Source organism: Mastomys coucha, unplaced genomic scaffold, assembly GCF_008632895.1.
Source record: "Mastomys coucha isolate ucsf_1 unplaced genomic scaffold, UCSF_Mcou_1 pScaffold12, whole genome shotgun sequence".
NCBI classification, from domain to species: domain Eukaryota; kingdom Metazoa; phylum Chordata; class Mammalia; order Rodentia; family Muridae; genus Mastomys; species Mastomys coucha.
This window is the reverse complement of record NW_022196894.1, coordinates 14,580,795-14,647,648: the sequence shown is the minus strand read 5'-3', so window position 1 is coordinate 14,647,648 and position 66,854 is coordinate 14,580,795. Positions and strand designations below refer to the sequence as shown.

At 47.9% G+C, this 66,854-nt stretch overlaps 3 protein-coding genes across 7 annotated transcripts in view; 1 reads left to right on the top strand and 2 right to left on the bottom strand.

Moving 5' to 3' along the window:
- LOC116086313 (zinc finger protein 74-like) overlaps window positions 1–2,860 on the top strand; it is a 5,173-nt gene extending 2,313 nt beyond the window's left edge. Inside the window, exon 3 of the mRNA XM_031364632.1 lies at window positions 1,991–2,860. Coding sequence (XP_031220492.1) covers window positions 1,991–2,124 — 134 coding nt within the window. The 3' untranslated portion in view covers window positions 2,125–2,860. The remainder of the gene's footprint in view (window positions 1–1,990) is intronic.
- A 5,821-nt stretch (window positions 2,861–8,681) lies between these two features.
- On the bottom strand, window positions 8,682–19,766 carry Scarf2 (scavenger receptor class F member 2). 2 transcript variants are annotated; one of them, XM_031363308.1, is made up of 11 exons: window positions 19,511–19,766; window positions 14,900–14,958; window positions 14,707–14,808; window positions 14,024–14,543; window positions 13,723–13,941; window positions 13,455–13,583; window positions 12,900–13,003; window positions 12,710–12,827; window positions 12,381–12,511; window positions 10,870–11,022; window positions 8,682–10,228 (listed from the first exon to the last, which is right to left on the bottom strand). In XM_031363308.1, exons 1-11 carry the CDS (start codon window positions 19,657–19,659, stop codon window positions 9,405–9,407), a joined length of 2,508 nt encoding a protein of 835 aa, XP_031219168.1. In that variant the 5' UTR covers window positions 19,660–19,766; the 3' UTR covers window positions 8,682–9,404. The 2 variants fall into 2 exon arrangements, with proteins under 2 accessions (XP_031219168.1, XP_031219169.1); XM_031363309.1 differs by having other exon boundaries at window positions 12,381–12,496; window positions 19,511–19,763.
- Window positions 19,767–23,689: 3,923 nt separating this feature from the next.
- Window positions 23,690–58,006, bottom strand: Klhl22 (kelch like family member 22). Of its 4 annotated transcripts, none has more exons than XM_031363305.1 (7): window positions 57,902–58,006; window positions 53,313–53,575; window positions 43,211–43,376; window positions 39,054–39,772; window positions 31,811–32,003; window positions 26,525–26,758; window positions 23,690–24,650 (listed from the first exon to the last, which is right to left on the bottom strand). In XM_031363305.1, the coding sequence occupies exons 2-7, from the start codon at window positions 53,537–53,539 to the stop codon at window positions 24,285–24,287; spliced, it is 1,905 nt and encodes a 634-aa protein (XP_031219165.1). In that variant the 5' UTR covers window positions 53,540–53,575; window positions 57,902–58,006; the 3' UTR covers window positions 23,690–24,284. The 4 variants fall into 4 exon arrangements, with proteins under 4 accessions (XP_031219165.1, XP_031219166.1, XP_031219167.1 ...); XM_031363306.1 differs by having other exon boundaries at window positions 57,890–57,969; XM_031363307.1 differs by lacking the exon at window positions 57,902–58,006 and adding an exon at window positions 57,341–57,836.
- Between the last annotated feature and the right edge of the window lie 8,848 nt (window positions 58,007–66,854).

The window sequence follows — 66,854 nt, the reverse complement described above, 5'->3', positions numbered from 1 at the left end:
CTGGGTGTGTGGATACAGGGAGTGCCTGGGTGTGTGGGCACAGAGAGTGCCTGGGTGTGTGGGCACAGAGAGTGCCTGACCTGGATGTGTGGGCACAGAGAGTGCCTAGAGTGTACACAGAGAGTGCCTGGGTGTGTGGGCACAGAGAGTGCCTGGGTGTGTGGGCACAGAGAGTGCCTGGGTGTGTGGGCACAGAGAGTGCCTAGGTGTGTGGATACAGAGAGTGCCTGGGTGTGTGGGCACAGAGGCCAAGTGGGCCTCTTCCATTCTCAAACCCACCTCTGTCTTCACATCCCTAGTCCCCAACCTGCCACAGGCACTGTGGTAACCACAGTCCCAAAGTCTGGACTCTGTTTCTGGCCCCAACTTCTTTTGCCTTCTCTGCCCTCCTTACCAAAATTACATTTTTTTTTGAACCCACATTTGCAGTGGATTCAGATGGATTTGTTTGTTTGTTTGTTTGTTTTTGAGACAGGGTTTCTCTGTGTAGCCCTGGCTGTCCTGGAATTCACTCTGTAGACCAGGCTGGCCTTGAACTCAGAAATCCGCCTGCCTCTGCCTTCCACATGCTGGGATTAAAGGCATGTGCCACCAGTGCCAGCTCCAAAATTACATTTAAGTAACACTTTTATATGTCTTATCCATGAGTTTCCAGAAAATTAGGATAATAGAGAGAAATATTGAAATCCCACCTAGGTTTTCTTCCCTCCAGGACACAGCTCTCACTTCATTGTTTCTTCCGTTGTCCGTCAGGCAGACTCTACACATGTGGGCGCTGCATCTACATGCTCATCCATCCTCAGAGTGCAGGTGCCAGTGGAAATTAGGTCTGTCCCGCACACTAGTGCCGACTTGTGTTCTCATCTTTATCCCTTCCACAGCATAGCACAGCACAACACCCATTTCCACAGTGTTACCATTGCCTAGGACAGTGGGTCTCAACCTTCCCCATGCTGTGACCCTTTAATACAGTTCCTCATGCTGTGGTGACCCTCCAACCATAAGGTTATTTTTGTTGCTGCTCCATAACTGTAATTTTGTGACTGTCATGAATCACAATATAAACATCTGTGTTTCCGATGGTCTTAGGTGACCCTGTGTGAGTCATTCAACCCCTCAACGGGGTTGTGACCTAAAGGTTGAGAGCCACTGGTCTGGGGTCTCAGACATCATCTAAGGATAAGTTGAATTCGTGAATGGGAGTGTGTGTAGAGCAATCCCAGCATTTGTGTAAGAGATCTGGGCATCCCTAAGTGTCCTGGAAGCAGGCCCTGAGGCCCTGAGAGCAGTGTGCATGGCACCTACATACTGTATCATACATGCACGGTTTGCTTGGTCCTTTCCATGCACTTGGCAGCCTTACTTTCCTCACCCTGAGTACATAATGCTCCCCATACGCAGGGCACTGCCGTTCCCTGAAAGGCGCCCCTCTTTCCCTTCTGACTTGGACCTTTGCTTTCTCAACCTTACCGACTGCACGCAGTGTAGTGATGAGAACTGTGTGGTCTTCCAAGGTGTGCCTCTGCCTCATGTTCCATTTATTGGCCCCTCTCCAAACTTCCTCTTCCCACCCATTTACAAATCTTCACTGGCCACCTAGGTTTGGGCATAGCCAGGTTCTGCCTTCTGTATCCCTCCTTCCTGCCACCTTCTTGAGTCTGAGGTTTCCTGTTCATGTTCATAACTGCAATGCCAGTCCAGAGGCTGTTTTTGCGAAGTTATTCTTGTTTGTTTGTTTGTTTTGTTTTTCGACACAGGGTTTCTCTGTATAGCCCTGGCTGTCCTGGAACTTACTCTGTAGACCAGGCTGGCCTTGAACTCAGAAATCCGCCTGCTTCTGCTTCCCAAGTGCTGGGATTAAAGGTGTGCTCCACCACTGCTCGGTGCCAAGTTATTCTTACCTGGCCTCCTGGATCATGCACAGAGCCATCTTTAATGTTCCCTTTTAGAGTTATACTATTCACTGTGTGGTGGCTTCAATCTCTTACAGAGTGGAAGGCGGAGCCTGAGATAATGGAGGACATTTACAATACAGGGCTGTCTCAGGCTTTGATTCTGAGGCAGCTGAAGAAGTCAAATCAGATGGCAGCCAGCCCAGGTAGTGTCCTGCCCCTTCTCCTCTGATCAAGGCACTCCCACAGAACGCTCACCTGCCAGATGCAGCAAGGGCATCCAGTCCACAAAGGGACTGCCTTGGAACCACCAAAGAGCACATCAACCCTCAGGAGAACCCTGGCAATCTGCACAAGAGCATAGACAGCATGAGGTGGGCCCTGACACTGTGGAGAGCACGTCGGCATGCAGCCAGTGCAGGAAGGTATTCCTGCAGAGTTCGGCCCTGTCGCTGCACTTATGCTGGCAAGGCAAAAGACCTTACAAAGGCCACGAGTACAGCAAAGCCTTCCCCTGGAGCGCCAACCTCGTGGAACAGCAGCGCAGCTACACCGGCGAGGAGCCCTTTTTCCGGCAGCAAGTGCGGCAACGCCTTTGGCGGCTACACGTGCCTCCGCGTGCACCAGCGGTCCACACGGGTGAGCAGCTCTACAAGCGTGGCACCTGCGAGAAAGCCCTCTGCTGCAGCTCGTGCACTCTGGGGTGCGACCCTACGCATGCGCCGAGTGTGCCAAGGCCTTCAATTAGAGCACTCACCTCACCCGCCACTCCTTGCTCACCGTGCACGAGAAGATCCACCGTGGCGACAAGCCACCCCAAGTGTGGGAACTGCGCCAAGGCCTTCTACAGCCACGTGCGCCTTGCCCTCCACCAGAGGGCGCACACGGGCGACAAGCCCTTCAAATACTGCAAGAGCACTGCCCCCTGGAGAACAAATCTGTCAATCAGGGTAACACCCACCGGTTACTTCCCCACTGCCCCAAGTAATGTGTCATTAGCTCTAGACTTTCAGAGCCAGACTGCTGTCCCTCCGGGTGAAAAAGCCTGGCTTGATCTTAAAGTCGTCTCTCACAAGCCATTCCCTCTTACTAGATACGGTCATGGCCAAGGAAGGGACAAGCCTCGGGAGAGATTTGAAGCCGTCCCAACAACATTTCTTTAGTGGGACCAGAGCCCACTAACAAAGGGTTATGGTGAGACAGTTTCTTGTTGCCTAGGCTGGTCCGCATAGCTGAGAATGCCCTTGAAGTTCCTATTCAGCCCTCTAGTCTCATCTCTGACACACTGAGATTATGTGCCACACCTGGTTTATGTGTTGCCAGGATTGAATTGGGGCTTCAGTATGCCAAGCAAGCGCTAGACCAACGGAGTCACTTTTCAAGCCTACAACAGGCAGCACTGTCTGTCCTGGAATTCACCTTGTAGACAGACCAGCCTGCCTCTGCTTCCTGAGTTAAAGGCATGTGCTATCACACTCAGATAATAAATGTGGTTTTGTTTTTGATTGTGTGTGAAAAGATGGGTGGAGAGGCAGTATCCTGGAGGTGTAGCTCAATGGTAGAGCAAGCCCGGGAAAGAAAGCCCTGGACTCTCAGTAGAAGTTTCTCTCAACTTTCTAGAAGCTGAAACCTTGAAGACCCAGGAGTTGTGTGCATACAGGTGGATCTCTAAATTTGAGGCAAGCCTGGTCTACATAGCTAGTTCCAGGACAGCCAGGGCTACAGAGTAAGAAAACCTTGAGGGATGGTTGGCTTGGGACATGCTCCAGCAGTGACAAGACCCTTTGGCTCACCAGGCAGATACAATTACTTCATAAGCCTGACTGGTTCTCTCCACACTGAAAGGAGAGCACTGCCTCTCCAAAGCTGCCTCTGACTGCCACAGCACACATTGTTGTGCCTGCACTGAGATGTCCATACACATCACATAACACTATAAATTATTTTTAAGTTTAAAACCATAGGCCTAGTGGAAGGTCTGTGAGCCTGGGAGGTGCCCTCAAGGCGGACAGTGTGACTCTCACTCCAGCTCACCTCTCTTGCCTCATTTCCCAGTGTCTCCCCGTCCTTGCCACTCTCATATCCCACCAGACCACCAGCATCCTGTTACAGCATTCTTTGAGCTTCTCCTCTAGCTGGCTATTGCCAACTTTGGTGAAAAACCCAAGCCTGGGCCTCCCCACCCTAACACACACACACACCTCAGTGTCCTCTCTTGGTAATACAAACTGCTGGGTTATTTTTCTTCTAGGACTGTTGCACACTCATTTCTGCTCCAGATGTTGCTGGGGTCCAACACTAGATGGCACCATCAGAATATTGCTACCTTGCTAACAATGGCCTTCAACATGTTCAAAAAGGTCTCATCTCTAGCCCTAAAATAGCAAGAGTGTCCTGCCACACAAGGGACAGCAGTATGATTGAAATGCCAAATGTCATGCCTCTAGAATGAATGCTTTAAACACTTGTGTTTTAAAGTGTACAGAAAAGCAGTAATAAGCTACTATAAACTGGATGTTGTGATACATACCTTTAATCCCAGGAAGCAGGGGCAGGTGTAGCTCTGTGAGTTCAAGACCAGCATAGACTACACAGAGTTTCAGAACAGCCATGGCTACACAGTAAGACCCTGTCTTTAAAAATACTGAGGGGGGGTGTGGTGGGGGGTGAAGAGATGAGTGAGCAATTAAGAGCTCCAGCTGCTCTTACAGAAGACTGAGTTTGAGTACCACCATCCACATGGTAGCTCACAGCCATCTATTTTAACTCCAGTTCCAAGGGGTCTGACACACTCTTCTAAGTTCCACAGGCGCCAGGCAAAGATTCATACGCATAAAATGAGAATTATAAAGCCACTGAACACAGCTTAGGAACATATGTTCCTTACTTAGGAACATGGCTTAGAAGGAGCTGAAGGGTTTACAGCCCCTTAGGATGAACAACAATATGAACTAACTAGTACCCTCAGAGCTACCAGGGACTAAACCACCAACCAAAGAACACATGTGGTGAGACTCATGGCTCCAGCAGCATATGTTTAGCAGAGGGTGGCCTGGTCGGTCATCAATGGGAGGAGAGGCCCTTGGCCCTGTGAAGGTTTATGCCCCAGTGTAGGGGAATGCCAGGGCCAGGAAGCAGGAGAGGGTGGGTTGGTGAGCAGAGGAAGGGGGGAGGGAACAGGGTTTTTCGGGGGGTTTGGTTTTTTTATATATTTTTTTTTTCAGAGGGGAAACTGGGAGGGGAGATATCATTTGATATGTGAATAAAGAAAATGTCTATTTAAAAAAAAAAAAAGGAACATGGCTTAGTTGGTATAGTGCTTGCCTGGTTTGAACAAAGTCCTGAGTTCAATCCTTAGCACTATCTAAGGATATCTAAGGATGGTGAATGCTGTGAATCTCAGCAGCTGGGGGTTAGGGCATCAGAGGCTCAGGTCATCCTCAGTTACAAAACTAGTTCAAGGCTGGCTTGGGCTACATGAAACACCATCTGGGGGAAGAAAAAAAGCCACTGGGGTCCCATGTTGCTGTGCACAATGAACACTCCAGAGCACTGTGTTTACTGATCCTTCCGTACCCACCCACCCCCAGTGACCACACTAGACAGAGGTTGCTGGGGCTTCGATGACTAAGAAGGTTCATTATTCAGCCCAAGTCTTTGCAAAGATAAGAAGACCTGTGACCTTATCCTGATCAACTTTGTCTTCTCTCTGTCCCCCTTGTTTTCTCATTGTTACTCTCTTTGTTGGTTTTGGGTGGTGCTGGGGATTGAACCAGGACACTGTGCGTGCTAAACCCCCTGCTTTTCTGGATCACAGAACTCAGATAACTTCAACACATCTGGCTGTCATTCAGGGGTGTGCACACCTCCAGGCTTAGTTGGATACTGTGTGGCCATGCTGCACATGTTTGGGGTTTTTGTTGTTGTTGTTATTGTTGGTGGTGGTGGTAGTGGTTTTATCGAGACAGGGTTTCTCTGTGTAGCCCTGGTTGTCCTGGAACTCACTCTGTAAACCAGGCTGGCCTCGAACTCAGAAATCTGCCTGCCTCTGCCTCCCAAGTGCTGGGATTAAAGGCGTGCGCCACCACTGCCCAGCACATGTGTGTTTATTATGGACTGAATACGCTTTTCTGAGTCTTTTCTGTGTGTATGCATATCAGGCCATGGGTGTGTGTGCACATGGTAGTCGGTGTCTTCTTATCCAACCGGCTGTGGTACAAGGTGTGCTTCTTACAGGTCTGTATCTGTTGTGAGTGTGTTTCACTAACGGAGCTATAATGGTGGCAGAGGGGGTGTCTCTCAGTGTTTTTGCTGGGTGACAGTGGTGTGGATGTTGCAGGTTTAGACACAGTCTCCTGAGTATGGTGAAGTGCTGGGTATGTGTTGACATTTTGTCTAGTACCATGGTATATTACATGTTTGGGGAGTGTGTGGCATGTTTGTCTTGTGTTTCTGTGTGTAATGGCTGTGTGTGAGATCAGAACTCACCTCATTTTTCATCGCACCATGAATTGTGTGTACGCATGCTTCAAGGAATTTGGTTTGCATGTGCCAGGTACTCCATACGATGCGTGTGAGTCTTCCACCATGCCTGAAGTGCATGTGTTGTAGGGTGTCTTGTGTTCCCATGTCTGTTGGATTTGCTGTGTATCCCTTGCCCTTCGTTTGTGTGTTTCTGGGGGCTGGCAGTCCTCTCTGCATTACTGTGACTGTCTAGACAAATGTGTGGCAGGGTATGTGTCCCTTGGTCTGCATGTGCAGTGCTGTAGTACATCTGTGTTGGACATGAAGGTCCATTCCTGTCTAGCAGATGGTGTGTCTAGGTGCCTCTGTGTATCCCAGGGAATTCTGGAGCCATAGGAGTATTTGTCTCTTAATTTGGATGCAGTTATATGTAGAGTACATGCTGCTATGTGTTTGTTCCGTGTTTCTGGGCCACTCTGATTTGCCACATATGTGTGTGTTTGTGTTGCATCGTGTTGTTATTTCTGTGCATTTAGTGGCAAAGGTATGTGTGCCACAGACAGCAACTGCTGGTGTGTGCATATGTATAAGCTGTCTGGCACAGCCTGGCCTCTCTGAGTGATGTGTGCTACATCCTGCTGGAAACCAGACGGAGCCCAGGCCCCTCTCCAGTCCCCACATTCCTTTGTGCTCTGTGCTACAAAAAATATTTGCGTTTTCCACGACTCATAATTTTTCCTCCTCAATCACTACCAGATGTGAGCTCTGTGGTCCCCGTCCCCATGGTAACAGAGGTTCCAGCAGTCATGGTTCCCTTTTGTGGCGCCTGCCCTGGGAGCTGGCAGTAGTGCAAGTCCAGAGGGGGTGGGGAATACTGGGTGGTGAAAGACATTTAAGGGGAACTTTTCTAGGGGACAGGCAGCAGGGCTGGCTAATGATGGGGAGCACTGGTCTCTGTCCAGGAGGGGCCCACAGAGAGGCTCCTGCAGGTCAGGCATCCTGGACAGTGGGAGGAGAGGCCCCAGGCCAGCACTGAGACATTCCTGAACGGCTCAGATCACACCAGTCCAGACTAGGGAAATGGAGGACTAGCATCAGGAATTGATGAGAAGCCATTGTGGCAGGATGGCTTGGTAGGGGCACAGAATGGGCAAGAGTGAGGCCTAACAATACTCCACTCTATACTGATTGTCCTGCCTTGGACTCTGTCACTTTCTGCCTGACACTGAGCCTGACTTCCACCCCGGCAGCTAGTATGACTTGGTGCCTCAATGGATCAGAGGCCAATCAAACCACAAGACCACAGCAGGAAGATGCCTTGCTGGCCAAGGGAAAGCATCTGGCACAGAGACAACAGGGCTGCCAAGCATGTGTTGCCCAGCCAGGCCAGCTTGAGGCACTGTGTCCATCAGCTGCTCTGGGCACCGTCTCCACTCTGGTGGTTGAATGGGACTAAAGCTGACCTCGAAGTAGTACCTGGCCAGAGAACAAGGGCCCTGCCAAAGAGAGGCCCTGAGCTGCCAACATTGGAGACACTTAAGCTAGGAAGATGCTAGCAGAGTGAAATTTTAAGCTGGACATAAGCAGATAGGAGAAAGTGCTGGAGAGTTGGCTCTGCAGCTAAGGACTTTTTTTTTTTTTTTTTTTTTAATTGAATGCCCAGCATCCTCATAGCTTCACACTTGGAAAGCTAGGGCAGAAGTTCAAGATCATACCAGGCTGCAATATGAGGCTCTGGCTCAACAACAAAAAAGATACTAGAGACAAGAATCTAGAGGTAGGGGCTAGAAGGAACCAAAACAGATGGCTTTCAGAAACTAAGAAAGTCAGTAGGAACCCTGAGGAGCATAGGTTCAAGGCTCAGAAGGGGCTCTGCTGGGGAGAGGTGAAGGTGCTAGGGTAGGGTGGGACAGACACAAACGGGTCCAGAGAAGGCCGGGCAGATAATTTCCCTCTGTTCCCCAACTGTAGCATGTGGAGATAAGGGAGGAAGGTTTTCACTCAGGACATGGTACCTAAGGGAGCAAGCAGGCTCTGTGCCGTAACAGGCTGCTTTGTGAGGCCTGGCTGGAATCTAGGCACACTGTCTGATGTCCCTTGCCCTCACGTCTGTCTCACCAGAAACGGTTCTGACCTCCAGCACAGATCCCTGCTTCTTCCAAGTGATAGTTCAGGACTGGTGGATTTGACGTACTTTTTACTTCATTCCTGAAAACCCACATGGGGATTTCAGCTGGAGGAGTCCAGAAGATGTTGCATCTAGGTTCCATAGGAGGTCATCTTTGCTTCACAACCTCCAGGTGGAAGTAATTAGGGCACTGGAAGTGGGGAGAAGCATTTTATTAAACAAAGCTTTGGCCTGCTAGGAGGAGCCCATCCGGAAGGCCCCAGATGGGATGGGAGAAGCCCTGCCCAGGGCCTATAAATACATCTAAGGCCACCAGAGTAGCCCCTGGAGTTCCCTCGTGGGGTGATAGGAAGCCATCAAAACCAGCTTGATGGCTGAGGGACCAGGGCTGGTGTGGATGGGAAGGGGACAAGCCAACATGGGCTGAGCCCTCTGAGGAGAAGAGACCAGCTCTTCTCCCCAGGTTCGGGTCAACCAGATACTCGGGAGCCCAGTTAATGGAAGCAACCTCTGACTATCTTCAGAGAAAAAAGACCTACAGCCATAGGCACCAGGCCTTGGCAAATGAGAGGCAGCCAAGAGGCAGAAGCGCTGCTGGCGTCGGCCAATGACAAGGTGGCCCAGCCAAGAACACTCTTCTTGGCCAGTAAGAAGTCTGTAGGCTCTCCAAGCCATGGCCAACGAGACGCAGGTTACTGGAAAAGCTCCACAACATTGCTTAGTGGGAGCGGGTAGACAGCTAAGTGTCTGCGAGGCCCGAGAGCAGATCCAACCAGGTCGCAGCTGCTGGAGCCTGGGCCAATCAGACACAGGCTCGGGCGGGCGCTGGGCTTTCGGACCAATGAAATGCCTTCGCTGCGGCCGCGCGGGAAACGACGGTGAGCAATGCGGTGCCTCCCGGGGCTGCGAACCTAGGAAGCTCAGGGGGCCGCGCCCACCCTGCTCGGCTCCCCCGCTGCCTCCCTGCTCTTCTTCCGAGGCGGTTTCTGGATGGGGGTCTTCTTCCGAGGGGTCTCGGGCGCAGGCACGCTAGCCACCGCCTTCTCAGACGCCGAGGCCTCGGATGTCCAGGCCGTGCGGGCAGTCGAGGCCGGGAGCACCGAGCGCTTGGCCTTCTGCGGCGGCGGCGGCTTCTCAGCGCGGCCCAGGCTGCGAGTCTTGTCGCGCAGCTCGGCTGCCAGCATAGAGGCGGCCTCGGGCGCGCTGCGCGGGGGACCTCCCGCGTCCGTGGGCTCCGAGAGACCAGGGCCGCGGCCGCGCGCTCGGGCGCGGGGCGGCGTCGGTGAAGCCGGGCCTGGGGCCTCCTCGGTCAGGCCCGGGGGCTGCACCGACGAGTTGCTGGGGGTCCGTTTCCTCCCGCTAGGGCTTGGCGCAGTCTTGCGGCTTGCGGGCGGCGGCGACGGGGCAGCGGCCGCGGTGCCGTGCTTGCCGTGGATCCAGGACACCTTAGGCTTGGTGGCAGGGTCGGGTGGCGGCGGCTTCCTGCGCTCGGGCGACGGTGACAGTGACAAGCCCCCAGCCTCACTTCGGGTCCGGGCCGGCCGGGCCTCGCGCCGGGCCACACGCGCATACAACGCCCCGCTCGGTCCCTCCACGCTTGACGCCGAGCGCTCGCTGTCTGAGGATGCAGGGAGGACCGCTGCCTCCTCCCGGGGCGTCGAGGTGCCCGTGGATGCTAGGGACACAGCGGGCACCTCAGTGAGAGCGGCAGGAGTTTCCGGGTCTCGACTCTCGGCAGTCTCCTCTAACAAGGGAACGACAAGCTAATCACAACATCCAATAGCGCTGGTGGAGCCAACCCCCACGAGCGACCCCCCTCTCCTCTGCCTGAGGCCCAGCTGTCTCTGTGTGGTCATCCAGGCACGCCTGCCTGGTACATTCACAGCATTACCACAAATTTAGTGGGAATCCCCAGGGTGTGGGCTGACTGCTGGGGAATGAGCGCTAATTTTTCAGGGCTCAGGCTCCAGACTTTAGGCCCAACCACACCCCATTCTCAGGGGTCACAGTCATCAACTTTAAGCGGATTCATGCCTTTAAGACTTAAGTTTTCTGATGTTGAGGCATTAGTCACTTGCCCAAAGTCATCTAGTGGCACCAAAGTAGGACAGGACAGTTCTTTCTCAATACCTTATGTTCTGCCTGTCTCCTCTGCTGTTCCATATTTAGAGCTTGTCCCAAAAGTTAGTATGACTGAGTAGTTACAAGCCAGCCCACCTATCCCTCCATGACTCACCCCACAGAACCTCAGCTTTGTAGCTGCAGGTCTGTGGCAAATCAATCCTAGTTCTTAGTTCCTTGGTGCCCCCATCCCCATGACCTCCAACATAGATAGCAAGGCCACTTTATGGTGCTAGAGGGCTGTCGATGCAGGGCCACACTCACCCTCATGGGGCACACAGTACACAGGGCCTTCATCTGTGGTGTCGAATGACGAGAAGGAAGCCCTGGAGGACCACGATGGAGAGGGCTGCTCCAGCCCGGAGGGTGGGTCCAGAAAACTGCAGTTGAGTGTGTTGTCTAGGTCATGATGGGCCACTGGAGAGTGGGGGTGTGGGGATAAGTGAGGTAGAGTGCCAGGGACCCCCCTCCTTTTCCCAGTCTGTACCCTTAATTAGCTAACCATGAACAAAGTGATCATGACCAGCCAGCCCCTACAAAAACCTGCAGGTGGGATGTGACATTCAACAGAGTCTCATTAGATCAGTGGGTAGCAAGCAAACCCAGAAGGGAGAAACTTGAAGGAAGTTGGATATGGAAGTGCATGCCTGTAACCAATGCACTTGAAACCAGAGGAAGGAACATCACTGTGAGCTTGAGGCTAGCCTAGGCTACTCAGCTGAGTTCATGACAGCCTGGCTTACAGTGTGAGACCCTATCTCAAAACAAAGGGCACTGGCTGTTCTTCCAGAAATTCTAGATTCGATTCCCAGAACCCCCATGGTAGCTCACACCTGTCTGTAACTCTAATTCCAGAGGATCTCATGGCTTCCTCTGATCTCCACAGACACCAGGCACACAAGTGGTACACACACACACACACACACACACACACACACACACACACACGAAGGCCAAACACCCATACACTCAAAACAAGCAAGAGTTTTTAAAGATATTTTTTAAATAAGGAGAAAGTGCAAGTCAAATGCAGTCAGGGAGTGGAAATAGTAGACTACGTGTTAAGAAAAGACAGAGTCTAGCACATGTGGCCTGGGAAAGCCACCATGTTCTCCAACCAACTCTGTCCTATGCCTGGTGGGACTTGGGGAACCCTGGAGCACTACTGAATTCAAATGTTCAGGGGCAGGACTGCTGCTGGGCTCAGACTCTCCCAGCAGTCTTTGCATCAAGGTCCAGCCCTGACACTTGTGCTCCTAGGAGTCATGTAGCTTATATGAACCAGAGCATTTTCAGCTGTCTCCTTTATCTCTTGAGAGTGAATGGATCCGACCAATGTTCAGAAAGAAGTTACCTAAAGGGAGGACCACCCCCTTGCCTGTCATCATATTGAACATCTAGGAGAGACTCTGTAGTGGGATGGGGGTCATCCTGCCCTTTTCTAGTAAGGGCTCTAGTAACTGCTGGGAACCAACCACACTGTTGATTTGCTTCACTTTGGGGTTCAACACACACACACACACACACACACACACACACACACACACACCACTAGTTCCCCTCCAGATCTGCATCGCCATGTAGAGAGACCTACAGATCAGGTGGCCTGCCAGGCAATGACTCATGTATCCCCATGCCTTCTGCATACCCCCTAATATCTGCCCCCATACCTAGGACTCCTTCCCCTACAGCTTCACCCCTAGCAACATCCTCCCTTCCTTCTTCCAGGCTCACCTCTCTGGGACTCCCCTGAGTCCCAGAGGCTACATTCTTACCTACGACTTTGGGCAGCTTCTGCCTGCGAAGCGGGATTCGGGGCAGTTTCATGCTGATGCGACTGAAGCTTCCACAGAAGCGATGAGGCACCTTCTTCCTTCCAAGGGTGAGCTCCCTGCGGGGGCGGGGCCTGAGCGAAGGGGCGGGGCGGGACTGGGAGGGACGGTTCAAATTCGGTGGGAACAGAAAGGGGAGGCCCCATGGAAAGAGAGGACTGGGCCCGGACTCAGGAGTGGGGTCTGGATTCAAGAAGCACACCCAGTCTCACAGAGCGGGCTAGCGGGCTACCTAAACCAAGCGGTGGGTGGGGGCTGGCTTGGGGCCTCACCGGCGTGCCGAGTCCTTGCCCCGGCAGGCGCAGCAACAACCGAGCAGCGAGAGCAGCAGGCCGAGGAGCAGCGTGAGCAGCGCGCCCGCGCCCATCACACCTTTGCGCTGATTGGTCTCTGTGGGGAGCAGCGGCTCAGCGCAGGATCACCCCACTTCATTCCCTGGCCCGACGTTCTTCACCCACTCACCCAGGTGGCAGGCACCGGTGACCGGGTCGCATGATTCCTCGTGACAGCTGCAGGCCTGGGCGCAGTCCACGCCGTGGAGCCCGGCCGGGCAAGTCACATTACAGCTGCAAAGTTTGGGAGTCCAGAATGCCTCCTTTCCTTGCACGGGCCACCATTGCCGGCTGGTCCCGGGCGCCACAACCAAGGCTCTGACTCTATCCTGTAGAGACTGAAGCCCACCCCCACCTGCGGGCGGGCATTCACTTGATAATCACAGTTTAGAAGTGAATGTGTGTGATTTCTACAGAGGGGGTCTGAAGGAATGAAGCGTGATTACTAGGGGCTTATTGAATGAGTGGAAAATGGAGATCCCAGTCCAGACTACTGACTCCCTCTATACCATTATCTGTGTCACATAAAGGATGCCACTGGATTAGATTAGTCGGAGGGCAGGCTCCATATCAGATACAGCTTCAAAGTGCTTGCTGACATTCCCTACTGCAGGGTCCCCGAGGTCTATATGAAGGCCCCAGTGTCGGGTACATAGCCCCTTTCCCTCTCCAGGTCCCCACTCACTGAGGTCCGTGAACACCAGGGCTGCAAAGGCAGCGCCCGGACTGGAAGTCACAGTGGCCGCTGCCGCAGTCAGAGCACACGAAGGCACAGTCCTCCCCGTAAGTGCCATTACTGCACTTAGTCTCGCACCTTGGTATCAAGAGAGGAGTCATGAGCTGAAATGTAAACCAAAGGCCACGAGGCCTACAGAGCCCACCGTGCAGAGACTGCGTAGGAGCCAGGCCTAAAGAGGCCGTGGCCTGGGCCGAAGCAGGCGCGGACTGCTCACCGGTCGCCGATCCAGCCCGCGTTGCAGTGCGTACACTTGCCGGTGACATGGTTGCAGGCATGCCCGTCGCGGCAGGGTGGACAGCGGTGGCCACAACCCTCGCCGTAGAAACCGGTGGCGCAGGGTTGGTCACATTTGGTTCCGTTCCAGCCGGGTTCGCACGTCAGACAGCGGCCTTCGACTACCGTGCATGGCTGCTGGCCTTTGCATTGGCCACACCTACAGAAGGGTCAGGAAGCTGGGCCGGATGGAGCTCCTCTTCACCCTTCCGCCTTCCCACCACCAGGCCCGCAACGCTTACCGACGGCGACAGCCCAGGCCGTAGAAGCCAGCAGGGCATGGCTCGCGACAATACTTGCCCCGGTAGCCGGGATCGCAGGCACACGTGCCGTCCACCGGGTGGCAGCGACCGCGGAAGCACTGGCAATAGCGATCACAGCGGGCGCCGAATGTGCGCTCGCGACACTGGCAGCGGCCGCTCTGCTGCTCGCAGGGCGACGAGTTGCAGGCGCACTGGTTGTTGCAGCTGCGGCCCCACCAGCCTACGTGGCACAGGCAGGCGCCTGTCTGTGGATCGCATCTCGAAGTAGCGCTGCAGTAGCACGCGCTAGCGCATTGAGCACCCCACCAGCCCGGCTCGCACCGGCACGCGCCGCTCCGCGGGTGGCACGTGCCATGCTGGCACTGGCAAGCATGCTCGCAGCGCGCACCCCAGCGGCGCGCGTGACACGTACACTGTCCGGTCACGTCCTCGCACTGTCCGTGCGGGTGGCAACTGCACCTCTCCTTGCAGTCGGGGCCCCAGAACTGGCGCGGGCACTCTGCAAGAACCAGGTGAGAGGTTGAGTCGTAACCCTGGTACATCCCACCCTTAGCTCCACCATACCCAGGCCAACCCAGTCCAATCTACCCCCCTGCCTAATTTCTTTATTTCTTCCCGCCAAACTGTCCAACCCCCAACCCCCCACCTCGCCCCATGCTCACTAGTGTCGCAGTTGGCACCGAAGTAGCCATGTCGGCAGCGGCACTCTCCTGGCCGAACGCACACCTCGTTTTCTGAGCACGTGGAATTGCCTTCACACACCGCTGTAAAGGAGACGGGCTGGAGCTGCAGCACATGATCTTCCCACCTCTGCACTGCATCTGCCCGCCCAGGACCCCAAAATGCCCCACTCACCGATCCCACACTCATCCCCCAGCTGCTTCCAGCCAGCGCAACACGTGAGAACCTGGGAACTTCAAGCAGAGGAGGGACATCTGAGCCTGACGCCCTTCCCCCAACACTCCTTCCCCAGCCTTTAGGGTGTCCAGCCTGAGGGAGGTGGCAGCTTGAAGCCTGCCAGACAGTGGTAGATGAGGGGTCTCTGCCACCAGAAGGGCATACCTCCTGGTCTGCATACCTGACAAAGAGCCAGCCTCCAAGAATTGTCATCTACAGGGACTCCAGCTCCTCCATCCCATCAGCCACAGGTTAAGAAATAGGAAGGGGCAACAGTGAACCTGGAGTATGGAGCCACCTGACTCTCATGACCTCTGAGGCAGGTCTAACACATCTTTTAGGACTAGCAGCCTAGCCAGGGTGTCAGGGATCCAAATGTGACATGGCTGTGACAGCACCACTGCCAGGTGGTCCCAATGGAGCACCTGGATACCCATGGTGGGGGCTAAAACCCAGGGTGGAAAAGCATCTGAGAGGGATAGGATGGAGCCAAGTGTATGCCCTGCATGGTTCCTCTGGAGGCAGGCACTTGGGGACCCTTGGGAGCTTTCCTGGGCATAAGGAAAGTAAACTGAGGCCCAGTGCCTTCCAGGGGCAGGGAGGGTGAAGTAGCTACTTGTATTTAATGTTTTACTTATGTTTCTTTGACCTTACAGTGTACATGAAACATCAGTTTTTCAGAGGACTCTGCTGGGGAGGAAACCTGGAGCTAGACTTCAGGGGCAGTTTCTCACTGCAGCATTTCAGGGAGGTACAGCCTGGGAAGTCCTCAGGTGTGGCGACCCTTTCAAAACAAAGCCAGGAGGGTGCCTGGGGATTGAGGGAGGGTGGGAAGTGGGCAGTGCGGTGTCCATGGTTAAGACAGATGAGGCTGAAAGGGGACAGTCATAAGGCCCAGATTTTTGCCTCAGGCCTACAGGAATGTAGCATCTGTTTGCATTGTAGAGAAAATGAGTGTGCTTTTTCTGAGGCTTCTGAACTTAGAACCCAAAGAGGGGTAGGAGGCAGGCTGAAAAGAAAGCCCCACTCTGCCCAGACCAGTTTGGGGTAATGGTCATACTGTGGATAGGATTCAGCTGCCTCAAAAAGTTCCCTTCCCAGCCAAAGAGTTTGGTTCTCCCTCAGATCAAAGTTGGGACCTGGGGGACAGAACTCATAAAACTTTAAACTAAGGGAACAGGCTTTGCATATTTTCCACAATTAAAACTAGGAACCACAGAAAAAAAGAAACAGGCCTGTTTTTGCTGCCCCTACCGGCCCACCCACCTTGCCCCAGAGATGCCAAGGATCCCTTCTCAGAGAGACCCAAGTTCATCTGCCACCCATCTCCTCTCATTTCCACTTGGTCTGGACTCTTCAGAGTTGCTTCCCTTGCCAGGTGGCCTGCTGAGAGCCCCAGAACATCGGTTCCTGTGCTCCCTGGTGGCCTAGTACAAGGTTCTGAGGTTGGGTGTCTGGCTCTAGGACCACACTCAACCACACTCAACGGTGTGTGATAGGTGGATCAGCAGAGGTTGGGAAGCCAACCATGCAGGAAACTGTGTGCACCTTAGTTCTTTCCTGCTAAATCCATGGGTCCCATTCTTTAAACAAGTGAACACTTATTTATTCCCCCCCCCGTGTGTGTGTGAGAGAGAGAGAGACAGAGACAGAGACAGAGACAGAGACAGAGAGGGAGGGAGGAAGGGAGGGGGCAAGAGGGGGGAAAGGGAGACAGAGACAGAGAGAATAAACCACTTTATGCATGTGGAGTTTGAGAACAGCTTGTGGAAGTCAGCTCTCCCCTTCTGCCACAAGGCCTCTGGCAGTTGAACGCAGATCATCAGGTCCTGTGGCAAGTTCCTTGACCCACTGAGACGGCTCAGCAGCCTCAGGTCCTACTCTTGAGCTAAGGAACCTGCTACTTAGAGAAGTTAAGATCCTTGCCTGTACAGGGCAATTTATAGCAACGGGAGCAGGATGCCTTTGAGAACAGCTGACACTACAAGCAGACCCAAGCTCATTTGAGTTCACTGAGAACAAGTCTTGCAGTCTTTCAAGGACTGATCACTCAGGATCATGGCAAACCAAGAAGGCCTGGTGAACTCGTTTAAGATATTACAAAACAAACAAAACAAATACTCAAAAACTTACAAAGGCAGGTCCTGGCTCTCTGAGTGAGCGCTACCTTGGGGAGTCAGAGTCCAACCATCAGTATGTGCTGCTACAGGCTGATGCTCTGGGGGCCACAGTCACTGCTGTGTGGCAAGCAGCTCATTTTTTCCATCTCAGAGCCTACTCACAGATCCAACCAAGGAGACTCTGTGCCTACTCCCTTATGTGGGTCCCCATCCATCTCTCCCCTTGCCCCCAGACATGGTTCTTCTCTGCCCTAACCATGCCAGCTTCTTCACCATGCCCCACCAGGTAATGCCATGTGGCCCGTTCCCTCACTATTACACTTGCAACTGCCCCCTGGATGACATCACAACTCTGAATGCTCCGGAGTGTCAACAAACAAACAAACAAACAAACAAAAACCCCAACCTTTGTACTCCTCCTCCTCCTCAGCCTGCCCTGTCCCTCCAAGCTGGGAAGTGGAGACCTGCTCACACTACATTTACTGAGAAAGAGATCTGCTTTCCCTTGCAGATTGCTCCAACCTCCAGACCAACCTTCCACCTTCTGCAGATGTCCTCTCTCTGAAAAGCAGCCTCATTCTCAGAGCAGTAGGCACACCCCTTATGGCCCTGGCATCTCTTCAGTATGCCCCCGACCCCACACCTGCAGGGCCTCCAAAGTATCTTCTAGTAGGGGAAAGGGGTGTAGAATGAGCTGTGCCCCAAATACCTGCAGAACTATCTCCTTTTCTCCTGTAGGTCTGTGTTCATCGTGGCTCCCTGATCCTACTAAAGGAAAGGCACCCCCAACTCCATAACTACTTGTGAGACAGGGCACTGGTTTCTGCTGCAGAGTCCTCGTACTAACAGGCCTGGAGGCAGTAGGTGCACAGCCTATATACTGGCTGAGCTGGCACCTCTCTCTGCTGGACCTCATGCATTGTAACCAAAAGGATGGCCCAGATCTCGGGTGAGCACACTCCAGAGATCTTTCTTCCCACAAACTCTCCACACACAGTCAGGGCATCCACCCCCATCTCCAGCACCAAGAGCTGAGGTGCATTGCATCCCTATTTTTCAGAGGTAAAGACAGACCCAGAAAATCTAAGTATTTGTTCAGATCCAGACAGCTGGGGCAGTCTTCCGCCAAAGTATAATGGCAAACACGTCGCGCTATGGGCTACAGAGGCAGACATCCTTCTGAGAGGTCGGCCAGCGGAAATACTGGAGGCCAAGGGCTCCCCAACTCCAGCTCGGAACAGCATGACACACCACCGGAGTCCCGTTCCCCGGCCAGCCCGTCGGAGGAGGAGAAGGCCTGGTGTGGGCTGACCGCCCTCCTCAGGCACCGCCCCGCCTGCCTCAGCCGCTGCATTCCTGGGGCCCGGGAGGCCCGGGACGAGGCGGCGGCGGCGGCGATGCGAAGCAGATGGCTAGTCAGGCGGGTCCCCGCCTCCGAGGCGGGGCTCGCGGCCGGGAGTGGTCTGTGTCGTCTCGACCCGATTTCGGAAACCGCGCGGTCAGCTAGCAGCCCCTTGTCTACTTTGACCCTCCAAAACCCTAGCTGACGTTTCGCACCCCGGGGAGCCGTTTGACCCAGGGTGCCCCCGGGGACCCTAACCCGGAGCCCCAAAACAGCCTCCCCAGCACTGGCAGAGGCGCCCCACCGAGGGTTCCTCGCCTCTGCAGAGATGCCTTGACTGCGTCGTGGTTCCGACCAGCCAACAGGTCCCTCGGCTTCTGCGCCTACTCAGCGGGCGTCTCTCTTCACCCTCCACGAAAGCTCGGGGCTCCACTGCTTTCTGGCTGGGCCTGTCCCACACCGGCTTCCCCAGCAAGATCCTCTCAGAGACCCACCTCCGTGCACCCAGTGGCCGCCCCAACGAGCCAACAGGGGTTCCCCACGTCCTCCCCATGGCGCGTCCATCATTGTCCTCAAGCACTCCGGTTTCTGGTCCACTGTGAGCGTAGGCTTGTCCGTGCTCACTTCCACCACCATCCTCCTCCCACCCTGCGCCCGCTATACCAAGACAAATCTGTCCTTCCAAGTCTCGACTGCCCCAGTGCCCAGCTCGCCCAGGGGTTGCACCTTAGCCCTTCTAACCCCCACTCCAGTCTCAAGCCACTGGCTCCTGAAGCCTATGCACACGCTGTTCCCTCCCTCTGAGTGTCTTTGCTTGGCTTCGGGAGTAGCTCTTTTCTCTTCTTCCCTGACATTTTGGGCACCACATCGTACCCCTCGGGGCTCCCCACAGCACTCCGTTATCCCTTCAGGTGATTTCTGGTCCAGCCGGCCCTCGGATGCAGCCTGGGGGCCCAGGCTCGGCCTGGAACCGAGCCCAAGACGCGAGGCAGGCCCGAGGGGCTCGCGTGACCAGTTTAGGGAGGTCCTGGATGGCCCAGACCGAAATGGGGCACCTCTACCCCCAGCCCGCTTCACGCCCACGCCTCGCACAGGCCCAGCTCCTACCCGGGCGTGCGGCACACGTTGCGGCCTCGCGGGTTCAAGTCCTGGGGCGCCGCGAGACCGGGCAGCAGCCAGAGCAGCAGCAGCGGCGGCGGCCCTCGGGCTCCCTGGCGCCGCGCCGGCCCGGCCCCCCGGGACCCTGCGCCCTCCATGAGGCGCGGGGCAGGCGCGGGTGGGCGCGGGTGCGGCCGCGGCAAGGGCGGCCGGAAGCGGAGTGCGAGGCCGGGCGGGGGGCGGCAGGAGGGGCGCCGGGCCGGGCAGGAAATTCCACATCGGCTCCCTGATCCTGGGCCAGCGCGCCCGGCCAGGCGGCAGCGCCCGCCCCGCGCGCCAGACCCCACCCTCCGGTCGCGCCTCCGCCCCTTTGCTCGGCCCCCGCCCCCACCTGGCCACGCACGAACTCAGGGGGCGAACTTGGTGGAAGCCCGCGGAGCGCTGCGGGAGGAAGGAGCTGCGGGATCCCGCGAAGGAGTCCTGGTCCGCGCCTTTTCTCCGCCTTGCCAGAAGCCCTGGAGCCGCCAGGCCCAGGAGGGAGGAAAGGGGCCCCAGCTAAGGCCCTGGATCACACACTGGCCTTCGGCTGGGGCCAAGAACCCCTAGTTGTCCTATGGTGTGGCATCAGCATCTTCTGTAGCATGCAAGAGACGACTATGCAAGATGAAGGCGAAGACCTGTGGATATGAACTGGAGACCTAGGGAAAGGAGCACTTTTAGGAAAGAGCCTGGAGAGGTAGCAGAAGGAAGCAGCCAAGGTCTCTGATATAAAGACAGAGAAGGGGACACTGGAGATGAAAACTGAAACCCAGGCGCCCTATTAAGGGGTAGGAAGGAACTGGGTGCCCAGGGCATGTATTCAGCTTGAGAAGGCTATTGGTTCCTAAGAGGGAAAAGTTCAGAGGATTGAATCAAAGCTGAGAATGAAGACCCCTTACTACATAAGGACAAGCAGGGACACTAAGTAGATTGCTTCTGTCTCTACCAAATCCATGTTTGTTTCCTGAGCACCTCACTCCCTAAACAACTGTCAAAATGAGCTTTGTCATGTAAGCTTTCTTTACCAGAAACCTCTGGTCTGACCTTAGTATGACATCAGCAAGCCTGTCAAAGGAGCTGCAGAGTCAGTGTCCATCCTAGGGACAACTTGGACTTAACTAAAGATATCCTTCCCCCAATCTCTACACAAGCTTAAGGATAAGACCCCTGGGCAAGAAGGCAGCTTAGGACAGGGCCCTCTGTTAACCCTTTACTGTTATCACCAGTAAAGCTCTTCTCTCACCACTGCCTTGAATCACCAGCTTCACTCAGGCATAGCAGAACACAGTACTTATGGCTACCACAGCCTAGGTCAGACAGGAGACGGTTGGAGCTGTATAGGTCCAGAAAAGACAAAGCAGGAGAGACCCTGAGGCAGACTGCTCCCTCCAGACTCTGAGCAGGAGTTCACACACCCTTGTTGGCAGCCAGGTCCCACCAAGGCATTTGTGCTTCTGACTTGAGGGAAAGGTTAGACAATATCTTCCTGGGCAGCCAGCAGAAAGAAGGCACCTTGAGTACGAGGGACAGGTGGTGTAGGAAGGAAGCCTGAAGGGTTGAGCTGGAACCAGAGCAATGGCCAGGCCCAAGGCCATAGACGTTAGCGGGCTGGAGGGGAGGGTGGGACCTCAGCCCTCTCAGCCTGGCTAGGCTAGGGGTGAAGGGGAGAGGTGGAGTGGGTAAAAGGAACACTCTTCCCATGTGGTTACAAATGCAAACACTTCTTAGCAACAAGTAAATAAGCCAACCAGTTCCGGGAAGCTGAGGGTGAGCACAACCCTGCCCTCAGCAGTGCCCTCCCCAAGGATGCTCCCAAGGCTGTTAGCAGCAGAGGTTCCTGTAGTTGCATTGTTCAGCTGGAGCTTTATAAGCACCGACCTTACTGCACCTGAGGGGAAACCTCAGCTGGGCCATGTTCCAGCTTATCTTCTTTCCACAGACCAATTCCCATGTTTGAGGTCTATGAAGGGTACAACCTAAATGCAACCTGACTTCATATTCATTACATGAGCTCCCCAGTGTCACCCACATACCCCATTTACCCTCTCCCTAAGCTAGGGTAGGCGCCTGTCTGGTACCTGAACATACAAGCTGAGCCTTGCAGGTTCAACTCTTGAGACAACTGTGGATGGTGGCTTTGAATGTTGTCTACTTTTCCTGTTGCTGTGTCAGTTGCTGACAAAAGCAACATAAGGAAACAAGAGTTTAGCTGGCAGAGACAGGAGGATCTTTATGAGTTCGAGGCCAGCTTGGTTTTCCTACCTAGAAGCAAGTTCTAATACACCCAGGGCTACATAGAGCCCTGGGTCTCTGCTTATTGTCTCAAGTTTTTTTTTTTCTTAGGTTTTTATTTATTTTATTTAACGTATATGAGTACACTGTAGCTATACAGATAGTTGTGAGCCATCATGTGGTTGCTGGGAATTTGAATTCAGGACTTCTGCTTGCTCCAGCTTAAAGATTTATTTATTATTAAAGTACACAGTAGCTGTCTTCAGACGTGCCAGAAGAGGATGTCAGATCTCATTACAGATGGTTGTGAGCCACCATGTGGTTGCTGGGATTTGAACTCAGGACCTTCAGAAGAGCAGTCAATGCTCTTAACCTCTGAGCCATCTCTCCAGCCCCTCAAAAGTATTTTTTTAAAAAAAGGAAATGGAAAGAAAGGTTCACAGTTTGAGATTTGGGAGTGGTGACACTAGGCACTTAGGGGACATCAACAACTTTATGCTCTTATAGGTTGCTGGCAGGAGGCACAGGACTACGATGTGGCCAGAGACAGTAGTCTTGAGAGTGCAGTGCAGACACAGCCAGTGTATAAGATCAGAAAAACCCATATGACTGCCTAGGGGTCCCCCTACCCCTTGGCCAAACAGAACCCTTCCATAAACCTTGGCCACATTTGGCTTGGGCAACAGTACCGCCAGCAGACTGGCACATGAAGCAAGTACTCTTAAGACCTGAAAAATGGTATTCTTACTAGGAACAGATCTGCCCTTGAAGGAAGTGCCTCACTTCAGGCAGGTATTAACATTTGTGGGGAGAGGGTATAGTTGTCACTCTGAGATATCTGTATGTGATGTCATGTCTCTCCAGTGGCCACAGATCCTGAGATAGTGAGGTTACACACGCTGGTGGACATCAACTTCAAGTCTCCAGCCCACTGTGTTCATGGATCCAACATGACTGGATAGCTTTCCTCAGCCATCCTCCAGTACACCACTATGTATTCTTTCCTTCTTTGAAGGGGCACCAGTGGAAAGACGGGGTACTCACTCTGCCAGCTGCCACTCTTGGCAGGAGGCCTATGGTAGGCTTCTTTAACTGAAGACCTTGTAGCAAGAAGCAGGGAAGGTGGTCTGGATGCTCAGACTCTGAGTCCATTCATGTTGGGCACAGGCCAAGCCATACATCTCCCAAAGGGTGGGAGGTGCTAGTAAAGGTAAATAGAGAAGGCCTCACCTGCTATGCTAACATAGCCAGCCTCCAAGATGATTAACCAAGTCAGTCACCTGACAAAAGTTTGGGGAAATCAGGAGGTGGGAAGACATCCTGTACAGGTACCCACAATTAGGCTTGAGCCTTGGTTTCCAGTGATACACTGCCATCCCTCCCGATACTTGAAATCTACTTCTCGACACAGACCAGCACAGTACTGTCCTGTTCCATATTGCCTTTCAATTCTCAAGAATGGATATTCTAGGCAAGTGCTCTAGCACTGAGTTGCACCCCAGTCCTCAGAGCTTTCTGCCTTAAGACATGCAGTAGGTGAACCATCTTGGGCTCCACAAGGAGGATGGGACTAGGTCACTCCTTCAGCACCACAGCTAGAAGCAGGCTGCCCAGGGGCTAGAGTGGATATGAGGCAGCAGGAGCTGGTGAACTTCAGGGCAGACATTCTAGATGCTTTGACTGGAAGACAGGCAACTACTTGCCACCTCAGTAGCTCAGGTTCTGGTCTCTGTGTGACCAACATTCTTTCTGCTTGGGGAGGTTATCATATGTTGGAAGCAGGGTAGTGACCCCCTGCTTTAGTGCAGAGCCTCAGTTCCCATGCCAAGCCCATCCCCCAGGTGACTGACCTGTACCACCCTAGATGCCACTCAAAGGCAGTGACTAGAGAGAAAAGAAACTGAGACTGTAGCCACATTAGATGTAACAGCTTTTGCATAATGCTTTATTTCATTTTTCAACAATATTGGGTCAGAAACACAGAGCAATGAGGGTATCTCTTTATCTCTAGGACCAGTTTATACTGTTATACTTTTATCTTTAACCTTGAGAGCTCCCCAGTACTCAAGGCTCTGGCTGCAGGCAGCTGGAGCTGCTTACCAGACTGACCATGGTTCACAGAAAGGGAGCCACAAACTTTGGCTATGGCTAGGAGTGCTCTCCCCAGGACCTCTTGCAGGAAGGACCTTATTTAACCCATCAGGGACCAGACTAGGGAGAAGAAGAGACTAAATAGATACCATTTATTCAGAGTTTACAGAGGATGGACCTGGTCATTCCCTCAGATAATAGCAGTCTTTTCCCCAGCACTTTTCTTTGTAACATAATTCACAGCCACTGAGTCTGCAAATGCTGGCAGCTGGCTGGTTGAAGAAACAGAGTGAAAAGGGGTAGCTGGTGAACCAGGATGGCTTGGGGAAGGGCCCCTCCCCTGAAGCCTGGTGTTCTAACCAGGCTCTATGGCCTTCACTGTCCATTACCCCCCATGAACACCCAAACACTGGGGAGAACCCTAGTCCTCGCTAGAGTTGTCAAACTCTTCCCAGTCAGACACACTCATCACCTCAGACGCAAAGTCTGCATCTGCCTGGCTACGGTTGGGGGTCCCTCGGGGTTGCTCACAGAGCAGGGAGCGGGGCAAGGTGAGCACACAGGCTGCCAGGCCTGAGATGGAATTGTTCAGCTGGGGTCCCTCTTCCCAGCAGTCTTTCTCCATGTCGTAGATGTGCACGTAGCCTGTGCGGCTGCCTCGGTTGTGAGAGCGGCCACCCAGCACATATATCCTGTTGTCTAGCACAGCAATGCCAGGCTCACCATGCCCAGCTGGGAGTGGGCAGACCAATGACCACTGACGAGATGTACAACTGTAGCAAGCCACCTGCAAAGTCAAGACCAGGGTCAACCCAGGGAGCTTCTGGGACAGGTTGCCAGCCCACCCCAGGTCACTTGTGTCCATGGTCAAGTGTAGAGCAGGCCCACTGGAGGATGCTCACCTAGATGACACTGTCTGTCTAGCCTCCCTAGCCCTTAGCTCCAGTCGAAAGTCTGGAGCTGAGGCCATGGACCCCAGCTAACACTTCCTCCTCCTTCACAGCACCCTTACTCATACTCATGAGGAGTGTGTGGAGCAGTGACTTGCTGACCACCAAACTTCTTTTCATACATAGCCAAAGCAGTAACAAAGACTTGAGAAAAAAAATGCTCAGCCTATTACTAATCCAAGAAGTGAAACACCAAAATGTCCCCTGTTAACCAGCAACCATGGCAGGAAGGAACTCATAAAACCTAGTGCTGGTGAAGGTGTGGCAAAGCTGGTATGTATGTCTCACATGCCAGAAAAGGAAGTAAGATGTATGTAGTAAGTAAGAGACATTTAAACCTCTTCTTCCAGCCTGGTGGTGGTGGCACATATCACCCCACCTAGCACCTGGGAGACAGAGGCAGGAGATCTCCGTGAGTTCAGGGCCATCTTGGTCTACAGAGTGAGTTCCAGGACAGCCAAGGCTGCACACACAGAGAAACCCTGTCTCAAAAAACCAAAAGCCAAACAAAAACTGACAGGCAGAAGCAGGTGGCTGGCTCCCTGTGAGCTCAAGGCTAGCCTGGTCTCCTACTTGCTCCCAAGTACTGAGGCTGTAGGTTTGGGTAACAATGCTCAAAATCTTATATGCTGCATTAAGCAATCAAATTGAGGTTCTAGCTACAATAGGCAAAGTAATACTCCTTACCCTAGAATTCTAACCTTTGGAACCTATGAATGTTTTGTGTTGCATGGCAAACCTGACTTTACAGATGGAATTAAGGGTTGTAGGTATATTTTGAGGTGTATTTTCTGGGTAGACCTACTCCATAGTTTTGGTTTGGAGACAGGATCTAGATACACAACACTGGCTGGCCTAAAACTCTGAAGACCAGGTTGGCTTCGAACTTGCAGAGACCTACTTGGCTCTGCTCTGAGCACAGGAGTGAACAACTGTGGCCAGTCAGCAGACAGTTCTAATTTGGGAAGGTTTTACTTACAGTTTTTCAGCTTTTACATTGATGTAAGTTTTGATAGACATCATGGTTCTGAGTTTGGACTTGGCCTTTTCATCAGTTAGTCAGCTCAATACATGTATGATACTGGGCAGGGAAAGTAAGCTGTAGCTCTTGTCAGCTACTCCATCTTGAGAATTCCTACAGCACTCCAAGTTGCTAACTGATGGCAGTCCTTGGGTCAAAGGTGGCTAAATGCATCTGTATGTGTGTGGAGGTCAAAGGTCAATGCCATATGATGTTCCTCAGGAATTACTTTTTTTTTTTTTTTTTTTTTGTGAGACAGGATCTCTCACTGAGACCTGGGCTCAGCATTTGGGTTAGGCTAGCCTGAAAACCCCAGGTACCAGCCTGTCTTCAAGTCCAAGTACTGTGGTTACAAGCAACGATCACTGTGCTCAGTTTTTTATGTGTGTTGTAGAGGAATCAAACTCTGGTCCTCGCGTTTATACAAAAAGTAAATATTTTACAGACTTAGCTATGTCCATGCTTTGTTAGGGTCTACAATGTGGGTTTGTAAGTTGCCTTTTTGATGCTAACATAACAAGTAAAGACACAAGGGAAACTTCTATGGAGGGCATATGTATGCATCATATGGAATGTGCAAAGGATATGCATAGTGGTAAAGCTATGCATGCATGGAACCAGAGCGTACAAGGGAACTCTTTGGACTTCTGCTCAATTCTAAAGTAGACGGACGGCCTGGGCCCAGCTCACCTGGTGCACATCCCTCCTGTAGCCAGCATCATTGTTGCTGCCTCCAATCACAAACAGCTTGTCAAGGAGGGCAGCCATGCCATGCCAAGCCCGTCGCACAGGCCCATCAGCCAGAGTATGCCACGTGTTGCTTCCTGGGTCATAGCAGTGTGTCTCTTTCAGGTAGTCCTCTCCTCTGCGACCACAGGTAATGTACATCTTCCCCTGCAGCGTAGTGCCTGCATGGGCATATACCTGTTTGGAGCCACCAAGAGAGCCAGGAAAGGTAAGGAATGGGCAAGAAGGCAGTGAGGAAGGTAGTTAGGCAGTCTCTACTGAGGCTGCTACTACCCCTCTGTACCTGCCTAACAACACAGCACACAAAGTTTCACCACACTGATATGCCATCATGTGTGTACTGGAGAGTGCATGGGATTCTATCTGAATATACTGCCCTACTTGTTGACCCCTAACCTCTTTCCAACAGGGTATGTTATCTACAGATCCAGACACTAAATGTAATCTTTGTGTTTCTTTGACTCTAAAGGAAACATCTGGAAGGGGAACAAGAAAGTGAAGGTTCACTTTCCAAGTTGCCAGAGAAGTACACCAGCAACGAAGACCTGTCCTTGGTGGCTTCAACTTTTTACCAGCTAAGCTGTCTGTCTGCAGATAGTTCCCATACATAGGAATAGGCTGTAGGGAAGAAAAGACTGAAACAAGGCATCAAATATGATTGGCTCTCTGTATCTATGGATTCATGTCTTTTAGATTCAACCAAAACAAGGTTAAGAAATATTCAAATCAGTATCTGTACTGACTGTGTGCAGAGGTTCAGTCTTCTGTTTACGTAATGTGTATATTGCACCATGTATTATTATAATACAGGGTGATTGAATACATGGGCTTGCAATGAAGACGCATGTCCTACCACTGAAGTCAGCATTCTTCTTACTACTTTTGTTGTTGTTGTTGTTGTTTTTGAAGACAGAGTCTCCTGAATCCCAGGTTGGTCTAGAACCTGCTATGTAGCCAAGAATGGTCCTGCACCACTCATCTTTCTGCTCCCACCCAATACTAGGCACATTACAGGGTGTGTGTGTGTGTGTGTGTGTGTGTGTGTGTGTGTGTGTGTGACAGACACCGGAGTTATTTGATGCTGAGGGGCTTCATGGGTGTTAGCCAAGCACTCTACCAACTGACCTACATTCACAGTCCCTCCCTCCCTCCCTTTCATTTACTCTTCTCTCATATATCACATCCCAAGCCTAAACCCCCCTCTTCACCCAGCTCCCACCCCACTTTTGGTGATTTTTGAGATTTTTGAGACAGCCTCGCTGTGTAGTTCTGTATGTCTTGAACCTCACAGAGACTGAGTCCCGGCTCTGCTGGGATTAATGGAGTGCAGCACCATACCAACCACCCCTACTTGTTTTTTTACTTTTAGAAAAGGTCTGGCTTCATATTCCTTAGCCCAGGCTGGCCTTGAACTTTTTATTTTCCTGTTTGCCTCTCAAGCAGATTACATTTGTGCCAGAGTAGGATTGGATGTATAGGTTTTACACAAATACTGTTAAAGATTTCACTATCCTTTGGGGTGGAGAGGGCGTCCTAAAACTAACCTAGTTTGGATCACAAAGGGCAACTATACAAAGAACACTCCCTCTTCACTGATGGTGTATATGATAAGGCTGCAGTGCTCAAGGATTTTCTGCCCCTACTTTGGCAGCTGTGTCCCTGTGGGCCACCCATCTAACCATATGTGCACTCACAGGCCCCTCTAAGTCTTACTGACTCACATCCAACGGCCAAAAGAAGGCTCTGATTGTGTGAGGAGAAGGGAGCTCTGTATGATGCTGGAGACTCAATGGTAGTGTCACAGGACTGGTTACAAAAGGAGCTGGAAAAGCGCACACACAGCAGCAGCAGAGCAGGCATAGAGTCTGCATCCTCTCCTATCATGGGTAGCAGTCTGCAGAGGTTAATTTTCCTTTCCAATTAATAATTTTGAGATCAGAGGATCCCCTGCTTCCTTCCAGAAGCTTCTCTAAATAGTGAAGGTTTGCATAACTGTACTACATCATCCTACAACAGTATGAAATGGATGTCATCCCACAACACTCCTGTCAGCACTTGCACCCTCCAGGTGCTCTATGAGAGTTGAGCCAAAAGAGAAACACTTATGTCAAACCCAAAGGGTCCTCATGTATACGTATTGACAGTAATATCCATTATGAGGACTCACTAAAACCAGAAACTCATTCAGAGAAAGTCATTCCTAAAAGGAGACCTCTCCACCCATAGTCACGACTTCTGCAATGAGTAGCTGAAGCCTAAGGGGTTTATTCTCCAACAGCTCGTCTGTATCTTGTCTTTATCATTGTGTGTGTGTGTGTGTGTGTGTGTGTGTGTGTGTGTGTGTGTGTGTGTGTGTGTAGAAGTAAATTCTGTCTTGCTCTGAGATCCAGGGATAAAACTTAGGTTGTCAGCATCTTTATCCACTGAGTAAACCCACCAGCCCTCGACTTCTGTCTTTTTGTTTTGTTTTGTTGTTTTTGTTTTTGTTTTGACACAGGGTTTCTCTGTATAGTCCTGGCTGTCCTGGAACTCACTCTGTAGACCAGGCTGGCCTTGAACTCAGAGATCCTCCTACCTCTGCCTCCCAAGTGCTGGGATTAAAAGAGTGCGCCACCACTACCTGGCTTTAGATTTCTGTCTTTAAAGACTTTCCCTGCCCACTTTGGATACCTGCCTATGGTCTACCATAGCACAACTTGGTGACAGCAGGGGGTCTGGGGGGTATCTTTGTTGTTTCTGAATAAACAAACACTTGGCTTTGAAGAATTCACCTCTCTGTTCAGTTTAGGTGGACAATAATCACAACCACTTCTCTCCTGGCCCAAACTCCTGAACAACCACCAATCTCTTCTCTGTTTCTACAACAGTCTTTTTCCCAACACTTGTCTTGCCTTCTTCAATACTATGGCTCATGTGGTTTGCATCTATTTTCTACTCAGTAACTTCCTTCATAAATTTCTTTCTTAAAAAACTGGGGGTGGGGCTTATGAGCTGACTCTATTCCTAAAAGCACGTGCTATCCACTCCTAGGATCCACATGGTGAAATGAGAGAATTCCTGAAGTTGTCCTCTGACATTGACAGGTACTGCTGCTACAGAAACAAATAAATAAGCGCACTTTTAACTAAGAGATCTTTTGCCAGCAAGAGTTTTTGATTTTGAAACAATCCAATTTATTGGATTTTCTTTTTCATGTCTGATATGTTTGACATCAAGTCTAAAAACTCACCTAGTTTGTATCCTGATCATTTTCTTCTGTTTTTATTTTGTTTTGTCCTTTTGGTTAAGATAGAGCTTTGCTATGTAGTCTTGGAAGTCACCATGTAGACCAGGCTGACCTAAAATCAGATGTGGCCTCTTGCATTCTCCTAGTGCTGAGATTACAGGCACGTGTCACCACATCAAGCTCCTGCTAGGCTCATTTTTCTAAAAGGTCTAGTTTTATATTTCAGTCTATAGACCACTTTGAGAGACCTCCAAACCATTCTTAGCCCTTCATTTCCCTCTACTTTCATAGGCCTGGCCCCACCCTACACTAACACAGCTCTCAGCACAGCCCTCCTTATTCTTTTTCAGGCTCTTTGGCCTTTTGGCTCTTCAAAGGGGTCTTCAAGTTTGTCCCTCTCAAAACAGACTACTAACCCCCTGGGATGTTCTTTGTCCAGTGAAAATGGCTATTTTTTTTTTCAGGCCTTGCTCTGACCCTTACTCCAATAGACAGTCCCCAAATAATACATCTCCACTTAATCCTTCAAGAGTCCTGATCCATCCAGAATGTTTCAGCTTTCATTTCCTTCATGTACTTATTGGAACTGTAACTAACTAGAACTGTAACCACTTAGTGTTTTCTGGGTGATTAGTAAGTCACTGAAGCCCACCTGGTGAAGGGCAGTTTGTCATTTGTCACCACTTCATGGTGACATGGTAATCACTAATCTCCATGTATACAGTAGCTGGTTAATAGTGGAGGCAATGACCACATGCATGAAGGAAGGAAGGTAACTACTAGCTGCCATAGTAAGTTGAGTGAGGTTCAAGACTGCTCCTCTGTGGCCAAGAAGAAGAACTGCAGCTTTGTCCACAGCCTCAGACAAAGAGTCAAGCTTGCCCTCCCCCCCACGAACCTTTCTCAAACTCCTGGAATAGAATCTATCTGCTCTCAAGAGATCTCTGATATTTTCCATGCAAAATCTGTTCCTTTTTCCAGAACTAGGGCAGAGCATCCTTCCTGCAAAGAAGCTAAAGAACAAGGCTTTGACATGGCTAGGAGCCTGTAGAAAGGATGACAAGAATCAGATCTGCTGTCTGTGACTTGTGTAGAAAATCCCAATCCCAATCCACTGAGGTCAGTCTTAATATCCAAGGGTTTGAGGAAGAGTGAGAGAGAGAAAAAATGGCAGGTAGCAGAAAAACTCCCAAGGCCAGAGCTCCTGCCCAGGCCCCTGACAAGGGCAGAGTTTGTATGTATGCCCACTCCACCATCCTGATTGTGGAAGGCCTGGAGATCTCTAAGGTGTCAGCAAGCACATCAAACAGCCCCATACACCTTCCCTCAGAGGCTGAGGCTTCAGAGCTGATGCCAACAAGACCTATTTCTTGCCATGAGATCCCACAGGGCAAGTGGTTTGGGGCTAAGCCAAAGTATCTCAGAACCACAAAAAGAATAAGAAGCACTTCCATAAAGCATTACCTTTGCATAATCTACATAATTTTAAACATCTCTGAACTGGACTAACTCAAGGTACTATGCTATATGTACATGATTATTATTGTCTTTAGTAAAAATAGAACTTCCAAAGTATGTTGTGGCCTCTGGAAGGTCCTAAGGCTGTTTTTCTGTAAGAGGGGAGTCTGTGTAAACACCTGTGAATCAGGTTGCTCTTTAGTCTCTCAGAATCCCTCTATTTTGACATATTTGAAAATCTTCCAGCTGTATCAGCAATAGATAAGAGAAAATTTTCCATCTTATACAGAGACAAAGTGAGTAGCAGTCTCCACACAGAGAACTCCCAGGGGGCACTGGTCTGAAGAATGAGTCTGAATGCTTAATGCAAGGCCTCCTGATAGGCCCACCAACACACCCCCATACAGAATCCTGGGACAGACAAAGCCTTCGCTTACTAGGCTTAATTTCCCTGACCCAGGACCTGAACCAGCCTTGACACCTGGGCCTCTGAATATGGTCCATGGAAGGCAACTGGGAAGGCTCCTGTGGGAGGGCCTCCTTACCTCCTTCTTGAGTGGGGCCACATAGTCCCAGGAGTTGGTGGCAGGGTCATAGCGCTCCACAGCACTCAGGTCATTGTGGTAGTCACGGCCTGCCACAGCGTAGATGTACTTGCCCACTACACACACACACAGGTCTGCATGTTCCTGTTGCAAGGACTGGATCTGGAACCAGCGATTGTGCCTTGGGTCATACCTTTGGAGGACATAAGGACAATATGTCACTGACTAGGAAAGCTATGTCCCCATTTCTTTGCTGCAGCCTGGTCTGAACATCCTCTACCCTGGTTGTTAGAACTTGCTGACCCAGAGCCATGCAGACTCATGGAACACAGTATACTCACAAGGTGGCCTGGAAATGTAGCCAAGAATCTCCCTTTCAGGTACAGCCTCTCTAGGGTTTATATCTACCCAAATGTCCACCACTGGCTGCCTACAGGTGTTGCTATGGCCACTTTCCTCTCACCTGTGTATAGGAAGGCCAAAATTACAGCATCTCATCCCAGCCTCCCCAACACTGTATCATGTGAGGTCTACAAAGGTCACCCTGTGTACCATCACATCCTTGTTCTTACTGATAGTAATAGGTTTTCCTAAGACCTCTCATACATCTGAAATAACTAAACTGTTCCCTGACTGATGGCTTTCCTGACTTCCTCAGCTAGAGTTGTCTCCACCCCATCCCCTCAGGGTATCCTTGTCAAAGTAGACATGTCAGCTCTCAACTTGAACTCTGGTCACCAGAAATCAGGATCCTGAGATTCCAGGGATCCCACTGAAGGAAATGCAACCCACTAAAGGAAAAATATGAGGCTGACTATATGAAGCCAGAGGACTCTGCAGGACCAGAAAGCTGCTAGGTTGAGGCTAAGCTGGGGGTAATCACAATGATAAACAGTCCAGGCAAGAGGAACATGGGAAAGAGAAGAGAATGAGGCCGAAAAGGAGAAACAGTCACCTTGTTAATCCCTTGCTGAGAGTGGAACTTTCAAGCACTGTTACTATAGCTTACTTTTCTGATATCAGGCCACACTATATCACTCACTGAGAAAATACAGTATCCCCAAGACACAAATTTGTTTCCCTGACAACTGTTAAAAAAAAAAAATCTAACCCTCAAGGAACAAGAATCATCTAGCCTTGCACAAAGCTAGTCCTGTCATTGCTGTCCAACCTCATTCAGCCCACGATGTCCCTCCCTCCCTTTTCCCAAGTCTCTTATCCACTGAATAATCCTCACCCAGGCGCTCTCAGCTACCCAGCATACCAACTGTCACCTATTAGCCTCTATTGTATTTTAGATCAATGTGGCTGTTCACTTAACTATCCTCAATAGAGTCCTGCATTTCCCCATGTACTGTACTTCTGTTCCTATCAAAGCCCACCAGCAAAATCCACACACTCTTACATTCTGATGCCCAAACACCTGAGCCCACATGTGACTCCTAAGACCATCCTCATTCCTTTTTCCTTTGCCACTGTAGGGACTGAGACAATGGCCACTGGATGCTAGGCAAGTGTTCTACTAACAAGTTACATTCCCAACCCTCCTCTTACCTTAAAATTTAAAAACATATTTAGTTATGTATTCATGTATGAGTGTTCTATTTGCATGTATGTCTGCATGACAGAGAAAATCATGAGACAGAAGAGGGCATCAGATCCCATTATAGAAGATTGTGAGCCAATATACAGATGCTGGGAACCAAACTTGGGACCTTTGGAAGAGCAATAAGTTCTCTTAACAGCTGCGTCATCTCTCTAGTCCTACCTTTCCAAAACTTTGAAACAGGGTCTCATGAAATTACCCTGGCAGGCTGAGAAACCTGCCACCTGGCTAAATGGGGACATCTGCTGCCTTTCCTGTACACTGACCTTCTTTACGTATGTATGTTCCTCTCCTCCCTGGTTCTCAGTTCAGCCAAGTCAGAAGCTATTTCTCCTACCACAGTGAAACAAGACTCTGGAGTTTGCCACCTGATTCTCTCTGGTCTTAGGCTGAGATTCTTAGGACCTTGTGGCTTCAGGCTTATGGAAACATACACACAAATATTCCCTGAAACTATAGGTTTATAGATTTTATTCTGTCTTATCTATCTGTATCTGACCTCTTCCTCCCTACCCCTCACAAGGTCTTATTACATAACTAAGGCTGGCCTTAAACTCGCTAAGTAGACCAAACAGACCTTTAGCTCCCAATCCTCTTGCCTTAGTCTTCCAAGCACTACGATCACAGGTATCCATAACCATTTTTAGCTGACCAAGCTCCTCTTTACTGGAATCATTTTCTAGTTTGTTTCTGTTTGTATTTGTGTGTGTGTGTGTGTGTGTGTGTGTGTGTGTGTGTGTGTGTGTGTGTATTCATGGGTGGGAAGAGGGAGAGACAACACATATACCACAGCATGTCAGAGAACATCTTTGTGAAGTCTATTCTAAACCTTTGTATGGGTTCCAGGGATTGAATACAAATTGCCAATGAGGCAAGTACCTTTACCTACTGAGCCTTAATACTGGCCTCTTGGGGGTTTTTCTTTGTTTTTATACAGGGTCTCATGAAACCCAGGCTGGCCTTGCACTCCTTATGTAGCTTGACCCTCCTGTCTCTTCCTTCCAAATACTGGAATTATAGGTGTGTACCTCACAGGTCAGAGAAAATGGTTCAATGAATAAGGGTACTTTCTGCCAAGCCTGACAATTTGAATTCCATCCCTGATACCACCATGGTGGAAGTAGAGAACAAACTCCTTACAAGTTATTCTCTGATCTCATGTGCTATAACTAAATATGCACACACTAAATAGATGTTTTAAAAAATGTTTTGTGTGTGCAGATATGTTCCTGTATGTTCCTGTAGAGGACAAAGGTCAATATTGAGTGTCTTCTAGCTTATATTTTGAAATAGAGTCTCTCACCAAACCTGGAGCTCAATTTTGGCTTCACTGGCTGGTCAGCAGGCCCTCAGGACTCTCCTGTTTCTACCCCTGCCACATACTGGAGTACAGATGAGCACTACCACATCTGGCTTTTACATGGGCACCAGGAATGTGAATGATCCTCATGGTTGGAAAGCAAGCTCTTTACAGACTAAGCCATCTCTTTAGCCCAATATTCAGTATTACATGTAGTTCATCTAACAGTGCTATGGACTGAATGCCTGTGTTCCAAAAACCACCCCCATGAAATTCCTGATACTACGGTCCTGAGGATGAAGTCCAAGACAGGATTAGAATCTATTAAGAAAAACAGACAAAAGCCAGACAGTAGTGGCACATACCTTTAACCCCAGCACTTAGGAGGCAGAGGCAGGCAGATCTCTGAGTTCCAAGACCAACCTGGTATACAGAGTGAGTTCCAGGACAGCCAAGGGCTCACAGAGAAACCCTGTCTTGAAAGACACTAGGAAGAAGGAAGAAGAAAAAGAAGAAGAGATGAGACAGTCTGTCTACTATGTGAGGCCACAGCAAGAAAGAGTCCTCACCAGACTCAATCAGCTGACATTCCAGAACCAAGATTATAAGAAACAAGTGTTTGGTAGTTAAGTCACCTACTCTGTAGTATTTGTTATAACAGTCAAAGTTTTCTAAGATAATAATTTTAATTCACATATTTGAATTGCCAAACTATTATAAATTGAGAGGTAAAATCTATGTTCAGACATGTTCTAGGTCTTTGTCAAATTTAGCAGATTGTTTTTTTCTTCTGTATTTCCATTACTGTTAGTGATGTGATGGGGTATACACTGAAGAACCAGGGATTAAACCTAGAGCTCTGTGTATGTTATCAGAGTTCTATTACTGAGCTTTATCATCCCCAGCCCACCATTCTTTTTTTGTTTGAAATAAGGTCTCACTGTGTAGCCCTGACTGGCCTGGAACTCACAGAGATCTGCCTGTCTCTGGCTCCCAGGACTGTGATTAAAGAACCACCACATCTGGCTTCCAGTCACCTTCTCACTATTTTGTGACAGTGTCTGACTAAGTAGCCCAGGCTGGATCTTCACTCATTCAGTAGCCTAGGCAGAATCTTCCTGTCTCAGTCTCTTAAACAGCCAGGATGACAGGCCCAACTATTACTGTTTTAAAGTCTACTAGAATTTTAAAAACACATGGAAATGCTAAGAGAAAAACCCAAAATACTACTTTAATTCATCCAGATAGAGCTATGAAAAATGTACAAAGAGTGACAAGGGTAATGCCTATGGTTTGGATGAATGCCCTCTAAAGGTCTATATATAAAGGCCTTATGCTGCCTAGTTTTATGTCAGTGATACAGGGTAGAATCATTAAGCCCATAGGGCATTTTCCTAATTAGTGACTGATGTGAGAGGACCCAGCTCATCGTGCATGGGGTTGCCCCTGGGCTGGTTGTCCTGGCTTTCGGTAAATCAGGCTGAGAAAAACATAAAAGGCGAACTAGTAAGCAGCATCCCTCCATGGCCTCTAAGTCACTTCCTGCCTCCAGGTTCCTTCCCTGTTTGAATTCCTGCACTCACTGCTTTTTTTATGATAACTGTTATATGGAACTGTGAGTGAAATAAACCCTGTCTTCCCCAATGTGCTTTTGTATATGGTGTTTCATCACAGCAATAGTCACCCTAAGATAGGCCTGATCATCAAGGTGACCGTTTGGGGGGTGGGGTACTGTAGACCTGCTTGGATCACTGGGAAACACACTCAAAGGATAGTGAAACCTATTATAGTTGCACATACTTCCTATTGTAGCACTAGGGAAGCAGAGGCATCACTCAAAGTTCAAAGCCAACCTGGTCTATGTAGAGTTCTGGGCCAGCCAGGACTGCAGTATAAGACAACTAACACTCTACCACCTACGACCCATCACCCACCACCAACCCCTCCTTTTGGTTTTTCAAGACAGGGTTTCTTGGTGTAAGCCTGGCTATTCTGGAACTCATTCTGCAGACCAGGCTGGCCTCAAACTCAGATATCTACCTGCCATTGCCTCTTGAATGGTGAGATTATAGGTAAGCACTGCTACCACCCCACCATCCCACTTTTTCTCTTTTTTTCTTTCTCTTGTAAAACCCTGTCTTTACACAACACTGTGTAACTCTGGATCCCTGCTCTCCCTCCTGTGTCCTGGGGCACAATGTGATGACAGGTTCAGTGCTCCCCTGCTACCATCTACCCTCACAGGAGACAAACCAGTGGGCATACCCTGTATATTGCATGAGCTTGGATTTTAAACTTCTCAAAGTATGCAGTAAATAAACCAACTAACTACTTTAGATATTTCATAGTAGTGATACAAAGCCAATACACTTGTATATATGCATTCAAAGAAAGAAAATAAAAGAACCAGTGGAAACAAAGACAAAATCAATTTGCTTTACAAGACAATTTCTTATAGTTTCAACATCAGAGTTCTAGAAAATACCTGCTAAGCACTATGTCCTCAGGCTGTAAAACTTTATCTACTGTAAAATATTGGTTTTTTTATATTCCAAGAGCTTGTAGATTTTAAATCTGGTAAACTAAGAGTAGAAAAAAGAAACAAACTCAGAAAAATCTATTTTAGGGATTCAGCCACTGTGATTTTCCAGCAGAATGACTACTCAGCTAGTGTGAGTTTGACCAAAAAACAAAAACACACAAGTGCCGGGGTGGAATCCGGGGCCTTATTCATGCTAGGGAAGCATTTGATACTGAGCTGCACCCCCAGCTTTGTAAGGTTTGAGATGACTAGGAAGTAAATGAAGCTTTCCTTCTGTAGAGATGACAGACACGATGGTCAGCTGGCAGGCAGGACCTGGCCCTACTTGCCACAGCAACCTTGTAAATAAATTCCTGTTCCTTTGATCCCACCTGCCATGATCCAAGTTCAGCTCCCAGCTGTCACTGCTCTGTAGAGATCTGCTTTGCAGCTCTGAACAGCTAAGGCAGGGCAGTCTGGCCTTAATCCCACAGCTAGAAGCAGAACCTTGCAAGAAAGAAGCTTGCAGGCTTGACCTGAGGGAAGACAAATTCAGCCATGCTCACTGGAGACAATATCCAGTTAGAAAGGAAGTGAGTCATTTCCTTCTTTCTGAACTCTGCCATTCCAACTATTTAATCATTATGTATTATAGGTAGTTTAAGTCTCATCAGTTTACCAAAGGTGACTGCTTCCTAAGGCCAGGAGAACATTAATGACCAAGAAATGCCTGCTTTCTTCTTGGTCAGTATCAGTGTGCTTGTTTGATTCATGTGGCAGGGCCAGAGCAGAATCCAGCTTCACCCTTATAGCCAAAAAACAGAACTTATGTATTAATGTGAACTGACTACATCAGCATCCATCTCAGAGCTGCTCTCTAAAACATCATCTTAGCTTGTGGTGGGCACCAGGGATGGCAGGGGTTCCCACATACACCAAGCTATGATGAAGAGATCCCTTAAAATCCATTGGTAGCTGGAGACTTAAACTAATGTCTCTTAGCCGGGCAGTGGTGGCACACACCTTTATTCCCAGCACTTGGGAGGCAGAGGCAGGCGGATTTATGAGTTCAAGGCCAGCCTGGTCTATAGAGTGAGTTCCAGGACAGCCAGGGCTATACAGAGAAACCCTGCCTCCAAAAACCAAAACCAAAAACCAAAAAAAAAAAAAAAAAAAAAAAAAAAAAACCACCAAAGAAAAATTGCCTCCTCACAGAGTATCTATTGAGTACATACTCATCTGACTACAGGCCCAAAGGGGAACTTAGTGAATGCTCAATGATGCTTACTGGTCCTCCTCCCCACTCCTCTGCACTCAGATGTGGGCTCCAGCAGGCAGCAGCTGGAAGACATCCTGGCTGGCAATTTGGAGAAAGAGAGGAGGAGACTAGCACAGAAATTGAAAAAAGATACTGAAGATGGCAGGAGCAGCTGCGCCAGCCCCTTACTGAGTAATAACACATGCTCCCTGCGTACAGGCAGCCAGAGTGACCTTCTGCAGACAGCAAGGCTAGGTGGCTGTGCTTCAGGGTGACTGAGTTTCTGGATAGCAGGGTCAGAGGGCAAGAAAGCAATTCTGATGCCCTTTTCCTTATTTCACTGTGGTCCACTTTGTCTGGATTCATCTGGACTTCATTACATGACACAGGTATACCCCAGAAAAACTGTAACACTCATATAAAAGGCAGATGCAGGAGCCAGGTCTGTAGTGATGTGCCCTTGATAACGTGTCCCCTGAACAGCCCGCATAACCCACAACTCCTGCACCATGGAGTTGTCTAACGATAAAGGCAATGATGATAAGTGCCCTTTCGTACCTCCAGCATCGGGACTCAGCTCGAAATCCTTGGACATTATTATCCCCTCCAATTAAGTACACGAAGTTGTTGAGCACTGCAATGCCCTGGTTGGACATTCGGGGCGCCAGAGAGGCAGTGAAGTGTTTCCACTCTCCCAGTAGGGGATTCAGGTACTTGGCCTGATCACTGAGGATTGTAGATGGTGTGGAGTGAATGCCCCCAAAGCCCACAACACACTGGAAGTCCGAGCGAAGCTCTGTCTGTGGGCCCTGAAGGCTGGGCTGTAGGCTTTCATTCCGGTGGTACATAAGGGCACTGGCCACTGTGTCCCTCAGGGGGCTAGGACCAAGCTTGTCATGCAGCCGCTGGAGGACCTCGGCTTCCATCAGGGGAAAACGCACAGTCTCTAGGAGCTTGGGGGGCTCATGCAGTGAGATCTGGTCAGCCTGCACCTGCTCCAGGGAGTAATGGTACAGCAGGGCCCCTTCATATACTTCAGTCTCACAGGAAACCTCCAGGCGATTGCTGCTGAGGAGAGAATAGACCTTCTCCAAGGGCAGCTGGCGGTACTTGTCAGTTCTCGAGAAGGCCACAAAGTTTTTGAGGATGTAGGTATCTAGCTGTTGGGTCAGACGATTCAAGTCAAAGAGCTCTGCCAGCCGGTAGACATCAAGGATGTTCTCCTCATCTACCCATGACATGAGGAAATCACAGCAGAAGTGGATAATCTCTGGTATCTGTAAAAAGAAGGATACTCACTCATGCTGGAGGACTGCATCTGAGTATGAAAGACAGGATGACAGCAGAAGTAAGGCATACAGAGCTGGCTGTCCCTGTAGCTGGCTTTCGGGGACTAGGGGGGAAGCAAAGTGGAATCTTTCTGCAACCGACCCCAACCTTTTCTGACAGAAAATTGGAACTTCCTGCAGGCTTAATTTAAAACCTGCTGTGTGTGGTAACAGGGCATGTTTTTAACCCTTCAGAGCCTCAATCCCCATTTACAAACAAGGGTAAAGTAGCAAGGAACAGCCTGAGGACAAGCTCAAACACCACTCAGCACACAGGATTTCTGATATATATCACCTGCTTTTAGGTCAAAAGCCTGAGTGCAAAGGAAGCAGGATATGTCACAGACTGGAAGGAGCCAGTGGCCACTCCCTGCCACTGGCACTCTCTAGAAGAGCCAAGGTGCTGCAACCAATAGTATACTTGGCTCTTTTCTTCTGTCAAAATTCTCTGAACAACCACATCAGCTGGAAGTGCTGAGCAGGCCCTGCCATTGCCACTTAATGCCACACACGGAACTGCCAGCAAGGGATCCCCAGACATTCACACCAGCACCAATGCCAAGACCAGATTCAGAATTCTTGAAAAGCTGTGAAACCATCCTGGGGCCTCAGCCCCAGCTGAGAAATCCACTCTACTCTAGTGGGTACATGATTCCCAGGTGGCAGCATTTCCTGTCCCTAGCTGCACAGCACTGGAAGGAGGGAAGGCAGGCCACTGGGGAGGAAGGAAGCTAAGAATCAGGCAACAGAGCCCTAAAGGCTATCCAAAGACACCTCAGACCTGACAGGCAAAGCAGGACAAAACAAAGACAAAAGGAGAGCTTCCTGCATAGCACACTAGGTACAGCTAAAGTCTTTTATTTATTTATTTTATTTTATTTTATTTTATTTTTGTTTTTCGAGACAGGGTTTCTCTGTGTAGCCCTGGCTGTCCTGGAACTCACTCTGTAGACCAGGCTGGCCTTGAACTCAGAAATCAGCCTACTTCTGCCTCCCAAGTGCTGGGATTAAAGGCATGTGCCACCACCACCCGGCAAAGTCTTTTATTTTTAAATAGAAATAACCCATTCCCTTGTACCAAGATCTCTTGCAGTGAAGCATCCCAAACAAGGCACAGCTGAGGGTCATCTAGTACAGGATCCCCAACCAGACAGACTCCGAATGGAACACGCTTTCCTAGAGCAAGCTGACAAGGCTGATTTTGCTAGGATTCAGATCCACGTCTCTAGGGGCACTGTGAAGGTTTATGGCAGGATGTAGCAAATCGGGGCAAATCATCAGCTGCAACGGCTAAACTTGATTTGCAGATTCCATCAAGTTCTATCAAGTAAAACTTGATACGCAGCAATATCACACATGTTCAGACTGTTGCAGAAATGCCCTCTCTCACCTTCCCCTCCTTCCTGATCAGCCTCTCATTGCAATTGATGGTAGGTGGCCATCCTCCCTCACCATGCTGATTTGGTATTAGCTTACACAATGGGACCTAGCCTCACCTTTCCACTCACAGGCCTTCTGTGGGACTGAGCAGTGTGTCCTCCTCCCCTTGAAGAAGCTGTTGGGGCCCTCTCTCTAACCTCTTTGCTGAACTCAGGTGGGGAGAATTGGGGTTTCTTCATTAGCTCTAGAGTAGCTGAGCCTATGCACTAGGCAGCTTCCTGGGGCCACTTCCCCTGCCCTGTTGCTCCCATAGATCTCCTGGCTTTTTAGTTGGAGGGAACCACCAGGGTTCTTCTACCTCCTTGTCTTTTGTACTCCTTACAGCTGCTTTCTCTAAAAGTCAGTTTTGAACTTTCTATTTAAGGAAACAAAATGAAAGAAACCTCTAAGTATATATTTTATATATTTAAAAGATTTCATTTGTATGAGTGTTTGCCTGCAAGAGAACCTAGGTTCAGGTCCCAGGACCCACATGGGTTCACAACCATCCCTAACTCCAACTCTAGGGGATCTATCTGATGTCTTTTCCTGATATCTTTAGGTATGACACACACACACAGTACAGGCAAAACACTCATACAATAAAATAAACCTAAAAAACCTTTTTTTGGTTTTAAAAAGATTAGTTACTACTCTTACAGAGGACTTGGGCTTGGTTTTCACCACCTACATGGAAGCTAACATTTGTAACCCCAGTTCTAGAATCATATTCTTTTGTCTCTGCCAAAACCAGACATGCATGTTCACATACATACATACATACATACATACATACATACAAGCAAAGCATAAAACATACAAAAAATAAAAATAAAGAAGAGAGAAAAGGGACCATGCACAATGGTACATGTGTATGGTACCAGGTACTCAGCTGGCTGAGGCTACATTGTGAATTTAAGGCCTGTGTGTAATACAGTAAGAATGTTTATAAAAATAAAATAAAAGAGAAAAGAGTGGATAAACACAGCTGATGGAGAGGAAAAGTTTGTGTGTACTGTAGGGCATGGGATTTTCAAAGTCACTAGACATCACAGAACATAGACATCACAAACACGAACCTCCAGTTGGATAGCTTGTGACTTTTTTTTTTTCCATACAGGAAAACCAGGCCAGAGAAAAGAAGCAGCAAGGAAGGAAAGGACAAGCTAGGAATGTTGGTTCATGCCTGTAATCCCAGCACTCTGGAGGCTGAAGCAGGACTGCCATGAGATTAGGCACCCTAAACTACATATACTCTAAGCCAGACTAGGTGATCATGAGCTTGTCTCAAAAACTGGAAGAAAAGATAGGGCTAGAGAGATGGCTCAGTGATTAAGAGCACTGGCTGCTACAGAAGACTCTGGGTTTGATTCCCAACAACTACATAGCAGATCATAACCATCTATAACTCCAGTTTCAGGGGACCCAACATTTTCTTCTTGCCTCCACAGGCACTATACACATGTGGCACATGGACAGGCATATAGGCAAAACACCCCTACATATAAAATAAAATAAATGAATCTTAGAACAGGAGGCGGGGGATGATGAGACAGTTAAAAGTACATGTTACTCCTGTAGAAGTCTTAGTTTAAATCCCAGCACCCACAGGGTGGCTCACAATCATCCAAATCTCCAGTTCCACTAGATCTGATGCCTTCTTCTCAAATGGCACACATACATACATGCAGGCAAAATGTTCATACACATAAAATAAACAAATCATTTTTTTAAGTAGAAAAGAGTCAAGGGCAGAAGAGGAGGGCAAGGCAGGGAATTTGGGGGCACTCTGCTTCAGTTCCCAAGGCTCAACAGCAAGGTGCCTTCTCTGTTCCATAATGTTCCTTATTACTTGGTATTCCTGCCCTCTTGACCTACCTCATACCAGCAGTCATCCCAGGTATCTGGGGAAGCACCCCCCCCCCCACCATATGTCTGAGTCTTCTTGATCAACAAGGCAACTCTCACCTGAAGTTGGCAGGCAGCAACCAGGGTCTCTTGCACATTGCTCAGGCTGAGCTCTAGTTCAGAAGTGTATATGAAATGCAGGATTTGGCACATAGCATTGTAAGACACACCGTGGATCAAGACCTCTTCCTGCTCCATCTCCTTCAGTCCCCCAGCAAACATTCCTCTGTAAGGCAAGGAGACAAGGCATTGAGAGTTAATTAGTCAGGACTTGAATGTGAGCCATAAAAAGCATTCAGAAGGAACCAAGAGTCAGTGGTGGGACTGGCCAGATAACAGTCTGCATGTGGGAATATTGATTGCTCTGTGCTCTGAATAAACAGTGTGAAAACGGGAGTAAGTCTATGCAAGGAGCCTGACCAAGCTGGGCACCGCTCCTGGAAATCATTTGGCTCCCTTTCCATGGTCCCAGGAACCCTATACTCACTTTCTGGGAGCAGGCCAGTACCTACTTTGCCTGTTGCATCACCTACTGGTACTGTTCTCAGTTCAGACAGCAATAAAGTTCAATTCCCAACAACTGCATGGTGGCTCACAAACATCTATAGTGTAATCTAGTGCCCTCTTCTGGCATGAAGGTGTACATGCAGAGAGAGCACTCATACATTAAAAACAAACAAACAATAAATGAATTATGTACACTTAAGACCAGATTATTTGAAACCTTGAGTTTAACCAGCTAAGGGCCTGCTGACAGACTGATTCTAGGAGGATATAAGGCCCTTTGCTGGGCAAAGCAGTTAGGTAGGTAAAGAAAACTTCAGTAGGAACTGGTTTAAACAAAACAGTTGGGAGTCCTGCCGTGTCATCACATTATGATACTCAAGTAGAGACGCTGATCAGGCATTACAAGGTAAGAGGCAATGACCAGGACCAAACATGTTTTTATTACTATATGATGTAAGTTCTGAGCCTACTTACAGGTTTAAAAGTCTACTAAAAACCAACAATCCCTGAGCAGAAAGTTCCACCAATCCCTAGGCTTAGCTAAAAATTGCCCCAATCCTCACCCTAGAAAACTTCTCACGCCCGCCCACACACGCGAAACCCTATATAAAACTATCTTATGCTCAGTTCCCTGTTGCTTCTCCCCTTAGCAGAGGCAGCTACCATTTTGTGTCTCTTCCAATAAGTCTCTTGTGTGAGGTTTGTTGTGCAGTGTGACTTTGTGGTATTCCTTGGTTCAGGACTACCAGGATACTTTTCCATTCAGAGCTGTGACAGTTACAATTACTATCACCATTATTATATTATTTTGTGTTGCTAGAGTAGGACAGGAGTTTTCACAACTTTCCTACTACTGAGCTATACCTCCAGCCCTAGGATGGAAGGCTAAATATCTCAACCAGCAACTTTGAGAACTACTTTGACCTTTCACTTATATTTTAACAATGTAACAAACAGACTTAAAGCTGCAGACTTAAAGCTTTGAGACCTGATAATATCACTCTGCTACAATGTATTTCCAACTAGAAACAGTCAAAGACAGAAGTTTGAGATTGCCTGGGTGTGGTGGTGCACACTTTTAATCCCAGTGCTTGGCAGAAGAGGCATATGGTTCTCTGAATTGGAGACCAGCCTAATCTACAGATTTGAGTTCCGAGATAGCTGGGGCTACAAAAAGAAACCCTGTCTTGGAAAAACAAACAAAACAAATCCTAAAACTGAGAAGTTGAGATGGCAATGATATATTTTTTAAAGGTATCTTTTGCACACTAGTAGTGGTGGAAGAGTCAGGGCACACCTTTAGTCTCAACACTTGGAAGGCAGAGGCAGGGGGATCTCTGAATTTGAAGCCAGCCTCGTCCAAGTTTCATGATATCCAGACAAAGAAACCATGTCTCAAATGAAAAAATTGCAACAAAAAAAAGGTGTCTTCTGCTGGGTGGGCAGTCTGAAATATTTATTAATATTGTTTTGTGGCCCTTGTGCTATTTTAATCATGTGATAATAAAGTCTATGAATTTTTTTATTTTGTTCTTTTTCTTTTTTTTATTAGACATTTTCTTTATTTACATGTAAATTTCTCCTTTCACAGTTTCCCCTCCAAAAATCTTTTTTTTTTTTTTTTTTTAAAAAGATCTGAGCCAAGTATGGCAGTGCATGCCTTCCATCCCAATACTTGGAAGGCAGCCTAGTCTACATTCCACTTCTAGGCTGGTCAAATAACTCAGTGAGACCTAGTCCCCCAAGATTAATTAATTAATTAATTAATTAATTAATTAAAATATATAAAAAGTTGTGGTGAGATCTCTCTAGCACTTGTCTTCTAGCCTAAGGTTGGTTTATACTTCCAAACCCCCAAGGTCACCCCAGGGGCAGGAGAACTCTGTATTTTACTTTGCTTTTATTTCAGACACATCTGCTTTAACCTCCTTTCTAGCCTATCACCTACCAGAAGTAGTGGAAAAGAAAGATTATTAGAATGAGGGGGAAGGGGACCTGTTTAGAAATTGTTCTTTGGAGCAAATCTAGTCTGCTTTGTCAGGAAATCAGTTCAGTTCACGGGATTTAGCAGCAGCAGCTCAATCCACTCACAAATACTTCATGAATATACCAGCAGTCCAGCTCAGTAGTGTCAGTATAGCAAACATGAATCAGCAGCAGTAGCATGACCTAGCAGAAACAGCTAGGCTGCCAAATCAGCAGGAGTCAGCAGGAGCAACCAGGACCAACTGGGACACCAGGAGAAGTTCTCTTCTGTGCCTCTCTCAACGAAGCAAGATTAGCAAAAAAGAGTTGCAAAGCTAGCTATGCAAGACAGCCTCTGTCACTGTCTGTTGAGTCCTATTTATATACCCTCCAAATATCACACGTCCTTCATGGGTCTGGCCTCACCACATGAGTCTGTCTTAGCAAAACTCCACGTGAGTCTGAATCAGCTGACATCACTCTGTCAATCAGCCAGAGTCTGAGGAAGCCACCAGAACACCACCAGAAGTTTTTTGGTATGTTTCTCTCTATGAAGTCACTGCAAAGGAGCTCAGCTACACAATATAAGGTGAATCAATACATGTGTATAGTTATCGAAGAATCCCTCTTCACATGTCCTTTCATGGGCTTGATTTAGCAAGTTATCCTTTCACCTGTGTGTGCTTCAGGAAAACACCCTTTCACATGTTTGCCCCAGCAAAACATCATCTGACAGAACTGACTTTCCAAAGAAACCCTAAGTTTCACATCTGAAAAATCACTTCACATCTGAAAAATCAATTCTTACATATCATTGTCCAGCAAAGTGGTTCTCAACCTTCCTAATGTTACATGTGACCCTTTAATACACAGTTCCTTGTGTTGTGGTGACCCACAACCATAAAATTATTTTCATTGCTACTTCATAACTCTAATTTTGCTACTATTTTGAATCATAATGTGAGTGTCTGATATTCAGGGTGGTCTTATGTGACCCCTATAAAAGGATTGTTTGACCCCAAGGGGGTTGCGACCCACAGGTTGAGAATGATCTAGCAGAATAGAAACCACCTTCCAGGGGGGAGAGAAGGCTCTTGCAAGGTTCTCCACAGTGCCTCCCCCAGCTTTTAGAAGCAGTAAACAAAGGGCTTCCCAAGGAGATTCTGACAGATTGGTCTTTAAGAGAGGATGCTGTTGTACTACTGGAGCAGCCTGAGAAGTCGTTCAGAGTCCAGAATTGCAGCTTTGAGAGCAATCACCCATGCTGGGGTGGGCTTTTCAGAGATGCAGCAGCATTTGAGTCATCCCTCACTCCTTGCAAAGTCTGCCAACAGTCGTTAGGTCCATTTAGGTTTGTTTCACATAACAGATATGGCTCCACTCCCATATCACACTGTATCTGACAGGTTTAATTTCCACAAATGTGGATGCTGGGCCCAAAAGTTAACATACATTCCCAACTGAATAGTCCCATCCACCTGACCTTCTTACATCACCCTCATACTGGAATCAGGAGCCTGCCCCACCCCAACCCCACCACCACCATCTACAAGTACACTAAGAGCTAGGAAATACTTGCTCTATCTCTACCACCAAGAGAAGATATGTTTATATAAAAGGTATAGAAAAATCTTATCACATTGTTAAAGCCATTTCAATAGTCATTCTGAACCCAGAATTATGTTACTTTTCTACTATAAACTCTTTTCTGAGAAGAGATGAGTCCTTTCAGAGGTGAGTTAAACTTTCTCCCAGTCTTTAATGAAGATTTGAACATCCAGAAATTTGGCAGGTTTTTTTTGTTTTGTTTTGTTGGTGGGTCTTTGTTTTGTTTTAGTCAAAATCTCTTTATATAGCTCTGGCTATACTGGAATTCACTCTGTAGACCATGCTGTCCTTGAAGTCACAGAGATCTGCCTGCCTCTGCCTACTGAGTGCTGGGTTTAAAGGCATGTACCACCATGCTTGGCTGTGAAATTTGTGGGGGATTTTGTTTTGTTTTGTTTATTTATGCCAACTTAAACTATGTAGTCCAAGTGAATGCTGGGACTACAAGTTGTACAGTACCATGTCTAGCTGTCTAACTTAAATGTAATCAAAGGTATCAATTTCAATTTTTATCACTGTATTTTATGTCAAACTTAGAATGACTTTTCCTTCTGAGTTTATATTAGAAAATACTTCTCTGTATTTGCCTCTAGTTTGCTATTCAATGTTAAAAACCTCAGGTTTGAAGGCTAAAGAGATGGTGTAGTAGGTAATGTAGCAAGCACACTCCTGTCATTCCAGTGACTCAAAACAGAGTCAGAAGAACCCCTGGGGCTCACTGGTCAGGTAGTTTGGCCTGTCAGTGAGTTTTAGGTTCAGTAAGAGAATATTTCAAAAATGGAAATAAGATAAAGAGCAATGAAAAAATGGCCTTGGGCTTCTACATGGGTGGTAGATACTGACTCATACACACACACCTTACAGCAGTCTGCTGGTATAGCCTCTAACAAAGCACCTGTCTAGCATGTGCCAGGACTGCTGAGTTTGATTTTTAGCACTGTGACACAAAAACTATTCACCGCCAGGCATTAATGATTGTTTAAAGTATATAGCAAGGGTCTAACATTGTTCTTCCAGTGGCAATAGTCATATCTATTATCCCTCACATATTAAATTTGATATGATTTACCATATCACTTTTGTCACATACAGAATTCCTGATATACTCATGTGTTTCTAAACCTGGCTTTTTCTATATTTCCTTCTCTTTCACAACAGAAAGTTTCAAATCCTGCACATTCGTATTATAGCCAATAGAGGACAGAGCTAATCTCCTTGCATTACTGTTGTTGTCAACAATTTCTTGACCATTGCTTGCTTTTTTATTTTCAAGTTTATAACCAGTTTGTGCAATTTACCACCAAATCATCTCGCATGGACGCTACAATGTATCACAGTGTATCTCACAGTACACCCTTTTGCCCACACATCTTCCAATAAAGCCTCTTGGAAATATAGTAAACATTCAGATTAATACAGAGAGGACTAGCTCTTTGCAAGGAACACAAGGACCTTCTTTATGTCCAGTTCTGCTTGGGTTCTCTTTAAAGACCTGGCAAGCGTCCAAAGTCCTACAGACTAAGCACAAGTTAAACTTATTTCTAGATACTCCACATTTAGCCAGGCTTTCCCAATCTCTCTTTGTATCTTGTACTCTGGACTTTCCAGAGCTGCTGCTATACAGACTTCCCTTGTTGACTTCTCTGCTCAGACCTCCAAGGTGCTGGTAAAAGCATAACTGGGAGCACCCTGAGCACTGCCCCTGAGCAGTGTGGGCATGGCTCAAACACACCCAGAAACCCAGCTCTCCAAGAACACGAGCTGGAGAAACGCTGCCAGTTTTAAGCTATCCTAGTCCACCAGGGGAATTCTAGACAAAGTAAGACTACATAAAAAGACCCTTTGTCCAAAAGCAAGCAAGGAAACAAAAATAAATTTAAAATCCCAGGCCAGGGCCAAGAATGGTGGCACATACCTTTAATCCCAGCATTCAGAGAGAAGCAAGAAGATTTCTATAAGTCTCAGACCAGCCAAAGCTATATAGTGAAACCCAAGTGTGATGGTTTAAATATGTTTGGAACCATAGACTCATGTGTTTGAATGCTTGGCCATAAGGAGTGGCACTATGAGGAGGTGTGGCCTTGTGGGAGAAGTATGTCACTGTGGAGGTGGGCTTTGAGGTTTCCTATGCTCAAGCTATTCTCAGTGTGGCACAGTCTTCTTCTGCTGTCTTTGGACTAAGATGTATATATAACTCTAGGCTCTTCACCAGCATGTCTGCCTGCACTCTGCCATAATGGACTAACCCTCTGAAAATGTAAACCAACCCCAATTAAATGGTTTTCTTTATAAGAGTTGCTGTGGTCATGGTGTCTCTTCACAGCAATAAGACACCAAGTCTAAAAAATAAACCAAACAAAAAGCAGCAGATGTGGTAATTTACATCTGTAATCCCAGCACAAGTTTGAGAACTTGAGCTACACAGTGAGTGTGAAGTTATTAGAGCTAACCACCTAATGACCCTAACACACACACACACACACACACACACACACACACACACACCTTAACTAAATAAATAAAGCCAGATATGATGATGCATGCCTGAAACCCCAGAATTGAGGTCATGGAGGAACAATTAAGGAATTCAAGGCCAGCCTGGGCTATATGAGATCCTCAGTGGAAAAAAAGAAGGATCCCCAAAATGGTCCTTGAATGGACCCAGAATAGGTGTAGTGAGAAGGCTGAGATGTTCTGAAGGCTACAAAGACTCTAGCAAATGAAATCACACAGTTCAAACTTTCTCTCTCCACTCCCTTTTTGGAAACAGTCTCTCCAGTAACCCAGGTTAGCCTAGAACCTAATATATAATTGAAAATGGCCTGGTTCTCTTGTTTCCACTACCCACTCAAGTACCAGCATGCCCAGTTTACATGATACGAAGGATCAAACTCAGGGCTTCCTACATGCTAGGCAAATACTCCACCAAGTTACATTCCTAACCTAGCTAAATTTTCTTAGGCTGAAAATGGTACTATAGATGTGTGAGAACAACCTGAGGCATACTGGAGTATTTAAAATTAAAAATATCATCATCAAGCCAAGTGTAGGTAGTATATACCTTTAGACCCAGCACTCATCAGGCAGATCTCTGTGAGCTGAAGGCTACTCTGGTCTAGCAAGTTCCAGGACAGCCAGAGTTACATAGTAAAAACCTGTCTCCAAAAAACAAAAACAAAGTCTTGAGTCTGGCAGTTCCTGAGAGAAATTTTAAACAATGTTCATAAATGACAGACCCAGGCTGATGGCAAAGACCAGAAAGGTTGCAGTAAGACCATGTCTCATAGTTGGCTAAATGTTTGCTACATAAGCATGAAGACCTTAGGTAGGCTATTGTGTAAAAAGCCAGTAAGTAATCCAGTGTTGGGGGGGCAGATTCTTGGGGCTTGGTGGCTAGCCAGTCTAGTTGAATCAGGGAGCCCCAGGCTCAGCAAGAGACTGTCAAAACTACAATGCAAAAGAATCAAGGAAGATATCTAATGTCAGTCACCCCGCCCTCCCCCCCCACACACATGCTTTTGTATATATAACAACAAAACATACAGGAGGAAATGCCATAGCTATTAAATATCTGTGTAACAACAATTGTGATGGTTAATTTTAGCTTTTGCTTGTTTGACTTTTTTATTTTTTTGAGACATGGACTCACTATTTAATTCTTGTTGTCCTAGAACTCACTAAGTAAACTAGGCTGGCCTTGAACTCACAGAGATCTCCCTGCTTCTACCTCAACCATGCTGGCTAATTTTAGGTGTCATCTAGATTAAGGTTACCTAGAGCAGCATTTTTTCCCAGCAGAGACTGGCATGAAACTCAGTGAACTACGCAGGAAGACCCCATCTCATCTCCTGACTCTGGACATGAGAACTCAGGCTCTCTGGCCCTTGAACTTACACGAAACTCCCTGAGGTTCTCAAGCCCTGAGCCTTACACAGTCAGCATTCAGATTTACCCAGAGCTACACTATTAGAATCCCAAGATCTTCAGCTATTAGACTGCCTGTCATGTGATTTCTGTCTCTACAAGTATGAGTCAGTTTTCCTACTCTTCTCCCATATACCTACTTTGTGTTCATTCTGTCTCTCTACAGAATGTTGAGTAATACAAGTTAGAAACTATGATAGGAGTGACAAATTCCAGCTCTACTGTGTGAGACAGACAAACCAACCCCCAGTTCTTCCCCATGTGCTAAGTCCTGACATGTGGTCATGCAAGAAACCAGGAAAAACACTGAAAGGATTATAGAACCTATTAGACAGGCCAAAGGCTAACACCTAGTGATGGGAGGACGTTGTGGGTGACTTTCTTCCAAGCAATCCCCACTTGGAGTATTCAGCTGAACTTCTTGGTAAAAAGATTACTGCACTTGGGCTTATTGATTATTTACATCCCCATGGAGGGCTGGGAAGGATCACTAGATCCCCACCTAAATAACTAACACTCCCTACCACCCACTGTATGCAACACTGCCTATTTGTACATAGTTCCAGGTACATTAATTAGGCGGAGGAAGACTAGGGGAAGGGGACTCCATCTATGCAGCTCTAAGGAAGCTGTCATCTCTGCTAGGTAAAGGCTTTTCAGGTGCTGACTGTTGGAGAAAGAGCACTCACAACCCTGTGTCCCTCATCTATGCTATATAAGAAAATCTAATAAACTCATTGGTTCCCCCGAGTGAAATTTGGTGGAATTATGCCCCGATTGGTTGTTGGAACCTTAGGAGGAAGAGTGGACATTGCTCATATCTCCTTCTGGGAAGGAATTTTTAGCAACAAGGGTTATAAAACAGATAGTAGCTGGCCAGGGAAAAGGTAACTTTAAGCATCATGTAGATGTGTGAATAATCTCTATGCAGTAATAATTTTCTAGCTTTGGGCCTTAGCTTTCAGAGGTATCAGAGGAGTGAATGTGGCTTGTGCAAACTTCTTTTTTTTTTTTTTTTGTTTGTTTGTTTTTTTGAGACAGGGTTTCTCTGTATAGCCCTGGCTGTCCTGGAGCTCACTCTGTAGACCAGGCTGGCCTCGAACTCAGAAATCCGCCTGCCTCTGCCTCCCAAGTGCTGGGGATTAAAGGCGTGCGCCACCACACCCGGCTTGTGCAAACTTCTTAGACGGCATTATAACTGGGTGAGGGGTAAAGTGTCATAACATCTTGAAAGCAGGTATGCATATGAAAGCAAGGTGGCAAAATGTTGGCAATTATTATATTCATTACACACTATCCTTTGAACATCCATGGGTTTTAAATCCACAATAAGAAAAATTTCACCAAATATTGCATTTGCAGTTGAATACTCATTTATAAAACACAACATTTTAAAGCAAGCCAGTCATGATCCAGTTTTGAAAATGAGAACTTGCCCAACAGAAAGACAAACTGAAAGATAAACTCTTAAAACCTCTTCCGTGCTAGGCTGGTTGATGGAACCTCCAAAGCAAACTGTGGGAGAGACTAGGCAAGAGAAGATCCAGTCACCTTCAGTTCCAGTACCCCGACATGGCAAAGCCAGGACTACCTGTTATTAGCCCTAAAGAATCAGTTACAGAAAAGGCCCCTTCCTCCTTGAGGATTTATAGACAGTTACTCAATGGTTGCTGAGGGAGGGTAAGACATATGTCTAAGTAATATAGCCACTGGAAAGGTACTCAATTCACTAAATAAATCTCTCAACTCTCTTGTCAAAGACCCTAATATATTTAGTGGATCACCAAAAACAAAACAAACAAAAACGTAGAAGGAGAGTTAGCAGGGAAAAAGAAAGGGGTCTTTGGGAGTACAAAAGAGAGTATATCAAGGTGAATATGATCAAAACACATTATATACATGTATCAGATTGCCCTAATGAAACCCATTATCACATATAGTGAATATATGCCAATAAAAACATGAAAACATGGGCATAAACTGGGCATGGTAGTGAACTCCTTTAATCCCAGCACTTGGGAGACAGAGACAGGCACTCTTTGTTCCATGCCAGTGTAGTCTACCCAAAGTGAGTTCCAGGATAGCCAAAGCTACATAGAGAAATTTTTTCTTGAAAAAACAAAAACAAAAAAAGAAAAAGTAACTATAGGTAGCTTACCTGAAGTAATCACATGATGCAGCCAGCAGAATTCGATGGGCCTCAATGTGCTTCCCCTCTACCACCAGGACAACATCAAAGAGGATCCCACTGTCTCGTAAAGCAAGCAGGCCACGGAGCAGGGCCTGGGAGTGCTGTGTGCTTCGATAGGTATTGTTGACGCAGTGTGAATGGGAGGGCTGTGTGGGCAGCCTGCACAGCTGGGCAAAGTCCTGCTCCTCAGCCATCCTGACAGGCACAGCAGCCCTCACTACTGAAGTCAGCTGCAAGATAGAGAGAGCAAGGAGTAAGCAGGTAGGTAGGTGGTACAATGCCACACACACAGGCTGACAGTACTGCATCTGTGGCACCTGCTCAGTGACTTCACTGTGACTCCAAAGCCACTATTCCCTGTTTCCTGCTAGCCCTGATCCTGCTTGGCCTTCTGTCTTATAACCTGGTCTCTTCATCTTATTGTGCCACCTTCAGCACTGAGTAGACAAAAGTATTCTGAGGCTGCCATGATGACTCACGAAAGTTATCCTAACTACCTGGAAGACTGAGACTGCAAGAAACTTAGAGACTGTCTCAAAAGAGAATCAAAAAGAGGACAAGGGTGTGATTCAGTAAAGCACTTTTCTAGCACATGTGAGGTCTAACACTTGATCCCCAGCATTGGGCAAAGAAAGAGTTTGGAAGACTTGAGGCAGGACAGAAAGAGGGAAAATTAAGAGAATATGGGCATGCTGGGTGTAGTAGAGCATGCTTTAAATCCTAGCACTCAGGAGGTAGAGGCAAGTGGATCTCTATGAATTAGAGTCCAGCCTGGTCTACAAAGGGAGTTCTAGAATAGCCAGGGCTGTCCTCGCCGCCCCCCCCTCTCTGTGTGTAGTGTGTAGGAAGTGGAGGTGGGCAGCTGGAGTGATGGATCAGTGTTTAAGAACATGTGCTGCTCTTCTACAGGACTAGAATTCTATTCTGAACAGAACAGAGTTATTTTCAATTCCCATCACTTATGTGGAGAATCTCATAGCTGCCTTTAATCCCAGCTCTGGGATCTGATGTCTCTAGTTTCTTTGGGTACATGCACTCACATGCATACAGATATAAACATGCACATATACAACTAATACACATTTTAAAAAAATTCAAGACCATCCTTATCTATAGTGGGAGTTTGAGGCAAGCCTGAGCTATATGAGACCCTATGTCCAAGAACAAACAAACAAAAACTAAAGACTACCTTCTAATAGTTTGACCATTATGCTCAAAAATTAAAAAAAAAAAAAAGATTTTAAAAGGAGCCATAAAAACTCAACCAAGAAAACAAACCTACTACAAATATTCTTTTGCCAACACACACACAACGAATGAACCATAAACAACTGTTTATAGTCAGCTACTAGAGGTATGTGGCCTTAGCCAACAATATGTTCTTTTAATACAGGTCAGCTATTAGAAGGCCATGGACCCTCTACTCTTCATGCTACCCTACCTACACTTCAGAGTTCACTACCATAGCTTTAAAAGTAAAAAATGAAAACCAGACTCAGTGGATAAAGACATTTGCCCTATAAGTCTGGCAACCTGAATCCAATGCCTGGAACCCACATAGATGGAAGGAAAGACTCAACTCCACAAAATCGTCTTCTGACCTCCCCTCATACACTGTGGTACACACATGCACATATAAAGTAACAAATAAGTAGAGTTTAAAGATTAATTTTACTTATGTGCAATATGTGTGTGTAGGAGCCCTCAGAGGCCAGAAGAGAGTGTCAGATCCTCTGGAATACAGTTGTGAGCCATCAACCAATGTGCTGGGAACAAAACCCAAGTCCTCTGCAAGAGCAGTAAGCACTCTTAAACTACTGAACCATTTCACCAGTCCCCAAATATGTATATTTTAAAATGAAAATTAGATGTTAAGGGAAAACTAGCCCAAAGCCTTCTTACTACTGAAGGAGCACATTTCTCCTCACCCCCACCTCCTCTTCGGAACCTTTCTGCTCTCAAGTCTGTCCTGCCTCCCATCACACGTGCTCCCTTCTCTTCCATCTGTCTCCTAGATGTAGAGCCTCTATTGGCTTACCAACACCTTCCTTCTACCTGAACCAGATGCCCTCTCACAAGGCCCTAGAGATGGTTATAGTATGTCTTGTCAACTATTTCTGGGTTCAGATCTCTCCAGCCTGGAACTCTGCCTTAGAATAATTCCTCCTCCACTGACCTCTTCCCTTCCTTCAATCCACCCAGTCCCCAGGGCATGCATTCCCAACTAGTCTGTTTTAGTCAGCTGCATACTACATTCCTATCTGAAGCCTCCTAGTCTTGGTGATCTCTTTTCCTTCTTAAGCTTATGTTTTGTAAGATACTTTGGTCTTGATTCTTCTCCTATATCTTGCATAGCCATCCCCTTATATTTTCCAATGGCCACTGTTTGGAGTCACAGCATAGGAATGTTGTTCCAAAGGATTTCCCTAACTCTCGTTTCATCATCCCCAGTTTCCTCTGAACAAAGAACCAAAAATACTCCTGTGATGGCACTATGGTTACTTACCAAGTGCTATCTCCCTGCTTCATACTTGGGGCTCCCTGTGACTTAGCTCAAAACCTCACTTCTTTCTCCTGCCTGCCCCATTGCCAGTTCTTAGACCCATAAGGACACCTGATCTGAACAGAACCATGCTTGTTTCTCATAGTCCTATTCTGGCCATGATTCTAGATGATCACATCTACCTAGCACCTTCATACAATCTCAAAAAACATGCTCTGGTAGTGAACCTGTCTTCTCTACCCTTGACAGTTTGTCTCACAAGCATCTCAGGGTTAATTTCTATGGCAGTATCTGCTAGCCAGACTCTGGCTGCTACCTCGGCGTCCTGGAAGGCTTCCCCATCTGTGGATGACTAATTGCTGTAACAGACACTGACCCTCCCCCACCATGCACATGTGGGGGTGGTCCTCACAGTTGTCAGCTGAGCAGCCTGTCTGCCCTCTTGGAAGGAGATGGATATCATCTGCTTTCTAAACGGCCACTACAAAAACAAGTACAGTAAAAGAGGATGGCTACTCCTTTGGACAGGCAAAGCACATTTACTAAGCTCAAGAAAAGAAATTCAGTAGAACCAAGAATGCTACAGCATCCAGGATCTCTGGTATAGCCAGACAGGATGGTAACAGATCTGTAACTCCAGCACTCAGAAGTGCCGATACAAAAAGATCACAAAGTTGGAAGCCAGCCTAGAACATGTAGACTTGTCATAAATAAATAAGAGGTAGGGTTAGAGAGAAGGCTCAGTGCACTTCATGCAAAACTATTCCTGCATAGAACTGAAGTTCCCAGCACTGACATCGGGTCGAGGCGCCCTCTGCTGGTCTCTAGAGAACCTTCACCCAGGTGCACATAGAGACACTTGTTTGTTCTTCCCATAGTTTCTCTGTGTAACAGCCTTCGCTCTCCTGGAACTCTTTGATCAGACTGGCCTCGAATTCACAGAGTCCCATTTGCCTCTGCCTCCAGAGTGCTGGGATCAAAGGCAGGCGCCACCACACCTGGCTTTACTTTTTTTTTTTTTTTTACGACGAAACATTAAGGAGACTCTGATGACTGCAGATCTACAATAGTCTTCTACGCTTTCCATTAGCTTCTGCTTATAACTTCATGCCCCCTCACACGTAAAAACACGCTTTATTTAAGGGCCCCTAGTCAAGATATCTTAAGTTTCCTACCATTGTTCGCTACTACAAACAGTTGTGCGCCGAAACGTATTTTAGAGGAATCTTCCACGACTCATTTACTGGAAAGGCATCCTCAACCTTCTGTGGGGGCCCCCACTCAGTATCTGTCCTCAACGCATCCGTATCACAACATAAGGTGTGCAACAAAAGAAAAAAAAAAAAAAAACAGCAGCAGCTTGGAAAGGGCAGAAGAGATAGTGGGTCCTTATTACCACGGGAGTGGGAGGGAGTCTCCCAGAGGTGCTGACGTGCTCTGTGACTTGTTCCCCAGAGCGCTGACTAGGAGCATCTCGGAGATCAGGCCTTACCCTAGGAAGCAGCCGCGGGCAGAAGGTGGCCCCGTTGCGCCCGGACAGGTCCGTTCGTTCGGCCTGTACAGGCTCTAAACTAGTACAACCCGGAGATTTTTGCACTGACAGCGCGAGCTCTCCGGCTTCTCTCAACAACCGCAGCCGCGGCTGAAGAGCTTGAAGTCACGCCGGGAGCGGCAGCCAGGCCCGCCCGCCGCCTGTTGCAATCCCTGCTCGAATAGCTTCGAGGGACGGGGACAGGCCAGAGGCCACACTCGGACCCACGGCTGGCGACGGAACTTGACCGACCCGGCTGCGAGGGCCACGGTCCGCTTCAGCCACGCGCAGGCCTCGGCGCGCCCGCGCCACGGCGCCAGGCCCGCGCCGGACGCCCGGGGGTCTCCCGGCCAAGCCCCCGCCACGTCAGGCAGTCGCCCGCGCCCGCCCCAGGCGCCCGCGGTACTTGGCCCAGATCTCCGCGCCCGCCGCCACCCCCGCTCCCTCTCCCATCCCCGCGTGCAGCGCAAGCTCGGCGACGAAGGCCTGCCGGGCCCACACGGTACATGCCTCGCAGCTGACCTGGTGCTGCCGCAAGCTGAGGCCGCTCTCGCAGCAGGCGGGAGGCGGGAGGCTGGAGGTGGGGGCGGAGCCTCGCCGTCACGTGGGATGCCGCGCAGGCGCAAGTGGACTCTAGCGGGCGCTGCTGGGCGGGGCGGGGCGAGGCTGAAGGGTCATATGGGGGCTGCTCTGTCATAGGGTCGCTGTCCGGAAGCGCCACCCTTGAGTTGCCTTTTGGAGGTTCACATCTAGGCCCTCCTTCTTTCCCTGTCTCCTTGCCTCAATCTTACCCTCACTCATTCTCTCATTCTCTTTACTTGCTTGTCTCTTCACACCCATTCACTCACCGTCTTCCTCATTGCCTCCTTCCTTCCCTCGATTTCCCGTTTCCTCCCTCATTCATGTCTTCGTTTCTCCCTGCCTTACCTCCTTCCCTTCTTCATCGTGCATTCATTACTTCACTCATTGCCTCACTTGTCCCCTCCTTCTTGCTTCTTCCTTGCTCCCTCTCTAGGTCTCTCCCACCCTTTCTCTCGTTCATTCTGCCTTCCTTTCCCTCGTACCCTTATTTACTGTTCTTCCTTCTGTCTCCTGTTTCTTCATTTCCTTATTCCCTGGCCCAGGCATTCACTCCCTTGTTTCTTCTCTCCTTGTACCTTAGACTTTGGAAGGCCCCTGGCCCGCTGCTTGCTGTGGAGAATGAAAACAAGCAAAGGCTTTATTTATGAACAAGGGTTGATTTTCCTCTTTTCTGAGACTCTAGAGTAAATCTGGTTCCCAGTCCCAAAACTCACCTGCCCCCAGCTGTCCTGGAGACACCTACTTTTCTTTGCCTCACCTCCAAGAGAACCACACTCTTGAGGGGCACATACCCATAATAGAATCCAAGAGTGGAGCTGTAGGGCCTTCTTACAGATAAATGGAACGAAGTTGTAGTTTCAATATGGTGGAGAATGAAAGATAGAGAAAAGATGTCGCTGAGGAAGCCTCCTCAAGAAAAGGAGGAGAGAAAAAGGAAGAAGAAAATGAATATAAGAAAAGCTGTTTTAGGCGAACCCTAATTGCTACCTGGAGGCCTAGATATGGACCCAGAAGAAAAGACCCAGCCTCTAGAAAAGGAGGCACCCAATGTAGGTGGACTTCTGCCTGTCAGGGCTCCCTGGACCAAATGACTCCAGCTGTGTTGCTGGAGACCTTTAGACCATTATGAAAGTATTCTAGCAAGAGATACCATCAGCAAATATATGGACATAAGATCCAACAAAAAGTAGAAGAAAACAACACTCCCTTGTCACTTCGGACTATCTGAAAACACAACTAAAACAGGTCACCCACCAGAAAGTTCTAGAGATACGGACTAGCAGAATAGGAAGAGGTCTCAAAATCTATGCCCCAAAACTAGTTTATATAGTATGAAGCTCTTTCTAGTCCAAAAACCTAAGCCCACTTTGGTCTCTAGATTTGAAAGGAAAATGCTCTCTCTCTCTCTCTTTTTTAAAGATTTATTTTACTTATTTTATGTGTATGAGTACACTGTAACTGTGCAGATGGCCATGAGCTATCAAGTGTGTGGCTGTTGGGAGTTGAACTCAGGACCTCTGCCAGCCCCGCTCACTGCTCCGGCCCTGCTCACTCTGCCATAACTCACTGTAGCTGTCTTCAGACGCACCAGAAGAGGATGTCAGATGTCATTACGGGTGGTTGTGAGCCACCATGTGGTTGCTGGGATTTGAACTCAGGACCTTCAGAAGAGCAGCCAGTGCTCTTACCAGCTGAGCCATCTTGCTAGCCCTTTTATATATCTTTTTTATTTTATTTATTTATTTATTTATTTATTTATTGGTTTTTTCAAGACAGGGTTTCTCTGTATAGCCCTATAGCCCTGGCCATTATGGAGCTCACTCTGTAGACCAGGCTGGCCTCCAACTCAGAAATCCACCTGCCTCTACCTCCCAAGTGCTGGGATTAAAAGGGGTGCCGCCACCACCGCCCAGCTGAAAATTCTCTTTCCTCTTGTATAACAGTTTTCCCCAAGATTGGAGCATTCCATTGTTCAGGAAAACTCCTTAAGCAGGAAGGTTAAAAAACTCAAAATAGTTTCAGGAAGTCCTTGAAACTGACCAGACTCACTAGGTCCTCCCTGTCAGAGAAATAATAAAAGCTGAGAGGCCCTCTCAGACAGGTGAAACTGAGCTACCGCAAAAGACTCTCAGAGGAGAAAAGCTGCAAAGAAGGCTTAGACCAAACCAGCTGCCTTAACAAAACAGAAAGCAGCTGGGCTGCCTGGAATGGGTTTAGACCAGCTGAGACACCTGGAAAAGACATTCTCCAACCTCCTCACCTGCCTGCAGGCTGTGCAGTGTGCTCCAGGCTCCCAGCCTGCTGTACAGTCACCCATATTGATTGGTGATGCAGCTGTCTTTGAGTCATTTCTGCTCCTGTAAGTAACCCATCACCTATATTCCTGTAAGTAAGCTCAATAAACTTGTCGTTTCACCACGTTGGACTTTGACCTGTTGTGGCTTCCTTATTTGGGATGAGTAGACATGTGTTCCATCTCCCCAAGGAGAGTTTTGTTAAACCTTTCAAGACCCAGTTATGGCTTCCCCTGGCCATAACAGTCTATCTCTCTCCCTAGCTCCTCTTCAGACCTGGGCTTCTGGTTCCCTGCAGGGCCCCTCTCCTAATAAAGCTCTTCTGAAGGGTAATGTGTACCCATCCTTTCTCATGAACCTTCCAATGACAGACCAAGGTAAGGGTCCCACTGAAGTCCATATTTATGAGCCAAAGAGTTTATTAGACTTATTTAGAGGAGATTGAGTGACCCCCAAACAGCTATATCCACTTCAGAGTCCCACCCTGTCACTGATGAAACCTCACGGGAGCTACATCATGCAGTCTCAGTTTCAGTTAATCTTCCACTTCTTATATATTCCAGAGTCTCCCAAGATCATGTGTACCTAGGAGGAGGGCCAGAAGGAGTAACTAGAAGCCCAGCTGAGGGCCCTATGGTCCTCCCCTTTTTCTAATGAGGGAGTATCATTATATTACTGCAGACCTAGACAGTACTGTATTGTTCTGCTCAGCTAGTTACTGTGGCTAACAGGTACTCTGTACTCCAAAATGGCTGTGGGAGTGTCACAGAGAAAGCAATATTACAATAGTTATCTTGTTCGTCTTATTGGAGAGCAACACCAGCCAGAGATATTCGCTGTATACAGGCAGATCCACCTACTGCCGCAAGCACCAGAGTGAAATGATACAAGACCAAGGGAGACAAAAAGAGAGTTCCCGGCCGGGCGGTGGTTTAATCCCAGCACTTGGGAGGCAGAGGCAGGTGGATTTCTGAGTTCGAGGCCAGCCTGGTCTACAGAGTGAGTTCCAGGACAGCCAGTGCTACACAGAGAAACCCTGTCTCGAAAACACCAAAAAAAAAAAAAAAAAAAGAGTTCCCTGTCCATCACCAAAATGTCACAGTAGAAAGGATGGTGACAAGCAGAAGATGCCATAGTAAAGGTGTTACAGAGAAATCGGGGCTCTCTTTTGTGGATTCTTGTTCTCATTGATAATTTTTTTTTGGTTTTGTGTGTTGGGGGCTTTGTTTGTTGTTTTTATTTTGAGGTGGTCTCTCTAAGTAGCCTTGGCTTACCTGGAACTCGCTATGTAGGCCAGAGGCAGATCCACCTACCTCTCTGCCTCCTGAGTGCTAGGATTAAAGGCATACTCTAACACACCTGGCAATAAAAGAATTTCAAAATGGCCTCAGAAGGAAGCCTGAGGACTATCTTGTTAGACTTTGAAAGGAAAAGCAACAAAGCAAGCAAGCTAAAATCCCAAGCAGTACCAGGAGGATGAAGGTGGAGAAGAGGGGGAAAAGTTGGACTTTTTGTTGGGATCAATAACAGATGTTTGCAAGTATTTAGGGAAGGGATCTTTAGAGAAGCATAGAGAAGCCATGTGCCAAGGAAAGCATATGTCCTAGTTTGAATTCAGACTATCCCCCCAAAAGCTAAGGCATTTCAATACTTGGTCCCAGATGGTTGCGCTGTTTGTAAAGGTTCTGTAGAGGTGCAGCCTTGCTAGAGGAAGTCTATCAATGAGGTACCCATTTCTAGATCAGCTTCCCGCTACTGCCATGTCTGCCACTTGTCTGCCATGTTCCCCTCCACCTTGGTAAACTTTTAATCTCACTGAACCTTAAGCCAAAATAAATTTTCTCTTCCTTAAGTTGCCTTTGGCCATTTTATTACAGCAACAAAAAAGTAACCCATACAGCTTGTTAGGATTGTGGTTGCTATTCAAAAACAAGATACAAAAGGAACCCTGGCCGTGGTGGCAAGCACCTTTAATCCCAGCACTCAGGAGACAGAGGCATGTGGAGCTCTGGAGTCTAAAGCTGGTCTAGGACAGCCAGGAGTACACACAGAAAGCCCTGTCTTGAAAGACAAACAAACAAACAGAAAAGGGAAAAGATAAGCTACACTTTTTGAGTTAGAACTCAGAAAAGTGGGCCAGTTTAGCAGTGAAGATGTGGAACCAGCTGCCTTGAGGACCAGAGCTAAGGGGAATTACTGAGTTAAGAGGATAATTATGCCTCCCATGTCCTTACCATGTTTCCAGGTGAATCATCTTTTTCTAAGGGTATCGTGGTCAGGTTAATTCTTAGGGGAGAACAGGACAATAGTATATAATGTTCTATTCTTTGGGACAGATCAGAACATCCTGTCTCCCCCCCAAGACCAGACAGAGAACTTGGGTCTTTTGACGAGGAAGTAGCATTTCCTTAGTCCCAACAAGGCGCAGGTGCCTCCACCTTCGTATGATACTTTAAATCTTAAGCCAAGGCAGTTGTGGGCAAGTCAGATGACTCGGCAGGTAAAAAGTGCTCGCCAACCCTGGCAACATGAGCTCACTCTCTGGGAACTGTGGTGGAGGGAAAGAACTGACTCCTGTATGTTGTCCTCTGACCTCCACATGCCCATCATGATACATTACACACACCCAATCAATCAATATAAAGTTTGTTTGCTTGTTTGTTTATGACATAGTTTCTCTACATAGTCCTGGTTGTCCTGGAACTCACTATGTAGATCAGGCTGGCTTCAAAATCATAGAGATCTGCCTGCCTCTGCCTCCCAAGTGCTGGGATTAAAAGCAAATGCCACTGGCCCATCAATATGTAATTTTTAAAGGGGTGGGGGTGTTGTGATGCTTACCTCTCTAATGTTACAATGGGAGGAAAAGTCCAAAAGTGGATCATGAGGGAGGGAATAGTCCTCCTCAATGGCCTCTAAGCTGCTAATGTCTGGAGCTGCTTGTACTCTGATGCTAATTGTGTTCCCAAAATTGTTTGCACGAGAGGGTCAGCACTTAGCTTCTAGGAACCTGCCCCTAATTAATTCTGATTGGCAAATAAAGATGCCAGCAGCCAATAGCTGGGGAGAAGAGAAAGAGGTGGGATTTAGGATTCCGAGGAGGAAGGAGGAAATCCACCAGACCTTAGGATAGTGTGGAGGAGGAGGAGAGACATGCCATGCCTGAGGTATGTACAGGAGTGAGAAGTAGAGACGCCATGGAAAGCGACCAAGAGAACGGCCTAGAAGGCTCCTCTATTGGGTCAGGAGCAGCCAAGCTAGAAGATAGATATTAGTAAGTAGTAACTTGGACTACTATTGGTGGAAGGTAGATTCTAGCAGCATGGATGCCCAGCTATTGTGCTGTTTAAGGCATATTGACATATAATGGCTCTGTGTGTATGTGTCTTTCCTTTGGAACATAAACCACTGAGGCGGAAAGCAACCCTGCATCGGAATTTATTAAAAATTAATACTACAAATGTCTATCTATGTGTCTCAATAAAAGTATTTTCCAAGCTAGAACAGATTTAGGAAAGATTAAAGAAAATACACTGATAAGAGAGATAGATGTAATGGGTAAATTTTAAGAGAGAAAGTCACCCCCGAGACATGGTAGATCACAGACCTTCTAACTGCCTCTCTCTTTCCCTACCAGAAATCAGGTCACGCTTTCTTCAGTCTGTCCCCTACGATAAAGAACTGACTGGTGTCTGTTGTGACAGAGCACTCAGGCCTTGGGGAGAAAAGAAATCCTACCCACCCCCATAACTAAAAGATAAAGTATGCTCCTACTTAGTGCTGGCCTCTGTGGCTCTTGACATGTAGGCTAGGCCAGACTAAGTCATGTGGTGTGGAACTTCTTGACACCCTTCAAAAACATGTAAGAATCAGAAACCTTTTTTGGTAGGGTTTGACGTTACTTTCTTCCAGGTCCTCTGTCATGCTGTACATAGTGACATCAATGTCTGCAGTGCAGCCAGTCCCTGATAGGGTGGCCCTCAGAGGAGAAAAGGGGTCTGAGAGTGGAGGGAAAGAGTCAGGCACAATGGTCAGGGAAATCTTGCAGCTCTAGATGACTAGCAATCATGCCTTTTCTGCAGCTCCGACTGAGTAGCATTCAGGTTGCTTCTTTATTTATACAGGTTTCACAGAACAAAGACAGACCAATGATTATCCAAGAAGTAGAGATTATATGTCTGATTTTTCATTAGACGTCCAGGGTTACAAGTTCAGTCACAACTAGAAAGTACAAATAGGACAGATTTTATTATTATCAGTCCTGTAACTCCAATTCAAAGAATCTAAAGAATGTCTCCTTCAAAGCAAACACATTTATTACATGTCAGCCTGTTTTCAGGCTGGCAGTGTTGCAGTTTGAAAGCACTCCAGACAAACAGAAAATATCTGAACTATCTTTTTATGAATAACAAACACTAACACCTAACTGCTTTACTGTATTGTTTCATCATCTATGCTGTAAAGTAGGAGAAGTTATTTTAATCAATCCATCTTATTTACTCAGTATTTACTGAGTTCTATTCTTCCAGGACTATTCCCTGTATGATCCACCCACCCCCCGCCCCATCTTTTGTTTGTTTGTTTGGTTGGTTGGTTGGTTTGTTTGTTTTGTTTTGTTTTTTGAGACAGGGTTTCTCCATATAGCCCTGGCTGTCCTAGAACTCACTTCTGTAGACCAGGCTGGCCTTGAACTCAGAAGTCCAGACTGCCTCTGACTCCTAAGTGCTGGAATTAAAGGCATGCGCCACCACTGCCCTGCTGATCCCCTCTTTAAAGTACATTTTCAGAGTGCTCTAAGAATATAATAAATATAGGCTTGAATCTGTAACCTCCTGGCCAGTCAGAGTTTGTCAGTTGTCTCTGTTTACCCTGCACCAGTTATAATGTTTGAGTTTGCTCAGGGGCAGATGGCCCAAGAAGATTCCAGAGTAATGGTCTCATCTAGCTATGTGCCTATCTGTGCTTAATGATCTCCAGAGCATAAGGAAAACTTCCAAATAGTGGCCAGATAAAGTTAAGTTTAGGACTTTCCTAAAAAGACTCAGATAATTTTCTCAGGAAAAGCCATAAAATGAATCATAATGCAGAAAGTCCCCAAGAATGCAACACAGAGACCAAACCCTAAAAGTGAGAGATAGAAAGACAGCAATCACAGTATTCAGCTCTGATTTCCTGGAACCATGTCAAATGGCTGTGCCAGCTTCAGGACTCTCTCTGTTTCCAGTGGACGTGGCTGTGCTGCTTAAGGAAGCTCCTCTTCAGACCTGGGCCTGCTGTTCCCTCCAAGACCTTTTCACATAGTAAAGCTCTTCAGAAGGTTGACCTGTGTCAGCCTTCAAGGAAGCTGCTGCTTTTTAAGTTATAACAAGAGAGAATGGGAATTCCTATATGACAGTTACAGGAAGTTGCTTGGTCATATTGTTAGGATGGAGGTTGGTTCTGGGAGGAACTGATCCACAGGCCCTCAACAATAAGACATAAAGAACAATGGGTTGAGTTGCACACAGTCCCCTGAGGACCATTGTCTAGCTCTGGCTATCTCTTCTGTCTGGTGAGCCTTGCAAGACACCCAAAGAACATCCTGCTTCCCCATAAAAACCTTTGGAGGCCCCAAGACAGACCAGCTTGGAACCCTACCTCACCAATCCCATCCCAGTCGGATCTGACAGAAACACACCCTGCAGAGGTGAGTTATGAGAGGTCCCCTGAACCCATTAAAATCAGGGACAAGAAAAGGCTTCCCACCCTCTCCCTATCTATTCAATATAGTACTTGAAGTTCTAGCTAGAGCAATTAGACAACTAAGGAGATCAAGGAGATGCAAATTGGAAAGGAAGAAGTAGAAGTATCGATATTTGTAGATGATATGATAGTAAACTCAGCGACCCCCAAAACTGTACCAGAGAACTCTTACAGGTGATAAAGAATTAACTCAAAATAATCAGTAGCTTTCCTTTATACAAATGATGAAAGGGCCTAGAAAGAATTCAAGGAAACCCCTTTACAATAGCCACGGGTAATATAAAATATCTTGGTGTAACTCTAACCAAGCAAGTGGAAGACCTATATGACAAGAACTTCAAGTCTCTGAAGAAAGAAATTGAGGAAGATTTCAGAAGGTGGAAAGATCTCCCAAGCTCATGGATCAGAAGGAGTAACCAATGGTAAAATGGCCGTCTTACCAGAAGCAACCTGCAGATTCAATGCAATCCCCATCAAGATTCCAGCCCAATTCTAGTGAGAGTTCAAACTTATACAATTTTGAAAATCAACTGGGCAGTTTCTCAGAAAACTGAAACTAGTTCTACCTCACGACCTGGCTACAACCACCCCTCAACTGGGGATCCTGGAAGAGTTGGTTCAGGGGTGTGAGAGAAGACGTGATCCTTCCCCTAGCTACAGTACTGGGAAGAGTAGGCCCTGCACATTGAACAAGTTTCATGTGAACCAGCCCTGAGGAGAGCCCTGCAACGATATAGAAGAGAAAGAAATGCCTTCACTCATCCTTTGCCACCTATGGCAGGTAGGAGAGCTGACCCCAGGGTCATGAGAGTGGCCATGCCTCTCACTGGCTGCAACACTCAGGAGAATGGGCCCTG

Excerpts from the sequence above, each read along its gene's own strand:
- Klhl22 (XM_031363303.1), bottom strand. Across the intron at positions 26,759-31,810 it reads TGGCCCCACTCAAGAAGGAG|GTATATGCCCATGCAGGCAC; the intron begins GTAAGGAGGCCC and ends GGCTCCAAACAG. Across the intron at positions 24,651-26,524 it reads ACAGGAGGGATGTGCACCAG|GTGGCTTGCTACAGTTGTAC; the intron begins GTGAGCTGGGCC and ends TTGACTTTGCAG.
- Scarf2 (XM_031363308.1), bottom strand. The coding sequence starts at position 19,659 with ATGGAGGGCGCAGGGTCCCGGGGGGCCGGGCCGGCGCGGCGCCAGGGA. Across the intron at positions 14,959-19,510 it reads AACGTGTGCCGCACGCCCGG|TTCCCAGGTTCTCACGTGTT; the intron begins GTAGGAGCTGGG and ends CTCTGCTTGAAG. Across the intron at positions 10,229-10,869 it reads GTACTGTGTGCCCCATGAGG|AGGAGACTGCCGAGAGTCGA; the intron begins GTGAGTGTGGCC and ends TTCCCTTGTTAG.